Source organism: Oryctolagus cuniculus, chromosome 1, assembly GCF_051225735.1.
Source record: "Oryctolagus cuniculus isolate XC-2025 breed Fujian yellow rabbit chromosome 1, ASM5122573v1, whole genome shotgun sequence".
NCBI lineage: Eukaryota > Metazoa > Chordata > Mammalia > Lagomorpha > Leporidae > Oryctolagus > Oryctolagus cuniculus.
This window is the reverse complement of record NC_142867.1, coordinates 124,147,879-124,212,373: the sequence shown is the minus strand read 5'-3', so window position 1 is coordinate 124,212,373 and position 64,495 is coordinate 124,147,879. Positions and strand designations below refer to the sequence as shown.

The following is a 64,495-nucleotide window of genomic DNA, read 5'->3' as shown; positions in this document are numbered from 1 at the left end:
AGAGCTGTGAAGCCTTCCAGATACGGGCCGCTGGGAGGAAATCCAAGCCCCGGCAGAGTCCTGGGGCCCTGTGCGCCCAGGAGAGGGCTGGGTTCCCCGGGGCAGCGGCCCTCGTTATCCTGCGTGGGGTCACGCATGCAGGGCTCGGCCGACCCGGTGAGGAGCCTGCGGGTCTCTCTCCGAGCGCCTGCCAACCACTGCAGGGCGCCTCGATCTCTCCCCAGCTGCCGCTTTGGGGCGTTCATACGTCGGGGTGAGGGGTTTGGGGCCGCGGCACCGTCTGCAGCTGATGGTTCCACGCATGGAGCACAGGTGTTGGACATCTGGGCTGTGCCGGGCTCGCCATAAACCGTGCGGGAAGGGCGGGGGCCACACGGAGCTGCCCGGAGCTTCGTCCCCGACCGCGCCTCTGCTCGGCCCCAGACCTCGGCGGTGCGCGTGCGCCCCCTACTGCCCTCATCCGGAATGAACCCCAGGGCCGGGACGGAAAGCAGCCGAAAGCATCTTTCTACCCCCGCCCCTCAAACTTAACAGCAGACGCCCTATAAAACCAGACCAAGGGCGCGTGTTTAAAATAAATATCCAAGCTGTGAGCCGCTCATGTCTTTTGCAAAAGCCTCTTGACTGGGACACAGTGGCATCTGCAGCCCTGGTTCCCGCGGCGTGCCCCCAGGGACCGTCTTCAACAGCATTGCACTGAGCAAGACCCCGTGGGAGGCTCTGCCCGGGGACACTGGAGCACGGAGCCGAGCGCGCTGTCCCGGGCTCCGCTCTGCCCGCTCGGCGGCTGCCTCCCACGGGGGCGCTGGGGAGGGAGGTGAGGGGCGGCGGCCGTCCTCCTGGAACATTCTACCCCGCCCCGCCCCGCAGTGCGCACGGCCCCTGGCAGAGTAGAAGAAAGCAGATGGTTTGGACCCTGAGCGAGGGAAATGCCCCGGAGGCCGCCGGGGTGGCCCGGGAGGCAGGAGTGGGAAAAGGCCTGGAAACGCTGGAGGCGCTGATTTTGGCCTTGGCAACGTGGGCTGCAGCCAGCCAGTTTATTACCCGGCAACAGGGGCCCGGGAGCCCGCCCGCGCCGCTGCAGGTGGACGGGCCTCGGCTCCCAAAGCCGGGGCACAGCCCAGGGCGCAGGCACGGGGTCTGGCCGCGGGGTCACCTCGGGCCTCAGTTTCCCCTCGGGAAAGTGGCCGGGATGGGGTGACAGCTGAGAACCCACTCCTCAGCTCTGCGATGAGGAAGCGGGAGGCTGCGCGCGCGGCAGGTTCCCGGCCCGCAGTTATTTCTGTGCTTGGAGCAGAAGCGCGTGCAGAACCTGCACGCCCAGCAGGGGGCAGTCAGGGAGAAGGCCTACACGCCCGGGGCCGGGGCGCGGTTCCAGGCCCCTGCGAAGGCCTAGCAGGAGGGGGGCCTAGCTGACCATGAAGTTAAAGTCCTTTCCCACGATGGAGCTGCTGGGGGCTGTGCTTCCAGCTGTAACCCACATTCCACGGAGCAAACGAGGGGTCTCGGAAAACCCTTCCACGCGCTCCCGAGGGCCCTGGCATGGCACCTGCCCCCATGAGCACGCTCAGGCTGCTTGGGGAGCCCAGGGGCCGGGACCCGGCTTCCGGAGCCGCTGAGGCCTACGCGGCCCCACATCCCTTCCCTGGTCCCTCACCATGGCTCCTGGACCCCTTATCTCCCCGACCCATATACATAGGCTCGCTACTCGTTTCCAGCCAAGACGCACAGGTCTCAAACGCTGACTTCCAGTTTCCCTGGTGTGTATCTATACCCTTTTTCCTGTCCTATTTGTCTTCAGTATTGGGAGAGTGTTAGATTATGAACGTCAGGGGCAGCTGAGACACCGGTGTCCCAAATCCCAGTGCCTATGTCAGTTCCCAGCTCCTGCTCCTGATTCTACGCCCCTACAGGTGCAGACCCCAGGAGGCAGCAGCCACGGCTCAAGCTGTTGGGTCCCTGTCCACACGGGGGAGACCTGGGTGCTGTTTCCAGCTCCTGGCTTCAGCCCTGCCCAGATGCAGCTGTTGTGGATGTTTAACGGGTGGGCCACCATCCCCCACCCTCCCCAGTGGGCCGGGCGCTCTCCTCCCTCGCCTCACACGACACACCGTGTTCTTGCAGCTCTGCGGAAAAAGAGCAGGGAAGAATTCCCCTCCTGAGCTAAGCAGGACCATATGAGGTTCCAGCCAGGCCTGGCGCGCACACCCAGTTATTATTGACCACAGGGGCGTGGGCAGGGGAAACTGTGATAACCTCCAAGGTGCAGGCAGTGTGCAGGGAAAGGAAAGTCAAGTTCACAGCCCAGGAAAATACACACCACACACGCGCATACACACACCCCTCCTACTGGAAGGTTCTGAGACAATGGAACAAACAGACAACGGGATCGGGTCCACCTACGCCTAGAAACATCTGTGCGCTGGCTTTTTAGGAAAGGCCGGGAGGTGAGCGGGAAGGTGGGGGGTGGGGAGACCTGTGCTCTCCAAGCTGTGGGTACGCCCTGGGGAAGAAAACAGAACAGCCCAGGAAGGAGTCAGGGTCTCACCAGCAAAATCCAGGGTGACCCCTGCACACACAGCAGACCATGGGAGCCATTAGAGTGCTGACGCGGATAGCGAGACCCACTCCCCTCCCCACAAGCTGTCCTGGCACCCCTCTCCTCCCCACAAAGCAGAGGCAGGCCTGTGGCTCCACTGGCACCTGCTGGCTATGGGTTGCCTTGGGGAACAGCAGTTTGGGCTGCCTTCTAAACAACCTCAAGATATAAAAACCAGGCGAGAAATATAAAATATAAATATAATATAAATATAAAATATTCCCATTTCTGCTTTGGGTCTTGGTCTTAGGGTTCTCAGGGGTGTTCAGGGGGTAGAGGGTGGGGTCACCCTGAGGAGCCCCCATCCCAGAGACCTGGTCTGAGATACCCATTAGCCCCACCTCCTCCCAAGCAGCCCTGTTCCCCCTCCCTCCCACCCTCTACCAACCATCTACTGAGGGGGACCCTGGGACCAAGAGGCAGAAGCACCCCATCCAGCCAGGCTGGCTAAGCAGGTGGCAGACAAGTGCCTGGCAAATGGGCCTCCCCAGAGGAATGTCTCAGGATCTAGAAAAGAAAGAGAGACCGTGGGGCCAGCACTGTGGTGTAGTGGGCTAAGCCTCCACTGCGGTGCTGGCATCCCATATGGGCACTGGTTCTGGTCCTGGCTGCTCCTCTTCCGATCCAGCTCTCTGCTATGGCCTGAGAAAGCAGTAGAAGATGGCCCAAGTGCCAAGACCCCTGCACCTCCATGGGAGACCTGGATAAACCTCTTGGGACCTGGCTTCCACCTGGCCCAGTCCCAAAGATCCAGTTTCCCTTACACGTGGGTGGGCACCACACACATACACATACACACACACAGACACAATCAGTCTGTGGGTTCCCTGGGTGCCCTGGGGAGTGAGAGGGCATCCCGGTACCACAGCCAGCCATGTTCTAATCAGATCGCTCCTAGAACAAGAACTGGATCCCCAGCACATGCCCACACAGACGCACCTGCTCCCACCCGAAATGCACTTCTGCAGGTGCATGGACATCGGTCTCAGGCCCGTTGTGTCTCTGGTCACACTTGCTGCTTACAGAGACAACAGCCAGCTCGGCTGCGGGCCCCTATTCCAACCCCGAAGCCATCTTGTGAGTTTGCCTGGGAACCTGTCGTCATCTGAGACCCCTGTCTGAGGACCCCAGGTCCTGGCTGCAGACTGCAGGGACGGGCACTAACGGGGCTGCAGGTCTGACCAGGAGAAGCTCTGGCGCTCAGGCTCTGGGACGCTTATCCTGAGGCAAGCGCCAGATGTCCAGGGGTGCCTGGAAAGCCATAGAAGACACCCCTAAAGAATAGATGCGCCCGACTCCACTGAACGGCCCTCTCCCTTGGAGCGGTGCAATATCGCCACCGCGTGGCCAGAAGCCTGAACAACGGCCGCCCAGCTCCTCTGGATCCAAGCCGTGGGTCTCTCAAACCGAGTAATGTGGATCCAGGACCTGAAACCTATGGGGTTTTTTGTTTTTGTTTTTAATAAAGGCACTAATTAAATTTCTGTGGAATCCACGTGTGGACTGGGCGCCTGTGGCTGCAACACTCAAGACCCTGGCTTAAATATTCATCCCATTCTACATGGTTTTGATTAGTGGCTTAAACAATGGAGATACAAGGCAGTTTGGGTGAACCAGAGGCATAGATCATTGCAAGATCTCAACAACAGCTGGCACCGCGGCGCCGGCACACCGGGTTCTAGTCCTGGCTGGGGCGCCGGATTCTGTCCCGGTCGCTCCTCTTCCTGTCCAGCTCTTTGCTGTGGCCCGGGAGTGCAGTAGAGGATGGCCCAAGTCCTTGGGCCCTGCACCCACATGGGAGACCAGGAGAAGCACCTGGCTCCTGGCTTCGGATCAGCGTGGTGTGCCGGCCGCAGTGGTCATTGGAGGGTGAACCAAGGGCAAAGGAAGACCTTTCTCTCTGTCTCTCTCTCTCTCACTATCTAACTCTGCCTGTCAAAAAAAAAAAAAAAAAAAAAAAAAAGATCTCAACAACAAAAACAGTGAGTCGAGGGGAAGACGCCTGGGGGAAAGAGCTTGTGGGGGCCCAGCTACACCACGGAGAGCCCCCTTCACCCCACAGTGGGGCAGTAACGGGGAAGCTGGCAGTCTGCATTCCTACCTTCCAGAGCCTGCTGGGCCCTTGTTCCCTTCTCCACCCCCACCCAAACCACACCCAGCAACGCTACCTTAGGCCACCCAGGCCATAGCAGGTGCGTAAGGCAGCGGGGCCAGCTGTGAGATTCATGGCACCCAGTGCAAAACACAAATGTGAGGAGGCCCCTCGTTAAAAATTCACACAGAATCGAAAGGCAGCAGAGGCGAAGCATTAATCCAAGTGCGGGGCTCTGTTCATTCCACACTGTTGGAGCTCTTGAATTGCAAATGGAAACCTGTGACTAACAACTTGGGCCATGAGTCCTCCCCAGAGCCCTCCCCATGAAGGGAAGACAGGTCAGCAGCAGGTGCACCCGGGCCTTCGGGCAACCACTCCCGTCTGCCCGCTGAGGGGCTCCCTGTGCACCTGCAAGGAACTTGGCAGGGAAGACCGGATACCGGCCTGTGGCATTCCCATTGCCGGTCCAGGCTGGCTGTCCGGGTGACCCGTCTTCCTCAGAGCACGACTGGCATTAAGCGTAGCCTATTCTGAGCTCCCGACAGTAGCCGGGCCAGATGGGGCTCCACAGCCTTCTCAAAGGTGCTGCCACTCGCTGATTTTGCAGCATCAACTGAGTCTCTGCACACAGGCAGGCTTCCGGGTTTCTGCCAGCAGGACTGTGAGACTGCGGCCGCTGGTGCAAGCCCTGGGGAATGCGGACCGGGCACGGGCACGCTCGGCGGGGCAGGATCTACAGCCACCGCCACGCTCCCGGACCTCGGTGCGCGTGAGCAGCGCCTGCGGGGTTCCTCAGAGCAGAGTGGGATCCCGGAAGTCCGGGTGATGCGGGAGGACTTGCCCCGGGACCAGCTGCTCCTGGCGGAGCCACACTGCCAGAGCCGCTGACACAGAGGGTGGCCCGGTCCCCGCCCCGGCTCGGCCCTCCCATAGGGGTTCTGGCCAGCAGGGTTGGGGGTGGGGGACCTTAAAGGACCTCTGTGCAGTGCATCTAACCCCTCCCCCCGCAGGTGGGAAGCAGGGGCTCCGACCACCACGTTAGCTCAAAACAGGGGAGGCGACCAAGACACTGTCACTGCTGCCTTCCGGCCCCGGGGGACCAGGGAGACCTCAGGCCCCTCGGGCGAGGCCCCACCGCGGAGACAGCCGTGTCCCAGCGTGGCACGGCCTGAGGACCGGCCCCAGTGAAGGCATCCTCAAAGCCAGCTCCCCCACCACCGACTGCTGTGTCTTTCTTCTCCGGTTCCCGGGAGTCCTGGAAGGCGGAGACCACTCACTGCACACACGTGGGTCAGATTCCTGGGAGACGGCCTGAGCCTACGGACACGCGCGCGGAGCGGCACCACACTCTCCGCCCGCCTGGGCTTCGGTGATTTCTCCGCCCGGGGCCACGCCCCTCCCCCAAGCCCAGCTCACAGGTGGCTCGGCCTGCAGACACCCACTTCGCCCACCTCGCCGGCCCCACATCCTTAATGCTATCTCCTCTCTCTGGCCACCCCAAGCAAAGCGACAGCGAATATAAAGGCCAATCCCAAAAGTTCGTGGAAAATCGAATTTAAAGATCAGTTTATGTGGGTGCAAAACAGTTTTTTGAAATGCCTGCAGTTTTCAGAATGGGCACTCCTGTGGGCTTTTTTAAGACACAGATGGATGGATTTCAGAAATGTTTTTGCACCAAAATAAATATATCTTTAATTCCATTTTTACCAGTTTTTTGCAGCACTCTCATATTTTAAATTAAAAAACAAAAAATTGGGCCTGGAGTTGTGGCATAGCGGGTTAAGTTGCCACCTGCAATGCCAGCATCCCATATGGGTGCCGGTTTGAGTCCTGGCTGCTCCACTTCCAATCCAGCTCCCTAATGTGCATGGGAAAGCAGATGTCCCAAGAAGTAGAAGATGTCTGCAAGAAGCTTTGGCCTGGCCCAGCCCCACCAATTCGGGCCATTTGGGCAGTGAACCAACAGATGGAAGATCTCTGTCAACTCTCTTGTGCTCTGTAACTCTGCCTTTCAAATAAATAAAAATAAATCTAAAAAAAAAAAGAAAGTCAAAATCAAGGGTGGTGGCTTGGGAGGTGCAGGTGACCTAGAGTGGGATAGCCATCACTGCCCCAAGGTTTGCAGACCCAGCTACTCCGCCCACACTGACAGACAGGAGTTCAGAACCCCATCTCTGCGTGTGCACGAGCACACACACACACACACACAGCTCACCGAGCCACGACCTCCCCCAAAGCAAAACCCCCTCCCCATCACAGGCTTCCATCCAGACTCCCTTCCCGGCCTGTGTGCCTGTCCGTCAGGGCGCCAGGCCCCTGGGCTTGGACAGTGCAGACGGAAGCAGAAACACAACCACTTGCTGGCCTGCAGGTGCCCACAGGCCGCTGTGGCTCCAGGCAGCTCGCGCCAAGGTTTCTGCTAAGGGGAACTGGTCGAGTTTTCTAGCAAAAGGAACTGGAAGAAGCAGAGCTGGTCCACTCCAGTAAGGAAAAAAAAAAAAAAACTAAAAAGAAATAAAATGTTTTACTCATACACACAAATATACACACTGGAGCGCACCCCGGGAGCTGGCTAAGCAACCCCAACCTGAGACCCATCTGTTTTCCAGGCTCCTTTGGGCCTGCGTGCCCACGAGGACCATCCTGGGGCCCCACAGCCCTGAGCCTGCAGCCCCCACCACTCCACGGAGGGGGTCCCGGGCCGCTGCTTAGAGACAGAGGAAGCCGAGGACCGGAGGGGCGGGGCCCGGCCCGGCTTGGGGCTAAAAGGGGTTGGCTGCGACTCTAACCCCCTGTCCCTGGCTGGGCCAGCAGCACCACCTGTGGCCCACCCTCCGCATCTCCCAGCCCACGCATGAGGCTGAGGGCGTGGAGAGGCTCTCCTTGCGGGTTGAAGCCCGGGGCTGCTGTTCACAGGCTGGGTTCCCGGGCCCGGGAGACAGTCGGCGACCTGGGCCGCAGCCCTCGGGTGTGCATGTTCACATGGCTGCTAGGCGGCTCCTGCTTTTTTTACACCCCAGTCTGGTCCTTGATCCAGGCCCGAAATAGAGACACCCTCGTGTACACGCCCGGCTTGTTCCTCTGAGCGCAGCCTTCTCCCCAGCTCACTACGCCAGCCTGGAAGAATCGCCCATCGCCCTCCACGCTGGACAGGGGGCCTCCGGAGTCGCCCTGGACGGAAACAGGTGCTACGCATGAGTCCCGGCCCCGCCCGCAACGGGCCCGCCCCGCCTCCGCCCCGCCCCGCCCCGCTGCGCAGGAGCTCCCGGCCCCGCCCCGCCCCGCCGGCCCGGCCCCGCCCCCGGCCCCGGGCGCACCTGGCAGGCGTCCACGCCCCCGCTGAGGAAGCCCACGCACATCATGCGCGGCGTGATCTGCTGCGGCAGGAGGTCCTCGCAGGTGGTCTGGTTGATGATGCGGATCTCGCCCTTCTGCAGGATCAGCGCGCCGCTGCCTGGGGGAGGCAGCACGGGGCTGTGACCCAGGAAGGCAGCTCCTTTGGGAGCCGGGCTGCGTGCCGCACACACCCCGCAAAGTCGCTTCGCTAACAGCGAAGTCTGGAAACCATCCCAATGCCTGACAAGTAGCCGTGGTATGTCTGCTGGGCAGGAAGTGACGCAGCCAGGCTGGCCACCTGCAGGGTCAGACGAGGAGCAGGGGGCCCACCAGGAGGACCCCTAGGGCCAGCAGGTGCCACCGAGGCCCCGACAGAGCACTGGGGCTGGAACTCAGGCTCTTACTCTTTGCTCTGTCCCACAAATGCCCAACAACGTGCTATATGACTATTGCAACGGATCTCACAATGTTAATTACAATCTAACCTCTGCCAGCTAACAGCCCGCCACCCTCGGGTGGAGGCGGAAGGAGCAGGCACAGTGGGGATTGCCCGGGGAACAGGGCGGAGACCCAGGCGCAGCTCCCTGGGCCTTTCCAAGATCACGCACTATGTGGGCACCACCTGGGGAGGGGTTTTTATCTTCCTTTTGCCCATGAAGAAGCAGTGAGGGAAGGTGCAAGCCTCTCGCCCAGGGTCACTTGGGCAGTGAAGGGGTAAAGCCACGCCTTCAATCCAGAGCCAGTCTGCCAATCCCTTGGACAGGAGGCGTCCACCACGCACAGAGCCCCAGCCCGGAAGCCGGCCTGGACCCTGTGCAGAGGGGCCTGGGTCCCCAAGAGGCTGCAAGCAGAGACCGGGGAGGAAAGCGCGCAGCCCATCCCGACGCTTACCCCCCTCCTGCGTGTGTCCCCAGCCCGTGACCCAGATGGCCTTGCCGGCGGGGAAGACGTGGGAGGTGTCGGGCAGGCAGATGGGGCGCACGGCGGTGCTGTACTCGGCCGGCTTCTCCAGCTCCAGCAGGGCGATGTCGTAGTCGAAGGTGAAGTCGTTGAAGGAGGGGTGGACGATGATACGCTTGAGCCGGTGCTCCTGCACCTCGGGCGCGCTGCGCTTGCTCTGGTCATGCAGGCCCAGGAAGGCCACCCACTGCGCGGGGTCTGAGTACCTGGGAGGGGCCCACGGAGGGAGAGCCGCTTTGAGCCCGCGCAGGGATACCCGTGGGCCCAGGACCATGTCGGGTTCCTAAGACAGCCTGAGGAGCCCGCCACAGGGCAGGCCACCAGCAGCTGCTGATTCAACAGGAGAAAAGCTCTCCCCGGCACCGGACCCTGAGCTGGAAACTGAACTCTTTTCCGCCCTGTTAATAGATTTGTACCTGATTGCCAAAAAACATGTACTGTATGAGTCTGACCTTTCACAGGGGTAACACAAAAATCATTCCAAATAGTTTTCTAACACAGTGCTATGGATTCTCAAGGCAAAATCAGTTGAAAACCACATTGAGGGGCCGGTGCTGTGGTGTGGCGGTTAAAGCTGCCACCTGCAGTGCGGGCATCCCATATGGGCGCCGGTTCAAGTCCTGGCTGCTCCACTTCCGATCCAGCTCTCTGCTCTGGCCTGGGAAAGCAGCAGAAGATGGAAGAAGAGGTCCTTGGGCCTCTGCATCTGCATGGGAGACCTGGAAGAAGCTCTGGCTCCTGGCTCCTGGCTTCGGATCAGCTTAACTCCAGATGCTGTGGCCAATTGAGGAGTGAACCAGCAGATGGAAGACCTCTCTCTCTCTCTCTCTGTCTCTCCTTCTCTCCCTGTGTAACTCTGACTTTCAAATAAATGAATAAATAAGAAAATGACATTGAATTTTATCTACTAAGCTTGTCGCTGGGCATGGAAATAGTTGTAGCAATTCTGAGATGTTGTCACCTTACTGGAGGACAGAGCCAAAGAGAAAACACATGACGTGGCTGGGAGCTGCCCCTCCCTGCGGGAAAGTGGGGACACAAATACAGAGTGGGATCCGGGTTGTCAGAGGTAAAAGTCTAAAGCAACAAGGCCCTGTGCTTAGGGGAAAAGCATCCCCTTGGCTGCAGCGAACTCAGAACCCGTTCCAAAATAAAGCAAGGGCGGTGCCTGGTAATGACTGCTCGTTGAGAACGGGGATGAGGTGGTCACTGCGTGAAGCTCGTGGCGTTGGGTGCACCTGTACCCTCTATCTGCTCTGAAAGTCTTTCTAACTGGAAAATAGCTCTTTAAAACAGAAAATGTCTACGGAGGAGAAAAGCATGCATTCATTCCCTCTGTCCTCCCAGGACGGCCCATTCCTGGGGCTTGCTCACCCCGCACACCGAGCCCAGCCACCTCCTGGGCCGTGCCTCCAATCCCTGCTGCAGCCCAGCCCAGCCCACCCCGGCGTCCATTCCCACCCGGCCACTACTGCTGCCAACCCACTGTGGCGCCCCCTGTGGGTGCTCCGCCCCACTCCGTGGATGCGCCGCCCCCTCACAGCCGCTCACGCTCAAACTAAGGCGCTAGCCTCCAAACAGCCTGTGGTCGCTTCACACTCATCTGTCACCCTCAGAAAATCGCATCTGAAAAACTGCTTCTGTCACAGCCCTTATGCCTTATCCCACAGTCTGAAATGATTCCCAAGGCTCAGCCGGCCTCACCGCCCTGAGCAGGCGCCCGCCACCCCTATTAAATGAGCCTTCCCTTTCTTTGTTTTTATTTGATTATTGAAGTTTTTTTTTTTTAAGATTTATTTATTTACTTGAAAGACAGAGTTACAGAGAGGCAGAGTGAGAGACAGAGGTCTTCCATCCACTAGTTCACTCCCCAATTGGCCACAACGGCTGGAGCTACACCAATCCGAAGCCAGGAGCCAGGAGCTTCCCCTGGGTCTCCTACATGAGTGCAGGGATCCAAGGACTTGGGCCATCTTCTACTGCTTTCCCAGGCCATAGCAGAGAGCTGGATTGGAAGTGGAGCAGCCAGGTCTCGAACCAGCGCCCATATGGGATGCCAGCACTTCAGGCGGCAGCTTTATCTGCTATGCCACAGTGCCGGCCCCGAGTCCTCCCTTTCTGACTTTTCCTGCCCCAACTCTCACAGCTCCAAGGGGGAGACCTGACAGTATTGCCATCATCAGTGACGAACCCGAGGCCTAGCAAGTTTAAGTAACTTGCCAAGGCCTACTGCAAACTAGGCCTGGACCACGAACCCAAGACATCCCAGGGACTCAAGCAGTTCAGAGACAGCACGGGCCCTGGAATCAACACACTGGGGCCCCCTAAAGAGCTGTGCAGTCCTGAGCAAGAGTCCCTACCTCTCTGAGCCTCTGTTCTGTAAACTACGACCAGGCCCTCCAAGCTTCTCAGGCGGTTAGGGGAGGCACACAGGGAGTGCCTGCCCAAGAGTAAGCGTCTCCTAAAAAGGTACATTCTGGATTCCTGGTTACTGGGGTCACTGAACCCCACGCTGGGACAGCCCCACCCCCCTGCCTGGACACAGCACAGACACAGGCACCCGCCTGGAGGCCGCTGCTGCCGCCCGCCCGGCGACCCACCTGAATCCTTTGTCGTCGATGTAGCAGTGAGCTGCGGAGACCAGCCAGTTGGGGGAGATGAGCGACGCCCCACACACGTGGCCCTGGCCCACGACGTGCAGGCTCACCTGCCAGGGCCACTCGCCCTCGTCTGCGTCCGTGCCTCCCACCACGCGGGCCTGTCTGGAGAATGACCGCAGCCCGCAGTCTGGAGAGGGGGCAGAGGACGCAACACAGCAAGTCAGGGCGGGGACACCCAGGCTGATGCGCACCGGCGGCGGCGAGGCCCTGGGTGGGGCAGGGCTGGAGCAGATGTGGCGTGAGGTCCCTCTAGAGGTCACTCGGGGTATCGCAGGCCCTCTCACCCACTGGGCACCCCCCTCTCACCTGCTCCCCAATTCAAAGCTGTCACACTCGCGCCCCGCCCCCAGGCACAAATGCAGCCGAGGGGCCTCTAGACTTGATTGTGTCTGCAGAGCAGAGGCCAGCCTAGGACCCCCGTCCTACTGCCAAGGTGCTGCTATGAAGCTGCCTCGGCCCCTCTCCAGGACCGGAGCTAGCCAATGGGCAGCGCCTTTGTGCCAACCGGCAAAGCCCCTCTTTGCTGCAGACAGAGGCGCCCTCCCTCTCATCCAGAAAACAGAGCTGGGTGAGGGATGTGCTGCAGGAATTTCCCGCTCGGGGTGCACCTGGGACGGGTGCCTTGCACAGCGGACAGCCTGCACGAGCACCCGGGGCGGCCCTGCTCACCACAGTTCTTCTCGTCTGAGCCGTCGCTGCAGTCTCTCTGGCCGTCACACTCAGGGTTGCCCTTGCTCACGCAGAGCCCGTTCTGACAGCGGTAGGTGTTTTTGGTGCAAGTGACAACATTCACTGTTCAAGGAGGAGGACATGCGGGAGGGAGTCAATCCCTGAACGGCACCCAACCAGAAGCCAGGTCAGCCCCCTGCAAGTCTCGGGCGGTGCCTCGTGACCCCCTCTCCCCCACCTCACACCCCTCCCCGGGCCCACCCCTCCCAGCCACACCCACAGCCCCACACAGGCTCTGGGTACTCTGCAGGTGAGCCTGCCTGTGGCTGCCCGTGCAGGGTGCAGCTCCACTGGGTGCAAGGCTCTCCACCCACCCCCGCGCACACGCGCACACACACACACACACACACACACGCATGCGCACCGCAGAGCAGCCAGGGGCCAGGCCTCACCTTTGTCACACGAGGCCTCATCAGACCCGTCCCCACAGTTGTCCTGCCCGTCACACTGCTGGCTCTGCGGGAGGCATTTCCCGTTGTTGCACTTGAAGGTCTGAGCCGGACAGCCTGGCAAAGCACAAGTCCTTAACCACAGCTACGCAGGCCGCTGGGGAGGGAGGCCCAGCCGCCGCCTGCCCGGGGGCACTCACTGCACTGCAGCTCATCGCTGTTGTCCCCACAGTCGTTCACGGTGTCGCACACCCAGAAGAGTGGCTTGCAGAACTGGTTCTTGCACGTGAACTGGTACGTGGCATTGCATTCTGCGGCAGGGCAAGGGGGCAGGGGTCAGCTTTGCAGGCTCAGCCGCGGTCCCGGCCGTGGACCCCCTCAGCACTCCTTCCCGGGGGGAGCCTGGGCAATCACGGGCTGCGGGGGAGGGGGGCACTTTCCCATGCCCAGAGCAGCCTGGAGCACCTGCGACCTGTCCCACTAGCTGCGGGAGCTGAGCTCAGCGCGTCCAAAACCCTGCACTGGCTGCTCCGCCTGCCAGACTTCCATGGCCCCAGGCCCCCCTGCGGCGGGGTGGGGGCGGCAGGAGGGAGCCACAGGAGCCACACGGCAGTGGCGGGAGGGTTCAGGCCCTGGGGGTCTCCCGACTCACTGCAGTTGAGCTCATCGCTGAAGTCGGCGCAGTCGGCCCAGCCATCACAGCGCAGGTCTTTCCGGATGCACCGCCCAGTGCTGCACATGAACTTCCCGGGGCAGGCTGCAGGACACAGGACAGGCCTGAAGTCCACGGCTCTCCCACTGCCCTCCCTCCCTCAGAGCCAACTTCACAGCTCACAAACACATGGCAGGGAGAGGGCCCATGGAACCATGGCCACGGGAGGCCAGTTGGCAGCAGCCAGTGTAGGAGGGCGCCCCTGACTGCTGATGGCTACGGCTGGGGAAGCCAGCTGGGCTCCTGCCATGTGACCTTGACCTGCAGGTGCCAGGAGCAAGGCTCCCCGCCTGTAACACAGGCTGAGGGCGGCTGGCGGGTGAGCAGAGCAGGATCCGATCCCACTGCGAAATGACATCCTATGCTGTCTTCCCTCTAAGCTACGTGCCCCTTCCCGGTACTGCCGACATGGAGAGGGCTCTGGCCACCGCAGCCGTCTGCAGGCAGAAGCTCTGAGAAGGCCGCCGGCCCCGCCCTTGCACAGGAATGCTTCAGCCACGGGTAGCTTTTCGGCTCATCCAATTGTATTTTTGGCAGGAAGCCATGCAGTTGAATTTTAACTTCACGTGGACTCATTCCTAAGCAGAGCTATAAAATGTCCCCAGGTTACTCTGCGACGCAGTGTTGAAACAGAAAACGACTGCACCTGGGGAAGAGTGGCTGCTGGCCCAGCCAGCTGTTTTTCTAATACACCTCAGGGGTAGGCTATTAACAGTCGAGGCGCTAAAAGGCTACGAGCACAAGCACCCATCATGGGAGTCGCTGGGACGTGGAACCCAAGGGACAGACGGAATGAGGAGGAACTCGGGGGGCAGGGGAACCCCGAGGGCTCCAGGTGCTGCACGCTGGGACTGGATCTGCCGTGGGCCAGAGTTCAGTGCTGGCCTCTCTGCAAAATTACTTATTTATTTCAGAGGCAGAGGGACAGCGAGAAAGAGAGAGAGAGAGGGCGCTCTGATCTGCAGGTTCACTCTCCGAAATGCCCACAATGGCCCCCAGGGCCAGGGCCGAAACCTGGAGCCAGGAACTCAATCCAGGTCTCTGTGCGGTGACAGGAACCCCATTACTGGAGCCATCACCGCTGCCTGCCCAGGTCTGCGTTGGCAAGCAGCTGGAATGTGGGGTAGCTGAGCATGGCACCCCGTGCCCTTGGCTTTCTATAACAGATGCATTTAAGGTGGCATGTTAATTTCCCCCTTAAAAGGCCATGAGAGTGACAGGCATCTTAAGTTCTCCGGCTTCTCAGGACCAGGCAGGCGCTAGGCAGGAAGACCCAGGTCAGACAGAGCGTGTGCGTGCTGGGCCTCCCCCTAACAGCCACTCACGGTCGCGGGAGTCATAGGAGAGGTATTCCGCCAAGAAGCCGGTGTCGGTGTAGGACTGATCCGAGTGGAAGCGGACGGTGAGCTTGTTGCTGTTGCCGGCAACGACAAACTGGGCCCTCTCCCCGCAGTACCTGGGTGGGGGGAGGGTGCAGGGTGAAGCGAAGGCAGCTCAGAGCCAGAGCAATTGGGGGTGGGGGTGGGGGAGGCACAGGACCCTTCCCCTGCCCTGGCCCATGCCCCCTGGGGCTCACTTCTCCCCGTTGACCTCCACGTAGTCTTTGGGGCAGACACCCAGCGGCACGTTGGGCTCCAGCAGATAGAAGACTTTGAAGATGACCTTGACGTTTTGTTTGCTGGGCACCTGCAAAGGGGAGGAGAGAGAGGCCGCTGGGGTTCTGTGGCTTCCTTCCCTCTTCCCTCAACCCGAGGATGTCACCTGGCAGGGCAGGGCAGGGCAGGGAGGAAGAGACAATGCGACAGTCTCCCTGTCCTCAGGGCGAGGTGTCAAGAACCCCAGTGGATGCCCAAGACTACAACAGGACCCAACCCTACTGTATACACCTGGACTGGATTTTTTCCCTATACGTTCTCATACCTATGATAAAGTTTAACTCATAAATCAGGCACAGTGAGAGATAAACAATACTTGATAACCAAACAGAACAATTCTAATAATCGTCATAATTTGGCCAACCCGTCAGGACAGCCACATCGCAAACTGGAGCAGCTGGGTTGCAAGCCCACTTCCAGCTCCTGACTCCAGCCTCCCTCCTCACTCAGGTGACTGAGGTCCTGGCACTCACGGCAGGGTTGCATGGGCTGAGAGCCTGGCTCCCGGCTTCAGACTGGCCCAGCCCCAGTTTTTGCAGGCAACTGGGGAGTGAACCAAAAGTTGGGTGCATGTGTATACTTGCTCTCCCTCTCTCTCTCAATTGGGTACATGTGTATTCTCTCTCTCTCTCTCTCTCTCTCTGCCTCTCTAACAAAGAAAGAAAGAAAAAAAAGAAACATGCACATGTATATAAATGCAAATGAATTCCTCTTTCCTTCTTCCCAGTTTTAGAGAAGATCTGCTCTTACCACTTCAGGGGCCGAGAGCCTTTGTTCTGCTCAGGGCCATTTGCATATTTATGGCATCACCACGGGCCACACAAAATGACCTGCTTAAAAATCAGCCTGCTGGCCAGCGCCCTAGCTCACTAGGCTAATCCTCCGCCCGCAGCGCCAGCACCCTGGGTACTAGTCCCGGTTGCTTCTCTTCCAGTCCAGCTCTCTGCTGTGGCCCAGGAGTGCAGTGGAGGATGGCCCACGTGCTTGAGCCCTGCACCTGCATGGGAGACCAGGAGAAGCACCTGGCTCCTGGCTTCAGATCGGCACAGCACTGGCCCTAGCGGCCAGTAGGGGAGTGAACAAATGGAAAGGAAGACCTTTCTCTGTCTATAACTCTCTCTGTCTCTCTCTCACTGTCTAACTCTGCCTGTCCAAAAAAAAAAAAAAAAAATCAGTCCATTTACTGGATTTTGAATTCCTCCTTGTGGTAGCCATGGCAGGGCCATGCCCCTTATATGACCCGAAGGCCAGACGTCCCCACCCCTGCCATAGTTCTTAACAATCTCAGCACAGAATATTTTTTTCTTTCCTTATGTCAAGAACTTTATTGCACCTTTTCACTTGGAGGAAGCATTTACGGCTTCTCTCTTTCATATCCCAATTGCCGGCATCATTACTCTTGTGCTTTGGGGCCAATATTTAAGCAAAACAAGATTACTTGAACACTGTCTCCATGATGCTGCCACAGTGGATCTGATAACCCGGATGTCTACAGAGAGACTGAGGGGCAGGTAGCACATACAGCATGGATACGCCAGGCCAGAGGATGAGCTACAACCTGGGAGGCCATGTGCATGAAATGGCAAACTTGTGAACAGTGTATTTCTAGAATTTTCCATGCAATATTTTTATGCAGCCGTTGGGCCATGGGTAAATGAAACTGCAGAACGCAGTCTCAGATACAGGGGCCACTGTATCCCATCACTGCAGGCGGCTGCGACTTTCTGCTGGTGTTTTGGAGAAAGGCAAGAGGCACTGGTCTCTGACGGGGCAGTGTGAGGGACAGCCACGGGTACAACTCTCTCATCTGCTGCCACTCTGCGTGACGCATATCCTCTGAGTTCATTGTGACAGCGCCTCTAAGCTGCAGACACCTTGGACCCCCCGGCTCCTCCTGGGAGCAGGATGGGGCAGACAGGGGCAGGCCGACAGGTGCAAGGGCTTTGGTCTGTCAGTGACCCAGGAGCCAGGGCTGAGTCTGGTCTGCCTGATCCAACGGAAGACCTTATCCCTGCAGGGCCTTGAAGAGAGGCACTCCCAGGCTGCCTAGGCGTGGCCACACCTGCCTGCTGGAGTGTCCGCCTCTCGGCCTCCCCTCCCACACACACACCTGCAGCTCCTACCTCAATGGTCCAGGTGCAGTCCATGTTGGGTGGGTAGTGGCCCGGGTAGTAGGGGCTGCTGAAAGTCCCCTGGGCTCCCTGTAAGAAGCCCCCGCAGCCTGAAAGGAGAGACGGGAGACGGAGCTGAGGATCGAGGGCCAGCTCAGCCGAGACAGCAGGTGGCCAGGCCGACCCAGGCTCTGGTCCGCTTCCCCACATGGCACAGAGAAGCATAAGACCGTCGCAAGGACGGCTCCTGGCCTGGGTGCTCAGCCCTGCCCACAGGCTGCCCTGGCCCTTCCTTACTGGTCATCTTGGGCAGCTGAAAGAAGGTGGCCTCAAAGCCGGGGTGGCGCCGCTCCGTGTTGGTGATCAGAGTGACGAGTAAGACGTTCTGGGAGGAGAGGAAGGTCAGGTTGTAGGAGGGAGGGTAGGTGCCACACAGCCTGTGGGGGCAGAGGGACGGCATGTTAGGGACACAGACAGAGCCCGCCTCAGTGCCCCAGGAGGCGGGGCACGAGGATCCCTCCTAGCCAGAGCAAGGGAGCAAGGACACGGCTGAGGGCAGGGAGGTCCTCAGTCAAGTCCCTGCCCCACAGACAATGACTTGGGGGTGAGATCAAGTGATAAAAAAATCTTCTTTTAAGTGGGGAAACACTGAATGCCTGCCAACAGAAGAGTCAGTCAATAAACTGTTAAATAGCAGCACAAGTAGTGGTAGCACCAGCTAACAATTACTAGGAACGTGCAAGCCGGCACAGATCTTAGGGCTTTTCATCTACCAACACTTAACCTTCAGAACAACTCCGAAGTGTGTGCAATTATCTCCAAGGCACAGAGGGTTTCAGTAGCTTGCCCAAGACTCCCCGGTTAATAAGGGGCACAGCTAGAATTCAAAGCCACGCGATCCAGGCCCTCCCCTCCCCCCAGAATGCAGCAGCCACTCAGATGCCCACACCCTGGTTTGAATTCTGGATCCTCGGCTTCCCACCCAGTTTTCTGCTCATGCGCACGCGCACGCTGGGAGGCAGCAGGCAATAGCTAGAGAACTCTAGGCTTGGCCACCCATGTGGGAGGGCTGGATGGAGCGCCAGGCTCTTGGCTTGGCCCCAGCCCAGCCCTGGCTGCTGTGGGCATTTGGGGAGTGAACCAGAGGATGAGAGCTTGCTCTCTCTGTTTCTCTCTCTCTCTCTCTCTCTCTCTAACAAAAAAACAAAGAGGTTTGCTAATTTGGAAAGATCATAATATACTTCATTTTTAATTAGCAGGTAACAAAACCGCATATACAGTATAATTCTGTTTCTAAACACACACACACCCACACACAGCCAAAAAATCGGGAGACTACATCAGAATATAACAGTGGTTATTCCTATGCGATGAAGACACTGGGTGACTTCTGTTTGTTGACTGCTACTTTTCCCTGCTGGTACCATGGATTTCTCTGTTGAACAATTAATCAAGTGGAGAGATGGAGAAGGGTGATTAGACTGAAGTCTCGGCTTCTAAGCTGCAGCACCAGATGGCTCTGTCTTATTTTAGACTGTTATTCATCACAACACGTCTGCCCGGCTCATGCGCGGAGACAGCCAGTAGAGGGCCCAGCCCACTGAGTCGGGGAGAAGCTGGGAAGCATCTCCATTCTGACCTGGGGACGTGTACCCAGGCACCCGGCCCCCTCGGCAGGTGTTTGTTTTTTTTTTTTTTTTTTTTTTTTTTGGATAGGCAGAGTGGACAGTGAGAGAGAGAGACAGAGAGAAAGGTCTTCCTTTGCCGTTGGTTCACCCTCCCAATGGCTGCCGCGGCCGGCGCTCTGCGGCCGGCGCACCGCGCTGATCCAAAGGCAGGAGCCAGGTACTTATCCTGGTCTCCCATGGGGTGCAGGGCCCAAACACTTGGGCCATCCTCCACTGCACTCCCTGGCCACAGCAGAGAGCTGGCCTGGAAGAGGGGCAACCGGGACAGAATCCGGCGCCCCGACCGGGACTAGAACCCGGTGTGCCGGCGCCGCAAGGTGGAGGATTAGCCTATTGAGCCGCGGCACCGGCCCTCGGCAGGTGTTTTAATCACATCACTCTGCTTTCTGTAACTCCAGCCTTTCCCACAGAAGCGAAAGGAGCCACCTGCATCTACCAACCCGGGGCCCAGACCCCCACCACCTCTCTCAGGATCTCACACTCGACACCGATGTCCCCCCGCCCCACCCCGTCCTCATCTCTGCAGGCCGGGTACCAGATGGCTCCCGCGTTCAGGAGCCCACCAAGGTTATCCAAACTAGCAAGTCGCAAGCTGCTCACTTGCCCTGAGTTGCCCTTCCAGGGGAAACCACAGCTCAGCTCTTGCTCACTTTCCCCCGTCACCAACCCGCCACCAGCGCTGGTGCTTCCCTGTGTGTGCCTGCGTGCCCAGCTCTGCCCTCCCCTTGGGGAACCGTGAGCTATACGCCAACTCTCCAAAAGGCGGCCACACCTGATTAATAATAAAAACCTACATTTACAACAGCAGGCCGGCATCGCCTTTGCCCTGGCGGTTGGAGGCAGCCCTTCCTTCCTGTTCATACTGGATTTGCATCTCGGCCCAGTGAGCCAAGGCCCAGGAAACATGTCCCGCCAGTGCTCTGCGGAGGATCGTGCCACACCTGTCCTCTGCCCCCTGGCCTGTGGCCAAGTCATCAAGTGCACCCCAAACCTGCTGCCGCAGCCCGGGCCAGCCCCCACCGCCCCACCGGCTCCCCGGGGTACTCACTGCACCAGGGCATGGGGCTCCATGGCACTCAGGGTGTCGTACACGGCCACCATGTCACTGCCACGCTCGTCGCAGGGCGCGACGTCAAAGCTGCGGAAGGTGAGGCTCAGCACCGAGTCGGCGTCCCCCCGCAGGGCCCACTGGCAGCGGGCACGAGCCGGGTAGGGGCTGTTGGGGAAGCCGGGCGTGGTGAAGCGCGTCTGCTCCCTACCGCGGGCATGCAGGGCAAAGCTGCAGCTGTCTGTGCGGGAGGGGACAGAAAGGAGGGCGTGGAGTGGGGGCGCGGAGGGGCAGAGCTGGGTGAGTAACCCAGAGATCCCATGGGTGCACCCCAAGCCTGCCCCATCCCGCTCCCCTAGATGTCCCAGGCTCTCCTACACCTGGGGGAGACCGCCAACAGGAGCCCACAGAGGGGCCCCAAGGACGCAGGGGGACGCCACGGGAACCCCTGGGGCTCAGGGCCATCTGGCCACATCCCTCTTCTGCGCCTGGGGGTGGTGTGGGAGCATGACACTTACTGTCCCGCGCGGTCTGCATTGTGCTGGGGTCAGTGGCTGCAGAACCAGAGGGAGAGCGTTAGTGATGCGGCCTCTTCCTACGCACCCTAAGGGAGGTGCGCAGCCCGCAAGCCGGCTCCGCCCTGCCACCCCCGACCCCCCCGCGCGTGCTGCTCTGCAGCCTGGGCCCACTCCGCGGCAGGCTGGCCCACCCCCGGACTCACGGAAGGCCACCACCGAGGTCATCACAAAGGAGTTCAGGGATCGCGCCCGAGGCGGCAGCGTGACCACGTGCTCTATGGCCATGGCGCGCTCCGCCTCTTCCACCAGGTGCTGCGGCAGGCTGAACTCTGACCAGTAGTAGGCGATGACGCTGCCCTCGCTGGGAAGGGAGAAGCGGCCTGAACCTGCGCTTGCCCAGCCAGGGCCGACGGGCTCCCGGGAGAGCGCAGCAGCGCAGAGCCTCCCCCCAACCTGGCTTCCCCGCCCCCGCCAGGGTTCTTGGTCACCCTATCACCTGCTGTTTGCACAGCCGCAGCCCCAGCGGTTGTCCGCCGTGGGCACCCCGGCCTTGGCGACCAGCACGTTGGTCAGAGTGAGGACTCGCCCGGGGCTCTCCCAGCCAGGGGCCCCTTGGACCTTACGTCCCATACACTACACCACACTAATCCCGTCCCCCAGCACCCACCTGAAGGCGGTCACGGCAGAATCCTTGTGGTAGGGACCCAGCGACGGAATGCGGCCATAAAGCAGCTTTAGCTGAGGGGAGAGACGAAACTCAGGGAGGACCCCTCCCCAAGCTCAGGCCACGCCCTCCCCTCTGGGGACCTGGGTCCCCCTCCAAGGGGGTCCCCTAGCCCAGGGACCTGGGGGCAGAGCTGATGGGTGCCCTTTCTGCCTTTCAGGACAGACAGTGGGTGGGGGGCAGGCTCCCCACCTGGGGGAGGAGGGTCAGGGCAGACAGTGCGGGGTGTGGGGGTGGACTCTCTACCTGGCGTCTGGACTCACCGCTTCCTTCACCTTGCTGGCCAGGCTCATAAATTCCGTGGAGTTGGAGTTCTCGTAGGCGTCCAGGAAGTTCTCATTTGTGATCCTCAGGTAGCCGTTGAAGACCTTCTGCACCTGCACTTCCCGGTCTGGGAGATAAGGGGGCAGTCAGGGGCAGGGCACAAGTGCACCTGTGCTCCCCTGGGACGGGCAGGTCAGGGAGGGGCCAGTGCACCTGCTGTGACCAGTTCCTTGGCTCCCCCAACCCCCAACCCCCTCCTCACCTGCCCCTCAACCCAACCCCTTTCCCTCCCTCGGGGCCTCCCAGGGTGGCCCCTGGGTCTGCCCACTGAGCGAGGAGGGGCAGCCAGCCCTGAGGGACTCACACTGGAAGTGCCACACCAGGAAGCCCACCAGGAGCGACAGCAGGAGGAATGCAAACAGCAGGGCCACCAGCACCACCCAGCGCCTCGGGCCGCGCTTCTCCACCTTCTTGGCGTTGTTGACTGGCAAGAACTCCACGCCTTCCTCGCAGCCATTCATGTTCTGAACAGAGAGAAGTACCCGGGTGCCAAGTCAGCACCACAGCTGCCCAGCAGCCAAAAAGTCCTAATAAGGAAAGCTAGGACTGGCTCAAGGACTGGTCATTTAAATGAAAAGGAAACCAAGGGCTGTCTAGGTAGTGGGCTATGGCCCCAGCCCCGGGCCACCATGGGTACGCAGTGCCTCCACGCACTTGGCAGGGTAGCCCCTGCCTGCAGTGGACACAGCCCCACCAGATTCAGCCCCACCAGGGTCACCTGGGCCAGGAGCACGGAAACAACACACCCTAGCCGGGTGCCTTGCCCTGCCAGTGATTAGCCTGCCCAAAGGGAAAAGGCAGAAAACCCGATCACCTCTAAAGTGACTCTACACTGTGGTGTAGCAGGTAAAGCCGCCGCCTGTAACAATGGCATCCCATATGGGCACCGGTTCGAGCCCTGGCTGCTCCACTTACCATGCAGCTCCCTGCTAATGGCCTGAGAAAGCAGGAGATGACCCAAGTGCTTGGGTCTCTGCCACCCATGTGGGAGACCACAATGGAGTTTCTGGCTCCTGGCTCTGGCTTTGGCCTAGTGCTGGCCATCGCAGCCATCTGGGGAATGGACCAGAGGATGAAAGATCTCTCTCTCTCTCTCTCTCTCTCTCTCTCTCTCTCCCCCGCATCCCTCTCTGTCACTCTGTGCCTGGGTAGAACAAATCACTCTGCTTTCAGCCTTGGACATTCCTGTCCAGGGTCTCGGGTGAGGACAGAAGTACAGGTGTGTGCTGGAATCCACACCCACACTCAGACCCAAGAGAGCCAAAGCAGCACACGATGGCCACCTCCTGGAGTTCCTCCCCAGGAGGCGGTGTGTCAATGATGAGGCGTGAGTTGGAGAGTGCAGGTGGGGGTCCTCGGCACCCCAAGGTGGACAGCAGCCTTCTCTTCCCCCTAGTCCACTCTGTGGCCCTCCCCAATCCTGGAGAGACCCTGGCTCCTTTCCTGTTGATGCTTTAGGTTTCAATACCTCAAACCCACTCCAACAAGGTGTGTGCAGGAAGAGCTGAAGCCCCCACCTCCAACTCCCACCTCCAGCATCTCCTGAAGTGGTCTTTCTGGCGCCCACCTCTTAGCTCTGCAGTATATGCCAGCACCCACGTTTCTTGGTTTGTCACATGTATCTATGAACTCACTGCTATGAAAGATTTCTCTTTCTACATCGGGTGCTTAAGAGTTCCAGTTTTAGTTTCCTAATTGGATATACTTGTGACTTTAACATGACACAGGAACACACACGCAGAGACAACCACTTAACATGCTTTCTTTTTTAAAATTAATTAATTTATTTGAAAGTCAGAGTTACACAGAGAACGAAGGAGAAGCAGAGAGAGAGAGGGAGAGAGAGAGGTCTTCCATCCACTGGTTCATTCCCCAGTTGGCCACAATGGCCGGAACTGCGCCAACCCGAAGCCAGGAGCCAGGAGTTTCCTCTGGGTCTCCCACGTGGGTGCAGGGGCCCAAGGACCTGGGCTATCTTATACTGCTTTCCCAGTCCATAGCAGAGAGCTGTATCGGAAGTGGAGCAGCCAGGACTCGAATCGGCATCCATATGGGATGCCGGTACTGCAGATGGTGGCTTTGCCCGCTACGCCACAGCGCCTGCCCCTTAACATGCTTTCAAGCTACTTCTGGGATTTGCCTGCACATTTCCAGATAATATACCAATATCACCATCTCTCACGTCTTCTATTTAAAATATCATCAACTTACTTCTTGGCAAGGTTTTAACGTCATTGCTTTCTCTCCATCCTCCCAATAGCTATAGGACCAAAGTTTTAACAAATTACATCCATACTCTATGTTTTCAGTTTTTTCATTATTATTAGACTGTGAATGTATTGCTTGCTATTATGTTTTCTTTCCTGTACAATTTATTTGTTTTTCCTGCTGCGGATTTTCACACTTGCTTGGGTTTCTTTTTTTTTTTTTCCAGCCCTAAGTCGAAAGTCAGCCTAGCATAATGTTACTTGTTAGACTTTGGTTTCAGTTTGTTTTCTTTTGTCTTATTTCTTATTTTTAAAATTTATTTGAAGGCTGTGTTACAGACAGAGGAGGAAAAAGAGAGAGAAAGAAATCTTCCATCCACTGGTTCATTCCCCAAATGGCCACAATAGCCAGGGCTGAGTCAGGCCAAAGTCAGGAGCCCTGAGCTTCCCCCGAGTCTCCCATCTGGGTGCAGGAGCATAGACACGGGCCGCCTTCCACTGCTTTCCCAGGCGCATCAGCAGGGAGCTGGATGGGAAGTGGAGCAGCTGGGTCTTGAACAGGCACCCAGATGCGATGCCGGCATTGCAGGTGGACGCTTAACTTTGGTTTCTTTTGAACACATACCCCGATCTGTACAAGAGGGCTTCAAAAACTTGATGGGAAAATGGAAATAAGAGACAATGTACATTTTCCATGAACACTTTGAAGTTCCCGCGGGTAATTTACAAGCTCTCATATTCTTCTCAGTCTCAGGCATATCAAGTCAGTCAAAGAACGTAACACTTCACCTGCTTCCCTCCCAGACCTCTCTGTCCTCTCCCCTGGCAGTTGTCCCATCACCACCTGGGGATTTCCTTAGTCTCCTTCTTGTGTTAACCCCTCCCCCCATTTCCTGGGTTGCCCATCTTCACCCGTCTTGATTTATGTCATTTTGGTAGAGCACATACTTGAGTAGCTTCCTGAGAAAGTCACTTTTTCTCACTTTACATGTTTCTGAAAATATTTTCATTCTACATTCACATTTGTTGGCAGCTTGGCTGGGTATAAAACTATAGGTTTGGCACTGTCATTGTGGTATAGCTGGTTAAGCCACCACCTCAGACGCCAGCATCCTATATGGGCACTGGTTTGATTCCTGGCTGCTCCACTTCCAATCCAGCTCCCTGCTAATGGCCTGGGAAGAGCAGTGGAAGATGGCCAAGTTCTGAGGCCCCTGTACCCACACGGGAGGCCTGCCTGGCTCCTGGCTTCAGTCTGGCTCAGCCTTGGCCATTGTGGCCATCGGCAGAGTAAACCAGTGGATCGGAGGAGCGCTCTCTCTCTCTCTCTCTCTCTAACTCTGACTTTCAAATAAATAAATGAATCTTTAAAAAATAAAATTAAAAAACTATAGGTTTAAAATAATGTTCACTTAGAATTTTGAAGGCCCATTGTTTTTAGCTCTAATTTTGCTTTTGAGAAATATGATAGTATCATGAACTCATTCTGTTTTACGTATGTCTTTGCTCTTTCTCTGAAAGTGTTCACGACATGCTTTGAATTGGGCCTTTACATTTCACTCTCCTGAGCTCTCCACAGGCCCTTGCATTTAGACCTGTATCCTCCACTCTGGGAAGCTGTCTTGTTTCTTGGGCTGTGTCCTTCCCTTCACTCCCTCTGGCCTACCTGAACTCAATTCTCACTCTGTTGATCCACTAACATCTTCCTCTGTAGTATCCATCACATTGTTTTTAACCTTTCTATAAGTTTTTCCTATTTTTTTCCATCAAAAATTTTCGTTTCTGAGGGTTTTCTTGTTCTATGAATTCTCCTTTGTATTGGTTTCACGGAAGCATCCTGTGTTTGTTTCACAGATGCAAAATCGTCACATGTTTCTATTTCCGCTGGGTACCTCCTCTCTGTTTCTGACTTCCTCTTCCATGCTGCAGGTTTTTGTCAGATGCCTGGGTCTCTGTGGCTCATTTGTATTCAGGGAGGAGGCCACCGCGGCTGATCGAAAGTCCTGTGGGCACAGCTTGCCACAGGGAGCTTGCCAGATCGTTTTACCGGGCACTCCTAAAGGCTGAGCTATGCAGACCTTCCTCTGGGATGGTTTACTGCTCCGGAGAATAACTTTTTTTTTTTTTTTTTTTTTTTTGACAGGCAGAGTGGACAGTGAGAGAGAAAGACAGAGAGAAAGGTCTTCCTTTGCCGTTGGTTCACCCTCCAATGGCCGCCGCGGCTGGCGCACCACGCTGATCCGAAGCCAGGAGTCAGGTGCTTCTCCTGGTCTCCCATGGGGTGCAGGGCCCAAGCACCTGGGCCATCCTCCACTGCACTCCCGGGCCACAGCAGAGAGCTGGCCTGGAAGAGGAGCAACCAGGACAGAATCCAGCGCCCCGACCGGGACTAGAACCTGGTGTGCCGGCGCCGCTAGGTGGAGGATTAGCCTATTGAGCCACGGCGCCAGTCCGGAGAATAACTTTCTAACCTGACTGGCAGGAGCCCTCGGGAACATGTAGGACAACACACTCATCCCCCTTCACTTCCCACCCTTTCACTGCAGCCTCCCTCCTCCGTCCTGGTGCCCTCAAACCCAGAAGATCCCAGACTCCATTTCCCCAGACGCATTCCTCCCATTCCCCATGGGTGTCAAGAGGTAGGGATTTGGAGACTTGCAACATCTCCTTCCTTAGCTCACTTCCATCTTCTGTAGAACCTGAGCCCCACCCGAGCCTGGCAGAGAAGAGGACAGCAACAAAGACACCGATATCTCCAGGAGCCAAAGTGGGGCATCCACCTTCAAGTTCAAACGGCTCAGTGAATGACGAGAAAGATAAGCAAAAATGCAAACATAGTCAAAAATATCGTGGGGGTGCGTATTTGGCATTGCAGTTAGGATGGCGCTAGGGGCACTGTGGAGTGTCCTGATTTCAAGTTCCAGCACGCACACCAATTCCAGCCTCCTGCTAATGCAGATCTTGGCAGAGAGCAGGTGATGGCTCAAGTGCTTGGGCCCCTGCTCCTACGTGGGAGACCCAGAAGAAGCTCTTGGCCTTGGCCTGGCCCAGTCCCAGCCATTGTGGCCATTTGGGGAGTGAAGCAGAGGATGGAAGATAATCTCTCTCTCTCTCTCTCTCTGGCTCTCCATCTCTGTAACTTTGACTTTCAAATAAATAAATAAATAAATAAATCTTTCTTTTTTTTTTTTTCTTTAAAGAACTCTGTGTGAATGGGATTCTACAGTAGGGACTCTTTTTCGCTCGACACCATTAGTTTGAGCTTGATCCAGGTTGTTCCATATTTCAGTACTGCATTCCCTTCTGTTACTGAGCAGAGTCCCACTGGGTGGAAATACAATAATGTGCTTACCTATTCTCCTAATGATGGGCATTTGGGTTGTTTCTGGCTTGAGGCTATTACAAAGGAAACAGCAATAAATACTCCTGAATGAGTGTTTGCCTTGGCATTTGCTTTCATTTCTATTAGATAAATACAGAGCAGTGGCATAACGAGTTCCCATGGCAGGTATATGCTTGACTTTTTAAGACACTGCCAAACTGTTTTTCAAAGTGGTTGGACCATTTTACCTCCCCAGCGGCAGTGTGTGAGAATCCCAGCTGCTCCACATCCCACCTAACACTTGGTAAGGTCAGTCTTTTAAGTATGAGCCACTCTGCATGATGGCATTTTATGACCAATGATGCTGTGCATCAGTTTTTTTGTGCTTAATTGCCATCCATTTATTTTCTTTGGTAAAGTGTCTTTTCAAATATTTTGCCTATTTTTTACTAGTGTGTTTGTTTTCGTATTGAATTTTGAGAGTTCTTCACATATACTGGATACAAGTCTTTTATCAAATATATAAGTACACTTTGCGAACATTTTCTCTACAACAGCCAAAGCTGGGCTGATCCAAAGCCAGGAGCCAGGAGCTTCTTCCAGGTCTCCCACGTGGGTGCAGGGGCCCAAGCACTTGGGCCATCCTTTGCTGCTTTCCCCGGTGCATTGGCAGGGAGCTGGGACTGGATCAGAAGTGGAGCTGGGCTGGCGCCGCGGCTTACTAGGCTAATCCTTCGCCTTGCGACGCCGGCACACCGGGTTCTAGTCCCGGTCGCCCCTCTTCCAGGCCAGCTCTCTGCTGTGGCCCAGGAGTGCAGTGGAGGATGGCCCAAGTCCTTGGGCCCTGCACCCCATGGGAGACCAGGAGAAGTACCTGGATTCTGCCATCGGATCAGCACAGTGCACCGGCCGTGGCGGCCATTGGAGGGTGAACCAACGGCAAAGGAAGACCTTTCTCTCTGTCTCTCTCTCTCACTGTCCACTCTGCCTGTCAAAAAAAAAAAAAAAAAAAAAAAAAAGTGGAGCTGGATCGGAAGTGGAGCACCTGGGACTAGAACTGGCGCCTGTATAGGATGCAGGCATGGTGGGCCTGGGCTTTAAGCCGCCACACCACAGCACCGGCCCCACTCAAAATTGTTAAGGTATTTATTCTCCTCAAACATCTATAAAGTTAATGCAATCTTGATCCAAATCTCTTCAGGTGTTTTGTAGAAACTAATCAGCTGACTCTGAAATTCATGTGGAAATGCAAAGGATTTAAAAAAGAAAGAACAGGGCGCCTGTACTCTGGCGTGGCATGCTAAGCCGCTGCCTGCAGCGCTGGCATCCCATTTCAGAACCAGTTCTAATCCCAACTGCTGCACTTCCGATCCAGCTCCCTGCTAACGCTCCTGGGAAGGCAGTGGAAAATGGCCCAGGTGCTGGGCCCCTGCACCCACTTGGGAGACCCGGATGGAGCTCCTGGCTCCTGGCTTTGGTCCGGTTCCACCCTGGCTCTTGTGAATGCTCTTTCTTAGGAAACCAGCTAGATTTCTCTTCAGTTACCCTTGGACTTCAGTTTGCCTTCCTGTTTCAGGTTGTAGGCTTCTTTAGATATCTGACAGTCCCTGGCTCTCTGAACCTATTTAAGAATGAAAAAACACTAAGACTTCAGCCAGGGTCTCTGAACAGACTGCAGGAATAGGTAGATGGATATACGAAACATCACAAAAATCGTAATTTACTTACGATGCATTTTCAATTTGCAGAGTGGCTTCTCCACTACTTTCTTAGCTGACCCTCACAACAATTCAGTTATCGCCCTTGTTTTCTAAACAAGGCAGAGAGACGCGATGCTTTGCAAGGTCACACAGCACCCAGGGTGGCCACCACTCCCTCGGTCAGGTCGGCTTCCACAACTCCGGGAGCAAGTGTGAGTCCCGGGGCTCCACTCAGCCCAGAAACGCTGTGTAATCAGTAACCAGCCCGCTTCCTTGTATCACCCTAGCTCTCAGCTCCACTTTCAGACACAAGACAGATCATCTTACAAAAGCCTGTCATTGTGTGGATAAGGCCGTGAGGCTGAGAGAGGCAGAGTAGCCTGCCCCGGTCACAAAGGTAGGGGAGTCGGCAGAGCACACGAGCCAGGCTCTTCCAACTCCTAGACCAGGTTTCAGGCCCACTTGGGTTTGATCCCAGAAACCGATGCAGGGAGTTGAGTAATAGGGGAGGAGGAAGAAGAAACAGTTCTGCAGGGACTCCCATCCACCCCGGCTTTATTGCACGCATAATCTCTCTGTCGGCCACAGAGCTAAGGGAAGAGGAAGTATGCCTGTGCCTGCCTTGGCCTCTCTGTCTCTCCCTCTCAAAAGTAAACACACTTGCAGGTGTACACACGAAACACCGTGCTGTGAAGCCAGGTGCTTGCCGACCACAAACACAGAGAGAGACACGTAACTATCAAGACCTCCTCCTATCTGCCAGCTCCAGTCACGTAGAAGTCCCCACCATCAGAGCGTGGCTGGAAGCCACTCAGCCAGAGAACAGGGACGGACTTCCGGGAGGAGAGATGGGGACAAAGGGTGTAGGGCACGCAGGCAAAGACTGCAGGGATTGGGGTGGAGAGCACCCAGGAGGCAGGTGGCAGGGGCAGGGTCAGGTTACTGCTATTGCCAGCAAACTTCCTGGAGGGCAGGGGGAAAACTGAGAGGCAGGTCCAGAAACCCGAGGAGGATGCTGGAGCCCTGGCCATATCATTTTCTATTGTCTTAAATACACTCGTGCAAGTCATACGCATCCTCCCCAGGGATTGATAGAAAGCAAAAAAAAAAAAAAAAAAAAGGAACATTTTATTGATGATGTAGGAAGGACCCTTGTGGTCACCCTGCTCCCATTAAGTAAGAAATTCACCAAGGCTGCAAGCTAACCGCAGAGCAAACAAAACTCTCTCCAAGCCAACCCAAGAATTCTCCCCTCGGAGAGGAGCCCTCTGCTGTCCCCTAAGCACACACTGTTAGACCATCACCCGGTGCACACGCTCCGCGGCCTGTGACCTCAGAACTCGCCCATTGGTGGCCCAGAACAGGGTCTGCACTGGAGAAAAGCAGCCAGGAAGAGCTTCGACATGCAGTAACTGCAAAATGCTACCAACCACCCACACGGCCACGCAGGAGTCTCATCAAAGCAGACGAGCCCTTCATGCCAGACCCTTTTTTTTTCCTGATTGTTCCTCATCTGGCTAAGGCTGGGTGTGATGTGCTGGGAAAGGCAGGGGACAGAACCTGGGAGGGCTGAGAAGGGCGGTCACGTGGCAGCTGGTCACCTGCCTGCCATGCTGGACATCAAGGTCAAGGAGCAGAGGGGAAGTCAGGGGCTGGACACACGGCGAGTGTGGCTCAGACCTGAGACTCATGTGTCACTGCCGACTCTCGCTGGTATGTGGCAGGTGCTCTTGACTTATGCATCCAGTGACTCAGTAACCCACCCACCCAATGGCACGGATGTCAGTTTCATGATGTCATCGGCACAGCCAGGACCATGAGAGCTGTAAAATATCCCTGCGATTGTTCAGGCAGGAAGGGAAAGTACAGGTTGGGCACCTGCGGTGGTTTCCCACAGTGAGCGCCTTCTGCGGTGCAATGAAGATGCCTCCCTTCTCAAGGGCCGGGCCGGGCCGGCACATCCCTCCTCGGCTGCTCCATCCCTCCTCGGCTGCTCCATCCCTCCTCGGCTGCTCCATCCCTCCTCGGCTGCTCCATCCCTCCTCGGCTGCTCCATCCCGCCGGCTCTAGTTAACTCCTGCTCAGGGTCTCAGAAACACCATGGCAATGACCTCCAAAATCAACACTAGATGATGGTGGAGTTGCAAAATGTAAAAAGTGCCCTTCTCCCTCCAGGGCTCTCTGCAGCTAAGCCAGCAGCCACCGTGAACGCTGGCAACTATGTGCCTGCAGGTTTCTGTGGGCAGGGGCCCACCTGACCTGCCGTGGTGGCAGAGCACAGCCCCAGGACCTAACGCAGAGAGGATCCTGCACTGTTCATCAAGGGATCACCAAGGGGCAAATTAAAAAGGGGGGAGCCCACACTGGACTTCTCCCCGCCACTCATGAACTCCAGGCAAGTAACCTCTCAAGAAGCTGGATTCTCAGACCCCAGAAGAGGCTATGGTTCTTGATGAGTGTGCCACCAGCATTTCCCACTCTTCTTTCTGGTAGTAAAAAACCAGCAATAAAATATAAATTATGGGGCTGGTGCTGTGGCATAGCAGGTAAGCCGCTGCCTGCATTGCCTGCATCCCATATGGGCGCCGGTTCAAGTCCCGGCTGCTCCACTTCCAATCCAGCTCTCTGCTATGGCCTGGGAAAGCAGTAGAAGATGGCCCAAGTCCTTGGGCCCCTGCACCCGCGTGGGAGATCTGGAAGAAGCTCCTGGCTTTGGATCGATGTAGCTCCAGCTGTTACAGCCAACTGGGGAGTGAACCAGCGGATGGAAGACCTCTCTGCCTCTCCTCTCTCTGTGTAACTCTGTCAAGTAAACAATAAAACTAAATCTTTATATTGAGGGGCCAAGTGCTGTAGTATAGCAGGTTCAGCCTATGACACTGGCATCCCATATAGGTGCTGGCTCCCGTCCTGGCTACTCCACTTCCAATCCAGCTCCCCGCTAATGGCCTGGGAAAAGCAGTGAAAGATGGCCCCAGTGCCTCAGCCTCTGCACCCACATTGCAGACCTGGAAGAAGCTCCTGGCTCCTGGCTTCAGCCTGGCCCAGCCCTGACCATTGTGGCCATCTGGGGAGTGAACCAGCAGATAGAAGATTGATTTCTCTCTCTCTCTCTCTCTCTCTCTCTCTCTCCCTTTCTCTCTCTCTCTCTCTCTCTCTCTGTGTGTGTGATTCTGCCTTTCAAATAAATAAAATAAACCTTTTAAAAACATAAAGTGAACTGAAACAAACACAGCGCTTGGTCAGCACCCAGACTCCCACGCCCCCTCAGCCTTAGCAGCCTGGGTTCTGGAAGCTTGTCAGAGGCGCCCCGGCGCATTCTCGGGAACGGGAAAGTTTGAGAATCTCCACCTACCATTTCCAGGAGGCTGCGGGCGGGCTCATTCACTTCCCATCACCAGCCAGAGACTCAGCAAGCTCCTGGGATGCAAGGCACCTGCTGTCCTGGGCTGGGCTCCGCCTCTGCACCCTGGGATCCTCCCAACCCGGGATGCAACGTCATCCCCAAGTCCTCAGAAACACACACTCTGGCTCCTCCCAGGGGTTGGCCGGGCCAGCTGGTTGTGCACTGCCTGGGGCTGTGGGGCCCCAGGAGGAGCCAGGCCGCTGAGAGGAGAGAGCACAGCCAACAGCTCCCACTGAAGGAAGTGAACCAAGTGCCCACAGCCACCCGAGCATGGGCGAAAGCACCCCCACCCCACCGCCTGACTCAGCTGGCCACGGGCACTGTGTCAACACACAGGAACCACAGGCTCCCGCGGGTTTCGAGCCTCGGCCAGTCCTCACCTCCCAGCACGGCCCAGGGCCCTGCCCATTCGGCTGTGGCTAGGCTCCAGGGAGGGGACAGTGCACCCTGCCGCGGGGCCCCAACACAAAGCTCTCCTCTCCTTTTCTGGGGGGTGAGGCCCTTCTGTGGCCTAGAAGGGAGGTCAGGACTGAGACCCCTGGGCCACTGGGAATGCACTGCCCACGGTGCCTCGGTTTCCCCTCTCTAAGTGGGTTAATAACCCTTTATGGCCTTCCAGGTAGAGCTGCGGTAGAACATAATTAGCTTATTCCTGCTAATGACAGGGGCCTACCTACCACCTCCTTTCAATCCGATTGACCCACCCATGGCCCCCCCCACCCATTTGCCCAAAGCCCGGCAGCCTCACTCTTCCCTCTGGGCTGGTGCAGCGCCTGGAGCTGAACTTCAAAACATCCAAACAAAGCAAAAAACCTTAACAGCACAAGTGCCCTGTGTGGGCCTCAAAGACCATGCAGGAGCAGATGTGGGTACGGGAAGGGGTCTTTTCAGATGCCCAAGGGAGTCGAGGCAAGGCCGACCCATGTGCACCTGCTGACTGGAGCACCAGAAGGGCCTCCACTCCCATTCCAGGGTGGCTCATCCAGCGAAGTCACCCTATCCCTTAGGCCTCAGCTTACACATCAAGTTTCCAGCCATGCCTAAAAATGCTTCTTAAAACAAAACAAAACAAAACAAAACAAAACAAAAAACCTTATTACAAAGGCAAGTTATGTAGCCATGGTGCTGTGGCACAGAGGGTTAAGCCACAGTTTGGGACACCTGTGTCCTGGATTAGAGTGCCTGGTCCCAGTGCTGACTGCTCCATACTTCCAATCCAGCTTTCTGCCAATGCACCTGAGATGTAGCAGATGATGGGCCCTAGTACTTGGGTTCCTGTCTCTCACATGGGAGACCAGGATGGGGGTCCTGGTTCCTGGTTTCAGCCTGGCCTAGCCCTGACTGTTGCTGGTACCTGGGGAGTGAACCAGCAGATGGAAGATCTCTCTCTGTCTCTCCCTCACTCTGCCTTTCAAATAAATAAATCTTTTTTTTTTTTCTAACGGCAATGTATGGGGTTGGTGTTGTAGCACAGTGGTTACACCACCACTTGTGACACTGGCATCCCATATGAGCGCCAGTTCGAGTCCCAGCTGCTCCACCTCCAATATAGCTCCCTGCTAATGCACCTGGGAAGGCAGCCACAGACAGCATGGGCCCCTGCCGCCCACAAGGGAGACCCGGGTAGCGCTCCTGGCTCCTGGTCATTGCGGCCATTTGGGGTGTGAACCGGTAGATGGAAGTTCTTTCTGTCTCTCCCTATCACTCTGCCATTCAAATAAATAAAGTTTTTTTTTTTTTTCACAAAAGGCAATTTATGAGAACCCGAAAACAATAACAAGGCAAACATGGAGTTGGACCACTCACAGCTGAGCAGGCCTCAGAGCCCCTGGCCCAGCAGCCTCTGGACAGCACTGGGAAAGGGGTCTGCCCACGGGCCAGGGCCCAAGCAAGCTCTGGGTCACCGCTGCCGGCTCACAGCGGGATTTCACACCCGTCCTGTCTCAGACTCAGCCTCACCAAATGCACTCATCACCCGGAGGCACCGCTGTGCCATGCTAGGCATTTTCAGCCGAGGGTGGCTCACCCCTAGTTCTTGCACCCTTCAGTTGGGCAAAGAGCTTAGCAGAGGGTTCTTATCACGCACCCAGCCAGCTACCAAGTGGCAAAGCTGGATTTCAGACCTGGATCTTCCTGACTGCAGAGCCGGCAGCCCTGTTGCTCTCTGGGGGCACTCTGTTACCGACACCATCACCAGCACCACTCCAGCACCGTTACAGACAAGCAAACAGCCGCAGAGACAGCAACTGCCTTGAAGAACGTCCTGCACATCTGGCAACCCCACATCTGATGTTCACCCAAAGGGAGTTGAAATCTGGGTCTGCACGGCTGTGTTCCCGGCAGCATTATTCACAGTGAACAAAGAAAATATTATATCCATGTGTGCACGCACACACACACACATGTAATGGATTATTAGTCAACCTTCATTTCAAAACCAAAGGAAATCCTGCCATTTGTAAACAACATGGGTGAACCTGGGGACAACATCACTCTAGGTAAAATAAGCCAGACACAGGAAAAAAAATATGATTTCTCTTTCATGCAGGATCTGAAATAGTCAATCCCACAGAAGCATGGGAGTGGGGGAGGGGAAGAGGTAGATGTTTCAGTTGCACCTTGCACGGGGCTGAGTCCTAGGGCCTACTTGCTGCATCGTGCCCTTGGTCGCAATGCTGTGCTGTAAACTCAAGCTTTTGCTAAGAGGGCAGGTCTTAGGCTAAGCGTCCTTTTCACAGTAATAATAATGAGATGAAATGGACAGAGGATAGGGCCGGCGCCGCGGCTCACTAGGCTAATCCTCCGCCTAGCGGCGCCGGCACACCGGGTTCTAGTCCCGGTCGGGGCGCCGGATTCTGTCCCGGTTGCCCCTCTTCCAGGCCAGCCCTCTGCTGTGGCCAGGGAGTGCAGTGGAGGAAGGCCCAGGTGCTTGGGCCCTGCACCCCATGGGAGACCAGGAAAAGCACCTGACTCCTGGCTCCTGCCATCGGATCAGCGCGGTGCGCCGGCCGCAGCGCGCCGGCCGCGGCGGCCATTGGAGGGTGAACCAACGGCAAAAGGAAGACCTTTCTCTCTGTCTCTCTCTCTCACTGTCCACTCTGCCTGTCAAAAAAATAAAAAAATAAATAAATAAATAAATAAATAAATAAATAAAAAAGAAATGGACAGAGGAAACGTATGGAGGACGTGGGTGTGTTTGTGGCACAGATGGTGGTGACGGTGGGGCAGGTGCACGCACAGGTCCAGACTCATCAAGTCGTGAGCATTACATCTGTAAAGCCTCCTGTTTGTCACCCGAGCCTCAATAAACTGGTTTAAAATACATACATATAGAAGAAGAAACACGCTGAAAAAGTCTACCTGCTAAAAAACTCAATTCGTGAAAGAGAAAAAGATTATTCATTACACTGAAAGGCACAGTGACACACAGAGGGAAAGACAGAGAATGAAAAAAGTCTTCCATCTGCTGGTTCGCTTACCAAATGCCTGCAACAGCCAGGGCTGGACCAGGCCGAAACCAGGAGCTGGGAACTCCATCCTGGTCTCCCACGGGGGTGGCAGGGACCCAAGCACTTGGGCCATCCTCTGCCGCCTTCCCGGTAGCATTAGTGGGAAGCAAGGCAGCCGGGAGCCGAAGAGGCACTCCACTGTGGGGTGCAGGCGACCCAAGCAGCAGCTGACTCACGTTCTACCACCCACCCCCAAAGCTCACTTCTTGGGCATAAGGTCTCACCGTGCTCCCCACTAGATACAGGTTTCCCTGCATCAGCCTGGGGAACTGACTCACCTCACCTCTGGCCTAGCCTCCCGGCCAGGAGGACCAGGACGCTGGCCCCTCCCGCCCACTCAGCAGGACTGGGCTCCCCTCACCACCTCCCAAACCCTGCCTGAGGTTGACCTCTTCTGGGGCCACCCCAATCCTCAGTCTGCCCCCTGGGTCCTCACCGCCTTACTGAGCAGCACCACCCACTTGGCACCAACAGTGCCCACTGCCACGTTGGGTACCAGGCAGTCCTGGGGGACACGGTGCCTCAGTTCCCCCCGCTACTGCCTCCCTCCCTTTCCTCCAGCCTTGGCCTTCCCCAGAGTTAGCACCTGACTGACTGAAGGACTCCTCTCCCCACCACCAGGTTTAGTAGCCACCCTGCACAGGCTGGAATACCCAGGGACGTTTCCAGGCCTGTATCCCACGGTGCCCTCCTCACCCTGGGCAGGGAGAGAATGCTCAATCCACCTGCCAGGGCTCTGCTGGCAGCCCCTTGCTCTCTGGTGCCAGACCTGGCCTGGCCACTGCTGTCCCCGGCCCCTCTCTGGTTTGGACTTGGCCCAATCTCTTCTCCTCCTGGACCTCTGTGGGCCACAGCCTTTTCTGCTAATTCCAACATGAGAATTCCACCTCCGGCTCTCAGCTCTCACGAAGCGAACACGGCCTCTCCTCCCCACAGATGCCCTCCCCAGCACAGCCACCCCCTTCCTTCTGCCGCAGCAGCAAAACCAGGCAGACCCCCAAGATACCCAGAGAAACACGAGGTACACCAGCACCACGTGACCCCTTCTCGTTCACATTCTCAACTTGTCATGGGACCTGGGCTAGTATGCTTTTTAGTACTGAAATCTCTATTGAGATCATTCTAGATTCCCATGCAGGCATAAGAAGGGATATCAGTGGGACAGACATTCTGGTGCAGCTGGTCAAGCCACTGCTTCCCACGCCCGTATCCCTTAACGGAGCGCCAGTTCCAGTCCCGACTGCTCTGCTTCCAATCCCGCTCCCTGCTCACGAGCCTGGGGAGGCAGAGAGGATGGCTGAAGTGTTAGGGCCCCACCCACCCATGTGGGAGATGAAGATGGAGTTCTGGGCTCCTGGCTTCAGCCTGGTGTTGTATTTGGGGAGTGAACCAGCAGATAGAAGGTATCTAATCCCTCCTCCCCCACCCTGATCCTCTGCCTTTAGATAAATATATCATTTGGTTTTAGACTTTATTTATTTATTTGAAAGGCAGAATTACAGAGGAGAGAGAGAGAGATGGATTTTCCATCTATTGGTTCACTCCCCAAATGGCCATGACAACTGGGGCCGGGCAGATCTGAACCCAGAAACCAGGAGCTTCTTCCAAGTCTCCCAAATGGGTGCAAGAGCCTAAGCACTTGAGCCATCTTCTGCTGCTTTTCCAGGCCATTAGCAGGGAGCTGGATTGGAAATGGAGCAGCTGGGACTCGAATCCATGCCCCATGTGATGTCAGCATTGCAAGTGCGTGGCTTTATTTATTTATTTATTTTAATTTTTTTTTTTTTTGATAGGCAGAGTGGACAGTGAGAGAGACAGAGAGAAAGGTCTTCCTTTGCTGTTGGTTCACCCGCCAATGGCCGCCGCGGCTGGCACGCTGCAGCTGGCGCACCGCGCTGATCTGAAGCCAGGAGCCACGTACTTATCCTGGTCTCCCATGGGGTGCAGGGCCCAAGCACTTGGGCCATCCTCCACTGCACTCCCTGGCCACAGCAGAGAGCTGGCCTGGAAGAGGGGCAACCGGGACAGAATCCGGCGCCCCGACCGAGACTAGAACCCGCTGTGCCGGCGCCGCAAGGCGGAGGATTAGCCTAGTGAGCCGCGGCGCCGGCCGCAAGTGGGTGGCTTTAACCACTACGCCATAACACTGGCCCTTAATAACCCCCTACACACTGTGCCCAGTTTCCCCCATGGTAACATCACATAAAACTACACTTTCATATCCACAGTCCCCTGATCTTCCTCAGATTTCTGTCTGACTTGCCCTCGTGCATGTATTAAGTTGCACAGGAGTACAAGTATTGCCAGTGTAGCCTCCCATATCCACCATCACAGTTAAGATTCTGAACAAGGATAGGCACTGGGTGCAGCCGTTAAGATAAGACATTTATCGGGACATCAGCGTCCCACACAACAGCCTGGGTTCAAGTCTTTTTTTTTAAGATTTATTTTTATTTATTTGAAAGAATTACAGAGAGGCAGAGGCAGAGAGAGAGAGGTCTTCCATCTGCTGGTTCACTCCCCAAATGGCTGCAATGGCGGAGCTGCGCCAATCGGAAGCCAGGAGACAGGAGGTTCCTCCAGGTCTCCCACATGGGGGCAGGGGCCCAAGCACTAGGGTCATCTTTCACTGCTTTCCCAGGCCATAGCAGAGAGCTGGATTGGAAGTGGAGCAGCCAGATCTCAAACTGGCGCCCATATGGGATCCTGGCACTGCAGGCAGCAGCCTTACTTGCTATGCCACAGTGCCGGCCCTGAGTTCAAGTCTTGGTTCCATTCCCAATTCCAGCTTCCTGCTAATGCATGCCCTGGGAGGTTGCAGGCGATGGCTTGCGTACCTGAGTCCCTGCCATCCACGTGGGAGACCAGCATGAGTTCTGGCTCCTGGATATGGCTCGGCCCAACCCTGACTGTTGTGGGGGCATTTGGAGAATGAACCACAGGATGAAAGAGCTCTCTCTCTCTCTCTCTCAAACAAAATGAAAATAAATTTTTAGACAAATCTGAATAGAGTATTCTCTTAAGTCTTCTAAACTGAGCCACACAGTGTGTAGGATTTGGGGACTGTTGCCTCTTTCTTCTGTGCAAAACTCCCTGGAGATCAGCCAAGCCATTGTGTCGATCACCAGTTCGCTCCTTTGCTGGGCAGGACCCATGCCTCACAGGCACCAGTTCGTTTCTGCCTCAATGGACCTGGGCATCTGCACGAGTCGGCGGCATAGCCTCCAGAACCGGCTAGGGCTCCCGGGCAGGCTAACTGAGCTAGACATCTAGGAAGCTGTTGGGGTGACAGGGCTGATACACAGACAGCACAGCCTCCCCTCCCGGGGCGGGGGCAGGGCGCACCCGGAGCGCAGTGCCCAAACCAGAATCTCCCATGGGAGCAGCGACAGGCCAGAGGCCGGCTAGAACTGCTGGGCCTACCCCTGGGATCGGACTCTAGAGCGGGACACTCTCTGGAGGGCCTCTCGCCCCCCACCCTGCTTCGGCCCGCCTTTCTGGGAGAAACAGCATTTGCATTTAGTGCCAACATTAGCGAGCGCCTCTCTCCGGGAACCGTGCGCAGCACCACAAGCCCGCGCTGATTAACGCACTGGAGTACCACCAGTCTCACGCCCCTGCTCGGGGCAGCTCACACACTGTCTTCGTCCACTCAGCTCCTCCAATCAGCCAAACAAAAAGATTTTCGATACCTCTGGCCATCCGGCTCAGGCTCACCATTCAGCCCACACGGGTGAAGACGTGGTCCCCAGAATTCATAACCCCCAGGAGGCCTGGATAGTGTGGCTTCTGGGCGGGGGGAGGTGTCTTCTGGTCAGTTACTGCCCACGTTCTGATGGTTCTTTTTCCTGCATTGCCCGGGAATGCATTCAAGTAACACGCACAAACAATAAAAGGAAAAATAAGAATGATACCCCGGATGGAAGCTTATGCAGCAATCAAAAGTGGTTTTGCAGAGTAGATAATAACATGGAAAAGCTATCTAAGACTGCTAAATAAAAGGAAAAACAATGGGGCCGGCGCTGTGGCGCAGCAGGTAAAGCTGCCACCTGCAGTGCCTGCATCCCGTATGGATGCTGGTTCGAGTCCCGGCTGCTCCACCTCCAATCCAGCTCTCTGCTATGGTCTGGGAAATCAGTAGAAGAGTCCTTGGGGCCGGCACTGCGGCTCAATAGGCTAATCCTCCGCCTAGCGGCGCCGGTACACTGGGTTCTAGTCCCGGTCAGGGCGCCGGATTCTGTCCCGGTTGCCCCTCTTCCAGGCCAGCTCTCTGCTGTGGCCCGGGAAGGCAGTGGAGGATGGCCCAAGTGCTTGAGCCCTGCACCCCATGGGAGACCAGGAGAAGCACCTGGCTCCTGGCTTCGGATCAGCCAGCTCCACCTGTTGTGGCCAACTGGGGAGTGAACCAGCGGATGGAAGACTTCTGTTTCTCTGCCTCTTCTTCTCTCTCTGTGTAACTCACTTTCAAATAAATAAATAAAATCTTTTTTAAAAATTGGAAAAAACAAGTCACAAAGTATATGGTACCACTCACCCTTGCCAACTCAAGGGTGAGAGTCTGCTCTGAGGAACACTCCAGACTCTTCAGCGTGCTGGGGGCAGGGGCTGGGTCTTTGCTCCACACCCCTGGCATTGGTCTACATACTTAACAAATGTTCAACAATTAATTGCAGTCAAGTCTTTATCATCAGACTAGAATAACAGGTCAGCATGGTGGCACAGTGGTTAAAGCCACCACCTGCAATGCTAGCATCCCATATGGGTGCTGGTTCAAGTCCCAGCTGCTCCACTTCTGATCCAGCTCCCTGCTAATGTGCCTGGGAAAGCAGTGGAGGATGATCCAAGTGCCTGGGCCCCTGCACCCACATGGGAGACAGGGAAGAACCTGCTGGCTCCTGGATCCTCTCTCCCTCTGTAACTCTGACTTTCAAATAAATAAATAAGGGGCCGGCGCTGTGGCACAGCAGGTTAATGCCCTGGCCTGAAGCACCAGCATCCCATATGGGCGCCGGTTCAAGCCTCAGCTGCTCCACTTCCGATCCAGCTCTCTGCTGTGGCCTGGGAAAGCAGTGAAAGATGCCCCTAGTGCTTGGGCCCCTGCACCCACATGGGAGACCCAGAAGAAGCTCCTGGCTCCTGGCTTCAGATCGGCACAGCTCCAGCCGTTGCAGCCATCTGTGGAATGAACCAACAGATGGAAGACCTCTCTCTCTGTCTCTACCTCTCTCTGTAACTCTTTCAAATAAATAAAATAAATCTTAAAAAAAAAAAAAAGAATTATAATATGAGCCAAACTCTGCACAGGGTTGAAATCCAGGGGAGAAAATTTCCCTCCTGTATGTTTCGATACTGCTTAATTGAAAGGTGTCTGGCCTAGTGGTTAAGATGCAATGCCCGCCTACCACGTCATAGAATCTGGCTTGACACCCAGCTGCAGCTCCAGCTCCTGACTCCCGCTTCCTGCTCGTGCAGACCCTGGGAGGCAACAAGAAGGGCTCAAGGAAGTGGGTCCTCGCTGCCCGCGTGGGAGACCCGGATGAAGTTCCTGGCTCTCGGCTTTGGCCCGGCCCAGCCGGGGCTATTACCGGCAGCTAAGGAATGAACCAGCTAATGGAAGATCCTTCTCTCTCGCTCTCACTCACACTCGCACTCTCTTTCTGTCTCTCACTAGCTCTTGCTCTCTCCCTGCCACCCTGCCTTTCAAATAAATTTTTAAAATAGAGAAAAACTTTATAAACAAGTAAATCTTTTTAGAAAGTTCCTAACTTTTATAATCAGAAAAAAAACTTTTTTTTTTTTTTAAAGAAAGCATGCATAGGCGATAGAGTAAGTGGTTACAATGCCTCTGCATGGGTACTTTCTCCTGTTTTAAAATTCTTACAGCTTCTGTGAATTTGCCAAATTTTTTTGCAATGTAGCCCACATCATAATATACTAGCCTTTAAATAATAATTTTTAGGGTTATCAGAAATATAAACCTGGAAAACACCTTACTTTCTTTCTTTTTTTTTTTTTTTTTTTGATTGATTTTTATTTATTTGAAAGAGTTATAGAGAGAGAGGTCTTCCACCCTCTGGTTCACTCCCACATGGCTACAACAGCCAGAGCTGAGCTGATCCCGAGTCAGGAGCCAGGAGCTTCCTCCAGGCCTCCCATGTGGGTGCAGGGGCTCAAGGACATGGACCATCTTCTTCTGCATTGCCCAGGCCACAGCAGAGAGCTGGGTTAGAAATAGAGCAGCCAGGACTCGAACCAGCACCCACACGGGATGCCAGCGCTTCAGGCCAGGCTTTTAACCTGCTGAGCCACAGCACCAGCCCCGCTTTCTTACTTTCAGATGGGCAGCCACATGACACGCCTGGCCTTTCCCGGATGGCTGTCCAGTCCGAATCCGGGTCCTACCACAGCGGCTGGCCCACACACCTGCCCACAGGAAGGAGGCGGTGCCTGTTCCACTGGGGAGCACCACACTCACTCCTAACCCAGCCTGGCCAGCTCTCCATGGCTCAGAATTCCGTCATCCACTGTGTCGCCCTTTCCCACACGCCCGGGTGTCAGCCTCTGACAGGTGGAGCTCCCAACCTTTCCCTGAGCTGTCACTAAGTATGGAAGGGCACAGAACCCCCAGGGAGTGAGGGGCAGCCCTGAGGCCACTGCCCGGCGTGGATGCAGGCCTGGGGTCTCCCAGGTACAGCTGCTCTATCGCACACAACCCACCCCTACCTCCCAGGAGGCCCCAGTCGGCCACGGAGCCCGGCAGACTGGAGGTGGGCGCACGCCTTCCCCAGAACACAGCGGTCAAGTGCACAACCACCACTGGGTGAAAGAATGCAGGCAGGAAGGAGTGGGAGGGCTGAGCGTGTGCACGGCTTGGTTCTCGGGCTTGGGTGGGTTCTGGGTGTTTTGCATTTTAGATTTCCACCAGGATCCCTGGTCCTGTGTGTAACAAACAGAGCAGCACTGAGTTTCAAGCCTTGGAATCACAACTCCAGCTGTGCGCCTGGTCTCAGGGCGGAGGAACCTCATCAAAAGGGGGAAGCCAGACGAGCTCAGAGGGAGGGGATGTTCGTGCCTTGGGCTGGCGCCTGGTGATCACCAGTTGGTTTTTTATAAGCTCACAACTCTCTCTTTAATGATGCGTTTTAGGATTTTGCCCGGGACACACATCAATCATCATTGTCTTTGGAACACGATTTTATGACGGCACTGTGGTTAACATCATAGGCTTTGAAAGTCACACAGATCCAAGTGTGAATTCTTGCTCTGCTTCTCACCGCCCCTGGGTTCTCTTACAAACCCTTTGAGCCTCAGTGTTCTCGTCTGGAAAGTGGACAATTTTTTCTCCAGACACCTGCTGTGAGGATACAGGGGGATAAACTCAAGCACACGTATGCAGTGAAGGGCAGAAACGGCTGTCGCCATTTCCGCATCACCATCCTGCCCCAGGATCACCGCCCTGGGCCGCAGAGAGACGGTGGCCATGGCTCTGGCCCAAGTCAGCTCCTGCAGGGATGCCACGGAAAACCCCCGGAGAGACGCTAAACCCAGACAGAGGCGGCGAGTCCTGAAGACGTCGAATGCCCGAGACTAGAATTTCCAGCTGCTTCTAGGAAAGCTCTTGGCCAAGAGAAAAAGGGAAATTGTTGTCGACAAGCTTTGCACGAAGGCAGAGCGCCTTCCTCCCCACACCAGACAGGACGCACACTGCCAGAGAAGCCCGCAGTTCCCAGGCCCAGTCCTGTCTCCACACCACCCAAGGCTCCTATAACGAGCCCCGGGCAGCTCCGAAATATCCCTGGGTAATCCGTCCCCGGCTCAGGCCCTGGGGCTGACAGCCCTGCTCTGTGTGTGGCAGTCCTGAGAGACTGCAGCAAAGCCAGTCTACCTGGGCACCGATTAGATCCCGCTCCCACTCTGCTCTGTGACTCCGGGCAAGCTGCTCACCCTCTCTGTGCTGTCTTCCTCACCTAAACACGGGTAGTAATATTATTAGTACAGTTGGCTCTTCGTAAGTACTGGTTCCACATCTGCTGACTCAACCAAATGCAGCTTGAAATTTTTTTTTAAACTGCATCTGGCGTGGGCACCACGGCTAAGATGCCACCTGGGACGTGCGTGTCCCATATCACAATGTCTGGATTGGGACCCAGTTCTGTACCCGATTCCACCTGTGTCTGATAGGGCAGGAAGAGCCTGCTGCTGGCCAAGGGAAATATCACCCCATGCAGTGTTACTGAGCTACGGCTTTCTCGATGCCACGTAGGGAAATGCTTGAAAACAAGATTTTCATAGGACCAAAGGAATCACTTTAACCTAAGATGAACACTTGGGCATTTTGTATAAAAATCATTCACCGTGTTTTCCTTCTGGCATTAAATACTAGAAAAGGGTTGCACAGATTCTTGTGAGGTTGGGGGTTTGACACAACAGTTAAGACCCTGCTCGGGACACCCACTTTGCATATCAGAGTGCCTGGGTTCAAGTCCCAATGCCAGCTTCCTGCTAGTGTGCTTCCTAACAGTTAACAGGGATGGCTCAGGTACTTGGGCTCCTGACACCCATGTGGGAGGCCCCTGATTGAGTTCCTGGTTCCAGACTTTGGCCTGGCCCAGCCCAGGTTGTTGGGAGCACTTGGGGCATAAACCAACAGATTGGAGCTATCATTCTGACTCTCAAATAAATTAAATGAATAATTTTTTAAAAAATGGGCCTATATTGGGCATGTACAGACTTTTTTTCTTTGTCATTATCCCTAAACCATACAGTATAAGAACTATGCACATCAGTAACTATAAGCAGTCAAAGATGATTAAAGTATGCAGGAGAGGGGACGGCGCCGTGGCATAGTGGGCTAAGCCTCTGCCTGCGGCGCCGGCATCCCATATGGGCCCTAGTTCGAGTCCTGGCTGCTCCTCTTCCAATCCAGCTCTCTGAGGAAGCAGTGGAAAATGGCTCAATTCCTTGGACCCCTGCACCCACGTGGGAGACCTAGAGGAAGATCCTGGCTCCTGGCTTTGGATTGGCCCAGCTCTGGCCATTGTAGCCGTTTGGAGAGTGAACCAGCAGATGGAAGACCTTTCTGTCTGTCTCTTCCCCTCTCTGTGTGTAATTCTACCTCTCAAATAAATAAAATATTTTTTTTTTGACAGGCAGAGTTAGGCAGTGAGAGAGAGAGAGACAGAGAGAAAGGTCTTCCTTCCGTTGGTTCACCTCCCAAATGGCCAATACGGCCAACACACTGCACCAACCTGAAACCAGGAGCCAGGTGCTTCCTCCTGGTCTCCCATGCAGGTGCAGGGCCCAAACACTTGGGCCATCCTCCACTGCCTTCCTGGGCCACAGCAGAGAGCTGGACTGGAAGAGGAGCAACCAGGACAGAATCCAGCGCCCCAACCGGGACTAGAACCCGGGGTGCCGGTGCCACAGGCAGAGGATTAGCCTAGTGAGCTGCAGCGCCAGCCAATAAAATCTTTGCACAAATCCTATGCCACTTTACATAAGGGACTCAAGCGTCGGGGATGGGTCCCAGGAGCAGTCCCAGTGAATACCCAGGACCAGCTGTGCTCCTCTGTAAGGGAAGTGATACTACACAGCGCCTGCTCAGGCCACGCTGCCAGCGATCGCCAGTGTCCTCGATGCTCCAGGAGCCACGGGCACAATGCTAGAAGCAACACCATGTTTGGCACCCGCATCCCCCAGGGCTCTGGCACACCCAAAATCCTCAGGGAAGAGCCGACCTTCTCTCTCAGGAGAGACATAAGCCAGCAAGCAGCCTGGGCAGAACCGCAAATCAGGGAAGGCACAGACAGCAGGGGAACTCCAAGGCCACAGCGTTCCAAGGGCTGGAGCCGCTGGCCACAGGCAGTGAGCACCCAGGCGAGGGAGAGGGAGCCGGGCCTCGTTCTGCTTCCGCAGCCACGGATGACGCCAAGGGCTTCGGGCCACCCAGCCAGCCGGCCCTGAGCAGCGACTCGGGCCTCTTACCACTGAAGCAGCAGCCAGGCTCGGGTCATCATCTCTCAGACCTCAGCGTTCCTGCTTCCCGTGTGAAGGCTGAGACTTTCCAGGCATTGGGGGGGGGGGGGTCCTCTAAAGCCCCCTGGAGAAGCACACCGCATTTCCTGCTGCTTGCCGCCCACCGCGCTCTCCCCCACACCCCTTGCTCATCCCTGCACCTGCTGGACAGATCAGAGAAGTGTTCCGGAGCTGTATTTGGGGGTGGGGGTAGGGGAGCGTGGGTCTGCCGCCAGCACACACTTTCTTTTCATAGAAGATTCTTTCTCCTAGGAGCTGGGTACAGTGGAAACCGAAGACCCCAGGAAGAGAGTCTCAATTGCTCTCAGTGGGTCAGCAAGCCAGGCAGGCCCCTCTGCAGGGTCAGGGCTCCGTGGACAACCCCAGCCTCCGCACCTGCACCCCACTAAGACTCCACCTGCAGCACCTTCCTGTTGCTCTCTGCAGGCTGTCTGCAGCCCCAGACTCCGCCATCACACCACAGCTGACTAACGCTTTCATGGTCAAGGATCCCTTTGAGTCTTTGCAACAAATATGGCACACAATACGTCATCCCCATTTCACAGCCACAGAAACGGAGGCTCAGAGAGATGAGGGGACCTCTGAGATCATGGGGCTGGAAGAGGGCAGCATCAGGGTTTGGCTCCAGCTGGACGCCTCTGTCGCCACATCACAGATGCCTCCAGCCCCAGGTGCCTTGCCAACCCTGCCAGCCGCATTAGACGGACGCCCTCCTAGGAGCCCGCCTTGGACGTATGCAGACACACAACTGAGATCCTGTACCCCACGCCATACAGGGTGGCCCTGCAGGCAGGGACTGTGTGGTGGGGTCTTTCTCGCTGCTACCTCCCTCTACCCTGTTGAGTTGGCAGCTCCCTAGGACACACCTGCTATGTGAATGAGTGAGTGCATGAGTGAATTCTGGCCAGTTAACATGTGACTCTGAGCAGCCAGAGTGGGACAGCCCAGCTCCAGATATCTGCTTTTGACCCCAACAACAAACAGCTGATTTTCCCACCCTGGTCTCCATAGGCTGAAGAGACGCTGAGTCACACCCAGGGTTAACAGCGACCTGAGATGGGACCTCTGCAGGTCAAAACACCTTCAACAGCCACCGTCAAATATTCAACAGGGCCCCAGCCACTGGGTGAGGTCGGCTTCCCTGTTCTCCCTTCTGACCATCACAGTTGCCCTCTGCAAACCGGCTCACACACAGACAGAAGAACCCACGCAGTCCCCAGCCCACCCTGTGCAGCAGAGCCCAGCTGATCTCTCCTGCTGTCTCCTGCCATCGCTCTCAAGACTTGAAGTTGCTTATCAGACTGGTCTTGGAAAGCCCTGCCTCCAGCAGTGTCTGGCCCAGGGCAAGTTGGGTGAACGGAGCTTGCTGGAGAAAAGACAGCAGCCTTGGAAAGGGGATTGGCAGACTGGTATAAGGGGCAGCCCAGTGGCGTGGAGAATGGCAGAGCCTCACAGAAGACCAGCAAGCGCTCAGGGACCAAGGGGGAACGGAGTCGAGGGCTTGGGGGAGACAGGGAGCGAGTGCGAGGGGAGCCCCCTGCTGGAGGAGGGAGCGTGGGCAGACAGCAGGTGGCCCAGACCGGGGGAAGGGAAGTGGGAAGAGCCCACGTGGAGGGAGGGAAGCTAAACAGGACTGAAATAACAAACACCCCACAGCAGGCTCCTCCGGACTGGGCCCAGGTAGGCAATTAGGAAGGATTCACAAACATCTGGCAATTCAGAAAGGAAGAGACGGCGGCTCAGGAGCTGAGAGGGCTCGGATATCTGACCCCACACGGGAGCAAACGGGGGGAGGGGCTCCTGCGAGGTTAGGGGTCCCAGGAGACAGCCCATCCTCTGCCGAGGAGCAAAGCCCCTCACCAAACACTCCTGCCTGGTAGCACACCCCAGTGCCCCGCGTGTGAAAGCGGGGGCCGGGCTGAACAAAGAGAGTGGCCGCCCGGCTGCAAACCCCAGGAGTGTCCTCCAGTACAGTGACTGACACCCAGCCCCAACTCCCTGCGTCAGCTTCCAAGGCTCCTGACACCAGCCAAGAGGGCCCTCATTGTTCTGGCCACCGAAGGAGAGCTTCCTGCTTCCAAAAGCCACGTGTTCCACACCCCTTCCCCGAGAGTCCCCTGCCCTCCTGGAGATCGCAGCCCAGCAAGGCCAAACCCTGCAGTTCTCAGCTCCAGCCTCGAAGGCAGCCAAAGCCCTCGGCAAAGGGCCCCAGGCGCCTATTCCTATCGACCAGGACGGGACAAACGCCACAGCTGCGGGGGCCCAAGGACGGCTGAGCCGCCACACCCTCCAAGAACCTCCTTCCGCCGGCCCCACCACCCACTCCGAGCCCCTGCCCAAAAAGCAACGTGGCGGGACCGAAACGGGGCCCCTGTGCCAATCAGGGAACCGGCCGCGGGCGCAGGCAGGCGGGAGAGGAACCGGGCGCCTCGCGGCCGGGGCCCTCCGCCTCCACGGTGGCCGGCGCGCCGCAGGTCTGGTACCAAAGGTCCGGCCGGCTCGCCCCGCCCGCGGCGGCCAGGCACCAGCCGAACAGGAAATTCCACCTGCGCGCCCCGCGTCCCGGCCACCAACGGGCACCGCAGCCCGGCCGGCCCGCGACCCGGCGCCGCGCTCCAGGGCTCGGGGGGCGCGCGGGGCCCGCGTCTGAGCGCCCGGACCCCGGCGACCCCGGCGACCCCGGCGACCCCGGCCCTCGCCCACCTCCTGCCGCGAGCTGTACTTGAGTCCCGCGCCGAAGTCCTTCGGGCCCCCGCTGCCCTTGCGGGCCCGGTCGCTCCTCATGGTCCCTCTGGCCGATGGGGGGTCTCAGAGGCGTGGTCCCTGCGGGCAGCCAGCTCCCATGGCCCGCGGGGCGCGGGGCGCAGGCGACCGAGGCGCTAGGCTCTCTCAAGCTCTCCTCTTCCTGGCCCGCGCAGGTAGTTTCTGGGTGTGGCCTCTCCCGGCTGGCCCCGCCGGCCGCCCGCGCACCTTTCGCGGGTCACAGCCCCCCTCCGGCCACGCCCACACCGGGAAGCTCCGCCCCGAAAAGGCACCTCCTGGGCCGGGAAGTGAGCGAGCCTGAAGATGCGGTGGTCAGGGAGACTCGAACAACAAGGGAGTTCACTGCTCTCCTGGAGGACAGCCCTCGCGGCCGCCGTCCACCCTCTCTACCTCGGCCCATAGGAAGCACCTGCTGTGGCCAGCGCCCATCCGGGTGGCTGGGTCAGCAGAGACGGAGGTGCTGAACCCAACGCCCTCGGGTCAGCTCCCGTCTTTCAGCCATTCGCAGCATCGGAAGCTGACCCATCCCTTTTTTGCCCAGTCTGGCTCCTGTGTGTCACGGTTCCCAGCGTTACTCAGCCTCCTCCCGCCCTCCTACACTTTCTCTCTTGGCCACTCAGCTCATCTTACAGCTCATCGTACAGACCAAACACCTTGCAGCTTCCCGGCATTACCAGGGGAGCACCTGTCTCTCTCCCTCCCCCCCCCCCCCCCCCCCCGCCAGTGGCAGGTGCAGGGAACGTCTCCATCGGTGCTGTATTCACAGTACACAGCCAGTAGATGTTTAGGATGTGCTAAGCACCGGCCTAGGCACGGGAAAACAAGAGGGAGTAAAATAAAAACCACTGCCTTGGGGGCCGGCCCTGTGGCGTAGCAGGTAAAGCCCCAGCCTGCAGCTCCGGCATCCCATATAGGCACCCGTTCGAGTCCCAGCTGCTCCACTTCCAATCCAGCTCTCTGCTATGGCCTGGGAAAGCAGTAGAAGATGGCCCAAGTCCTTGGGCCCCTGCACCGACGCAGGAGACCCAGAATGAAGCTCCTGGCTTCTGCCTTCGGATCGGCACAGCTCCGGCCATTGTGGCCAATTGGGGAATGAACCAGAGAGAGACCTCTCTCTCTCTCTCTCTCTCTCTCTCTCTCTCTGCCTCTCCTTCTCTGTGTAAATCTGACTTCCAAATAAATAAATAAATCTTAAAAAAAAAACTACAAATGTGTATACCCCTTTCTTTCACCTCCATTTAGAAACCCCCTAATCCAGCCCTCATCATCCTTTGCCTGGTTTTGTGTCAGATGCAAAAAGGTCTCCTGCCTCCCATCTGCCACGCTCTGATCTCAGCTACACATGGCTGCCAGGTTCACCTTCTAAAACCACAGTCTCTTTGAAACCCAATCCAACCCCCGTGGCATGGCATCTGCACTCTGATCTGCCCTCCCTGGCAGCCACGCCACCTGCATTTCCTATCCGGACTTCTCATCAGCCACTTTTCCAACTTGGCGCCATTCCTGATGCTCCCTGTCCTCCAAGAACCTCTTCTCCTTCATGCTCACCTCTGCATTTTGGACCTAGATCACCACTGGAGCGATGGGTTTGCTCCCGAAGGCTAGGACCATGTGCCCTTCCCCTGGAGAGTTAAGTGTGGATGGCCATGGGGCTAGCTGTGACCGAGGAAACTCGAACGAGAGAGGGTTCACACGCACAATCCCCGTGCTTTCTTCTGGAATGAAGCCTCTGTCCGTCTGTGGTCCTAGGAGGCAGGTGTGCACTGTAGCATGCGTGACGATGAAGCGTATGGATGTGCGTCGCTGAGAGCTGGCGGCCGCTCACTGTCGCTGCTGCCCTAGCCCATCCTGACTATGGGTGGGAGATTCCCCTTGCTTCAAAGCCAGAACAAGGTCTGTTTGTACCTCTATCATGCAACCGGGAGTTTTTCATGGCATATTTCTGTCTGTGTCTTGCTCAGCTTTGATTTCTCTGAGCAATAAATCATCAATTTAATAAATACTCTAGAAAAATAAATCAAGCACCTTGCACTTTATAAAGCATTCCAAAGCTAAACAGATGATATCAAAAAAGAATTGTCCAGGCTAGTGTTGTGGTAGGGCAGGTTAAGCTGCCACGTAGGATGCCAGCATCCCCTTCAGAGCGCTGCTTCAAATCCTGGCTGCTCCGCTTCTGAGCCAGCAGCTCTCTGCTGATGCTCTTGGGAAGGCAACGTAAGATGGCTCAAATACTTGGGCATAGGAGGTCAGGCTGGAGTTCCCGGCTCTTGGTCTTAGCCTGGCCCAGACCTGGCTTTTGCAGCCATCTGGGAAGTGAACCAGTGGATGGAAGATCAATTTCTCTCTCTCTCTCTCTCTCTCTCTGTGTGTGTGACTCCTTTTTATTTTTTTTTTAATTTGACAGATAGAGTTAGTGAGAGAGACAGAGAGAAAGGTCCTCCTTCCGTTGGTTCACCCCCCAAATGGCTGCTATGGCCAGCGCTGCACCAATCCGAAGCCAAGAGCCAGGTGCTTCCTCCTGGTCTCCCATGCAGATGCAGGGGCCCAAGCACTTGGGCCATCCTCCATTGCCTTCCCGGGCCACAGCAGAGAGCTGGACTGGAAGAGGAGCAACCGGGACAGAATCCGGCGCCCATATGGGATGCCAGTGCCGCAGGCAGAGGATTAACCAAGTGAGCCATGGCGCCGGCCCCTGATGCCTCCTTTTTAATTAGTTAATTAATTAACAACTTTTAAGGAATTAATTTGCTACTTTGGATTGCCAATGGCACCACACCCTTCAATTACTGGGAATAACTGAAAGCAAACCGGATCCAAAGTGACATGATGAATCAGAGGGTGCACCTGGTCCCCCAGCCCACAACCCTGTAGAAGATGTGACTCGGGCTGGTGTTGTGCATAGCGGGTTAAGCTGCTGCCTGTGACGCCAGATCCTCTATGAGCACCAGTCCAACTCCCAACTATTCCACTTCGGATCCAGCTCCCTGCTAATGGCCTGCCCAAAGCAGCAGAAGATGACACAAGTGCTTGGGCACCTGCCATCCATGTGAGAGACCCAGATGGGGTTCCTGCCTCCGGGCTTCTGCCTGACCTAGCCCTGACATGGCCATTTTGGGAAGTGAAGTAGCAGATGGAAAATACCTCTGTCTCTCTTTCTCTCTTGCCTTCTTTCTCTGAAACTCTGCCTTTCAAATAAACACATAATTTTAAAATAATGGGGGACTAGCACTGTGGAATGGCAAGTAAAGCCACTGTCTGCAGTGCCGGCATCCCATATGGGTGCCGGTTCGAGTCCTGGCTGCTCCACTTCCAATCTAGCTCCCTGCTAATGGCCTGGGAAAGCAGCGAAAAATGGCCCAAGTGCTTGGGCCCCTGAACCCATGTGGGAGACCTGGAAGAAGCTCCTGGCTCCTGGCTTCATTCTGCCTGGCCCAGCCACGTGGGAAGTGAACCAGCAGATGGAAGATTCTCTCTCTCTCTCTGTCTCGGCCTCTCCCTCTGTAACTCTGCCTTTCAGATCAATCAGAAAGGAAGGAAAGAAGGGAGGGATGGCAGGCGGGCTCAGGTCCCGAGAGGTCCATCTCACCTTGGAGAGCTCAGTAATGTATAGCCACAGAAGGTTCTCACGCCACCATCAGAATGCAAAACCCAGGCAATGTGTTGACCAGATGCCCAGGCGAAGAGAGATACTGGCCCTGCCCACTGTGTTCCGCCAGCTTTCCGAGTGCACACTGTGCGTGACAGAGGAAGACACACGGCCTCGTGTCACCACACTAAACCCATTAGGCTTAATCCCGCCTGAATTTATGATATGAAGATAAGTGTTTCTGTTCCTAAACTAGAAGAGAGCAGAGAGCCGACAGGACATGGCCAGCTTCTCTCGCTCTCTCGCAGGAGGAAATCCAGCTGAAACCCAGATTTCAGCCCCAGGCCCACGTCATATCTCTGCTAGAGGGGTGACTCACGACCAACTTCTTCACCTGCACCGCCACACCCCTCCCTGCCTCCAAGCCGCGTCCCACCACTGTCAACAGTGCTGCGAGTCCTCCCCGTCCTGACCTGGGACTCTGCCTGCTGCATTTGTGTCTTTGGCACCCACTGAAGAGTCTCTCCAACCGTCCCCCATGTCCTCAGGGCCTGGGCCACTTGGAGGGTGTGCCAGTGTGGCCATGAGCACCAGCTAAAGAACATTGGCGTTAGCTGGAGACAATATGGGAGGCAGCTGAGGCCACGTTAGCAGACCTAGGCCAAGTTCAAAATCACCAGGGCTCTGCTACCCCCCAAAGAGGGTGAGAGCAGGGGGCAAAGCCAGCCGGAGCAGCCTGTGCCAGGCCTGCAGGCAAACTGGCCCTCTTTCAAGAGCAGGAAGAGCCTGCAAACAGCAGGAGGTATGGGGGAGGCTCCGACTGAACAGAATAAAGCAGAATGAACCAGTTAGGGAGCCGGTGTCATCCAGGAGTGTGTTTAATTCTCCTGGGACAGCAAGGGTCATGTATCCGATCTGACCCCCGTGGAAGGGGCTTTGTGGACAGGGTGGCTCCGCCTCGTCCCTGCACAGCCCCACCCCCGTGACCCGCCACTCTATTTGCCCACAGCCCTTCCTCGCTTCACCCCAACCACTGGCTCCGTCTCTGGTTCCCTGGGTGAGATCCAAAGTCAGCTTCGATATCACCTCTGTGAAAGCAGCCCCAGGCAGGCTCCATCTCCACTGCCGGGATTCGGCTACACGGCTCAATGGCAGCTTAGACAACAGTGTGTTTTGATTTCCTGCTGCACTCTCAAAATGTTCTTGCAAGAAAGAACGAGCGAGGGCAGTCCATGAAACCGTTGGGTTGCCTCCCCTGCAACTTAGGAACAAAAGCACTTTCTCACGTGTCATAATTTTATGAGGATTAAACCGAATGGGTTTAGCAGAGTCACAAATGGCCACCAACTTTCTCTGCCACTCACACAGTAAGCCTTCAGGAATTCATGACACCACGATCCGACGGGAAGGGCCTTTCCTTTTCTTTTTTATTTTTTTAATTCTTATTTATTTGACAGGAAAATTTACAGAGAGAGAAAGGGATAGACAGAGAGAGAGAGAGAGGTCTTCATTCACCAAATGGCCACAATGGCTAGGACTGGGCCAGGTGGGAGCCAGGAGCCAGGAGCTTCTTCCAGGTCTCCCATGTGGGTGCAGGGGCCATCTTCAGCTACCTTGTTAGTTGCATGAGCAGGGAGCTGGATTGGAAGCAGAGCAGCCAGGACACGAACTGGCACCCATACAGAATGCTGGCACTGCTGGAAGTAGCCTAACCCACTGCACCCAATGCTGGCCCCAGTAAATAAATCTTTTAAAAAATGTTTTTGAAAAGGCCCCTCCCAGAAAGAGAGGGAGAGAGGGAGAGAGAGAGAGAGAGAGATCCTCTGTCTGCTGATTCACTCCCCAAATACCTGCAACAGCTGGGGCTGGGCCAGGCTGAAGCCAGGAGCCAGGAGCTCCATCCAGGTCTCCCATGTGAATATTAGGGACCCAAGGACTTGGGCCATCATCTGCTGCCTCCCTGATGCGTTAGCTAGTTTGGAACCTGAGGGGCTGGGACTCAAACCAGTGCTCTAATAGGGATACAGGCTTAACCCACTGAGCCACGACACCAACAAAGGACAGGGCCTTACCTGTATCTCCTTCTCTTCATCCGGGTCACAGGAAATGCCTTGCGTGTGTGTTGCATTCCAGTGATAGAATCAGAGCCTTCTGTGGGCCACTCATCTGATTCTGAGATAAAGGGTGACATTTTAGGGGCTGGCATTGTGGCATAGCAAGTAAAGCCGTCCCCTGTGACACCGGCATCCCACATGGGCACCGGTTTGTGTTCTAGCTACTCCACTTCCAACCCAGCTCCCTGCTGGTGGCTGGGAAATCAGCGGAAGCTGACCCAAATGCCGGAGTCCCGGCACCCACATGGAAGACCTGGAAGGAGCTCCTATCTCCTGGTTTCAGTCTGGCCCAGTCTTGGCCATGGTGGTCTTTTGGGTAGTGAACCAGCAGAAGGAAGATTCTCTCTCTGTTTCTCTCTTGCTCTGTATCTCTCTCTGTTTGTAACTCTGCATTTTAAATAAATAAAATTAAAAAATAAAAAAAGATGACGTTCTAGGGAGGGCGTTTGGCCTAGAAGTTAACGCGGGAGTTAAGATGCTCAAGTGTCGTATCAGAGTGCTGGGTTCAAGGCCTGGCTCCAGCATGTGACTCCAGCTTCCTGTTAATATGGAGCTGAGAGGCAGCAGGTGACAGTTTGAGTACTCAGTGTCTGCTACCCATGTGGGAGACCTGGATAGAGTTCAAGGCTCTGGTCTCAGCCTGGCCCAGCCCTGATTGTTGCTGGCATTTTGGGAGTGAAAAAAAACAGATAGGAGTCTCTTTCTCTGTCTCCCCTCCTTTCTATGCCTCTTATATAAAATAATAAATCCCTTTTAAAAGGGGGGAGGGAGAGGGAGAGGGAAAGAGAGAGGTCTTCCATCCACTGGTTAACTCCCCAGATGGCCACAACAGCCGGAGCTCCGTCAATCTGAAGCCAGGAGCCAGGAGCTTCTTCCGGGTCTCCCATGTGGATGCAGGGGCCCAAGCATTGGGCCATCCTCCACTGCTTTCCCAGGCCATAGCAGAGAGCTGGACTGGAAGTGTAGTTGCCAGGACTTGAACCGGCACCCACATGGGATGCCGGCACTGTAGGTGGCAGCTTTACCTGCTAGGCCACAGCACTGGCCCCTCTCAGCTCTCTTTTAATGAATAGATCCCACTTCACTTTTTTTTTTTTTTTTGCCCCCTTTACAATTAATTTGCTGAAAAGAACAAGCCACTAGTTCTGGAGACTCTCCCACAGTCAGGACGTTCCTGATTGCACCCATGATGTGGTCTGTTTAGGGGCTCCCTCACCTTTTGTACTTCCCGTGAGCTGTTACATCTGAAGATTATACCCTGGGACACATGCGTGTTCTGGTTTTGGAGGGAAGATTAGTTTAGAGGTGGTGTGATCTTCAAGACGAGGCAAATGTCTGGTGCTCTCTTGTTCATGTTTTAGGCTTCATGCTTGCATTCTAAGGTCATTAGGGACTGGGCACTATATTGTGTGTAGTATTCAAGAGCATCGTAGAGCCGGCGCCGTGGCTCAATAGGCTAATCCTCCACCTTGCGGCGCCGGCACACCGGGTTCTAGTCCCGGTCGGGGCGCCGGATTCTGTCCCGGTTGCCCCTCTTCCAGGCCAGCTCTCTGCTATGGCCAGGGAGTGCAGTGGAGGATGGCCCAGGTGCTTGGGCCCTGCACCCCATGGGAGACCAGGAAAAGCACCTGGATTCTGGCTCCTGCCATCGGATCAGCGCGGTGCGCCGGCTGCAGCGGCGGCCATTGGAGGGTGAACCAACGGCAAAAAGGAAGACCTTTCTCCCTGTCTCACTATCCATTCTGCCTGTCAAAAAAAAAAAAAAAAAAAAAAAAAAGAGCATCGTAGAAAATGCATGTTACATGCGGATGTCAAAAATTTGTTTTCACCACAATAAACTCCCACTTCCTTGTTACGGCATGGGCTAACAGAACCTAATGAGAGATGATAGTGACACAACGTCAAGTTTGGAAAGTGCCCCAGCCATGACTGAAGCAAAGACAACACCAAATTGGCTGTGCAGCTTGGTTGGAAGGATGGTGAAATCATTGATGCATCACACAAATTTCAAGGAAATTAGTAGTTTGCAAATGAGAAGATGAAGCCTGTAGAGGAAGATTGCCCACAACAATTGGTGAGGGAAAAAAAACAAAAACAAAGCCATGGCTCTGGTTTGCCCTAATTGAAGAGGACTGATGGTTAACAGCAGAAACCACGGCCGTCTCACCTGGCTCAGCTTACACCATCTGACTGCAAAATTACACTGAGAAATTTCTGCGCGTTGGGCACCAACACTGCTGCACCCAGCTCAGCTGCAGACAAGAACAGAGCTTCCAGCGGAAAATTTAAACCGGGAGGCTCCAGGTCCCAAAGCATGTCTTCAAAGACTGGTCCCAGGAGCTGAAACACGGCTTTATCAGCGCGATCGCGAAGACGAAGCAATGGCTACCAAGGGGGCACGTGGTGCAACCAAAAGCAGACTGGCCACAAGCAAAGGGCGCGGCAAGAGTTTTGGAGGTCACAGTCAAGGTCGTTTGTCTGTGGACTTTCTGGGAAGCCAGAGAACAGCCACAGCAGTGTGTTAGGAAAGCGCTCTGAAAAAGTTTGCCAAAGCTTCTGCAGAAAAACACTGGGCCAGCTTTTCCAGAGAGTGGCTCTGCACCCTGAGCACGCGCCTGTTCACCTCCCTGATCAAACAAGGGCCTTCTTGCAAGTCTCCGGGGGGGGGGAAGCATGAGGCCCCCACCTTTCAGTCCTAAATGTGGCTCCTTCTGACTTCCTTCTATTTCCTAATCTTAAACAATTTTCAACAAAAATAAAAAAATAAGATATATATATATATAGAGAGAGAGAGAGAGAGAGGAGATGGTGCTGTGGCATAGAGGGTAAAGCCTCTGCCTGCAGTGCTGGCATCCCATATGGGAAAAGACAGAAAGAGAGAGAGAGGGAGAGAGAGAGACAGAGATATATATATATATTTTTGACAGGCAGAGTGGACAGTGAGAGAGAGAGAGAGACAGAGAGAAAGGTCTTCCTTTTGCCGTTGGTTCACCCTCCAATGGCCGCCGTGGCCAGCGCACCGCGCTGATCCGATGGCAGGAGCCAGGTGCTTCTCCTGGTCTCCCATGGGGTGCAGGGCCCAAGTACTTGGACCATCCTCCACTGCACTCCCAGGCCACAGCAGAGGGCTGGCCTGGAAGAGGGGCAACCGGGACAGAATCCGGCGCCCTGACCGGGACTAGAACCCGCTGTGCTGGCGCCGCAAGGTGGAGGATTAGCCTATTGAGCTGCAGTACCGGCCGAGAACATATCTTTAGGGGAGAGCCTAAGCTGCCGCATGGGAAGTTCACATCCCGTATCGAGAGCCTGGTTCAGGTCCTGGCGCCACTTCCTCTCCAGCTTCCTGCTAACGCGCACCCTGGGAAGGCGGCAGGTGAGGGCTCAAGTGCATGAGGCCCAACCACCACCTTCCACGTGAGACTTGTATTGAGCTCCTGGCTTCAGCCTCGCCAAGCTCTGGCTATTGTGAGGCGTGAACCAGTCAACAGAAGATCTCTCTCTCTCTCTCTCTCTCTGTATGTATTTTAAATAAAATGAAAATAAATAATAATTTTTTTAATTTATTTTAAAAATCTTTACAGGGCACCCATTCCTCTTCAGTTCGTAGTGTACAGAGGCTGCACTGACAAGGCTGTGGGCCCAGGGTTCTTTAAGCAGGCATACCTGGCGGTCCCATGGCTCACACAGGCGTCGTCAACTGGACAAGATTTATGATGAAAAATAAACTCCATTTTTAAAAGTATGTTCATCTTGGGGCTAGTGCTGTGGCGCAGCAGGTTAAAGCCCCGGCCTGCAACACCAGCATCCCATATGGGCACCGGTTCAAGTCCCAGCTGCTCCACTTCTGACCCAGCTCTCTGCTATGGCCTGGGAAAGCAGTGGAAGATGGTCCAAGTGCTTGGGCCCCTGTACCTGCGTGGGAGACCTGGAGGAAGCTCCTGGCTCCTGGCTTCAGATCGGCACAGCTCCAGCCGTTGTAGTCATTTGGGGAGTGAACCAGTGGATGCACGACCTCTCTCTCTCTCTAGCTCTATCTCTGTCTATAACTCTGTCTTTCAAATAAATAAAATAAATCTTTAAAAATAAAAAAAAGTTTCTCTTTTCATTCCATTGCTGTGAACTTTTTGAAGTTCTCTTGTATTTTGTCATCCTTGTTTATTTATTAGAGTATGTCTATAAAGTGAAATTTCCTTGAGATTTTTTTATTTGAAAGGCAGAGAGAGCGAGCGAGCCAGTGAGAACTTCCATCCAGTGGTTTGCTTCACAAATGGCCACAACAGCCAGGTCCAGACGAGGCCAAAGCCAGGAGCCGGGAACTCCATCTTGGTCTTCCATGTGGGTGGCAGGGACCCAAGCACTTCGGCCCTCTCCCACTGCCTCCCACGCACACCAGCAGGAAGCTGCATCAGAGGCAGAGCAGCAGGGCCGCAAACTGGCACTCAGCGTGGGAGGCCAGCACCACAGGGGGCAGCTTAACTCGCTGTGATGGCTCTAAAGTGAAATTGCTCAACATTCCCTTTATTTAGCCCACTCAAAGTAATGTTCTCTGTCTGCTCTTGTTTGTGATGAATTCTTGGATTTCAACACATCGGGAAGGTTTTGGTGCATCGACATTTTTATCCACATCGTAGTCTCTTAGTGAAAAATGGTATTGGAAGCCACACCTGGGCTCAGGGGCTCATTACTATCTACTTGCTATTGTTTCTGGGACCTTCTGGGGGACAAAGCTAAGAATTCCTGAACAGGGCCGGCGCCGCGGCTCAATAGGCTAATCCTCCACCTAGCGGCGCCGGCACACCGAGTTCTAGTTCCGGTCAGGGCACCGGATTCTGTCCCGGTTGCCCCTCTTCCAGGCCAGCTCTCTGCTGTGGCCAGGGAGTGCAGTGGAGGATGGCCCAAGTGCTTGGGCCCTGCACCTCATGGGAGACCAGGATAAGCACCTGGCTCCTGGCTTCGGATCAGCGTGGTGTGCCGGCCGCAGCGCGGTGGCCATTGGAGGGTGAACCAACGGCAAAAAGGAAGACCTTTCTCTCTGTCTCTCTCTCTCACTATCCACTCTGCCTGTCAAAAAAAAAAAATAATAATTCCTGAATGGGATCAAGTACCTATCATATTCATACGGACACTTCCAATTCTAATTTAGGACCACAGCGTATTAGCTTATTTTGTCTTATGCCATCTGCAGTTTCATTTTCCACACTGGGAAGCTTTGTTCTTAACTCATTAAATGAAGATGTCAGGCACAATTTTCCCATCAGGGCTCAGTGGATTTGCCCTTGACGGAGCTGTTGTCAGCTTGCCAGCTTACAAACACCAGCATACTCTGCCAATCTGAGCAAAAACGTCAGAAGGGCCGTTGGGCAGCTCGGAGAGAGTCTGGGAGGGCGAGAGAGATAAGAGGGGAGGCAGGAGCGAGGCCTGGGCTCAGCCCGGGCTGCAGAGGAAGCCCGGCTGCTGCTACCCAGGGAGACACCAGCGCAGCTCCTCCCAGGGCCCCTGCACCCCAGGCCCTCGGGGCCTGCCGGCCTGCAAGCCCGAGGCCTCTGCTCATTCACTGCAGCCTGGGCCCTCCTGCTTTGTTTCCTCCTGAATGAGTCCCTTGTGAGTGCATCTCATTAGACCCTGGGTTATGCACCTGGGCCTTACCTGCAAGCTGAGAAGGCCAGTTCTGGTTGCCGCTGCCTTAGGTAGACAGGCTCATAAACCAGAAGCTCCCAGTGTGGGGAGGGCGGCCCGAGACACTGGGTGTCCATGAACTGGGTCAGTGCAGAGGCACGGAGAGCCGTTCTGGAAAAGCACTCCACCCCAGGGACTTGCTGGGTTCTCATTCCCTCTCTCCCCCTCCCTCTCTCCCTCTCTCCCCCTCCCTCTCTCCCTCTCTCCCTCTCCCTCTCTCCCTCTCTCCCTCTCCCTCTCTCTCTCCCTCTCTCCCTCTCTCTCTCTCTCTCCCTCTCTCCCCCTCTCTCTCTGACTTCCCCCAGCCTGGCTACATCACCAGCACAAGCACAGCCGAGATCACCCCTCCTCCCACGTGAGGCAGCAATGGCTCAGCTACTCCCTGACCTGTGGTGCTTCCTGGGGTCTCCATGGGTTTTATGACAGTCAAAGTCCACTGACTCATTTGCTTCCATGCTATAAACAACGATCACTTGATAAGAAGTTGGCAAAAAAAATTTTTTTAATTATGGGGGCTGGCACTGTGGCGTAGCAGGTAAAGCTGCCACCTGCGGAGCCAGCATCCCATATGGGTACCCGTTCAAGTCCCAGCTGCTCTACTTCTGATTCAGCTCCCTGCTAATGTGCCTGGGAAGGCAATGGAGGATGGCCCAGGTGCTTGGGCCCCTGCACCCACATGGGAGACCCAGATAAAGCTCATGGCTCCTGGCTTGGGATAGGCACAGTTCCAGCCGTTGTGGCCATTTGGGGAGTGAATCAGTGGACAAAGAGTCTCAGTCTCTCTATCGCTCTCTCTCTGTAACTCTGCCTTTCACATAAATAAATCAATCTTTTTTTTAAAGATAAATCCTTAAAAAGAGACTGAAAACAAGTTCGGATTATCAAGACCACGGATCTACACGTCCAATTAATACTGCTGTTCTTCACTCTAAGTGTACACAGGTATCTCAAGAAGCTTGAGGAGACGGAATTAAGAGGCGTAGCAAGTAAAGCCATCGCCTGCGATCCTGGCATCCCACATGGGCTCTGGTTCAAGTCCCGGCTGCTCCGCTTCTGATCCAGCTCCCTGCTAATGCACCTGGGAAAAGCAGCAGAGAATGCCCCAAGTGCTTGGGCCCTTGCACCCACCTGGGAGACCCAGAAGAAGCTCCTGGCTTTGGCCTGGCCCAGTCCTGGCCGTTACAGCCATTTGGGGAATGAACTAGTCTCTTCTTCCTCTCTCTGTCTCACCTTCTCTCTGTAACTCTACCTTTTAAATAAACACATAAATCTTTTTTAAAAAAGATAAGTTTATTTTGGTGGCAGAAAATGTTGAAATGCAGGCATAATGGGGGTGGTCTTCTAAAAGGTCCTAAACATGTCTTACGAACAAGCTGGGCATGGATTTCAAATTTTTTTGCACCAAATTAAACTCAGTTTTTAATTCCACTTTTCCATGAATCTTGAGGTATTACCTAGTTTGACGAGGCCAATGTGATGAATGAGAATTGAAAATTAAGCGTCTAGCACCTGAAGACAAGCCAACACTCCTCCTTCCGCGCGTTGTCATGCAAACACTCCATTTGGCCATTTGCAAGATTCCATTAAGGATGCTGAATGTGCAGCTTCAGGTTCTGAATTAAAAGCCAAGGACAAAAAGTCATAAAGCATTACAGATTCACTTTTTCCTGCCACAGGGGGAAAATGGCTGAAATAACATGCAGAGGACCACACTCAACATTGTGACCCATTCGTCTAACAGACTGCTGGAAGACACGCAGATGAGAACTAAGCAAAGGGGCTGGCGTTGTGGCGCAGCAGGTTAAAGCCCCAGTCTGCAATGCCGGCATCCCATATGGGCGCCGGTTCGAGTCCCGGCTGCTGCACTTCCGATCCAGCTCTCTGCTATGGCCTGGGAAAGCAGTAGCAGATGGCTTGAGTCCTTGGGCCCCTGAACACAGGTGGGAGACCTGGAAGAAGCTCCTGGCTCCTGGCTTAGGATCAGTTCAGCTCCAGCTGTTGCGATCAGTTGGAGAGTGAACCAGCAGATGGAAGACCTCTCCCTCTCTCTGGTTCTACCTCTCTGTAACTCTTTCAAATAAATAAAATAAAATCTTAAAAAAGAGAGAGAAATAAGCAAAAACACCAACCTCAGAATGTGGAAGGTTTGGATGAGAACAGATGTTTCCATTATAGCTCATTTATGGTAGATTTGGACCATGAAATACATGAAAGCTAATTTTTTCTCAGGGAGTCCTGTGGCATGGAGAAGATACGCTTTCAACAGCTCAAAATACTACCTTGCATTCCCTGGGCACTTACTCTGTGCTGGACATCACGTCAGGTTAGGAGCTTACCCCTAACCCAGTGAAGTAAGTACTGACATTACCCCCACTTTTCAGATGGAGAGACTAAGGCACAGAGCAGTTAGGACACTCACTCTAGGTCCACCAACCAGGGAGGGGCCAGATTAGAAAGAGAAGAAGCAGTTGGTCTCCCAACTCCAGCTTTTATTATTACCGCTGCCTCTCACATTTCATTTGTACTTTATGGAAAATGCTCTAAAAGAACTTCAAAAAAGTTCATAGAAAAGTCCTCACATAAATGAAAATGTCAACTTATCTTTCAACTCCATTTTCGCAGAAATCGTTCCGTGCCCTCCTGGTTCCAGGTAAGGGCCTGGTGCTAGCTCCCACAGGAACCCTGAGTACTTAATGAGCTACAAAATGCCTCAGTCCTCACTCTGACAAGAAGCTACACCTTTAAAAATACAGTAGAATCTTTGCTGTCTATGGTAGTAAGACGGGGAGGGACCAAGCGGACATTTCCTTGTAGATTCATTTTCTGGCAAGGCATGGAGTTGTTGAACTTCCAGCCGTCCCACGTTTTGTTTTGGTTTTTAAATGAAAGACACCTGCTCCAATGTGCGTTTTGTACGGAGATTCACGCCCCGGAGAAATCTGCGAACAGGTGGCCGCGAGGTCCGTCACCAGGCCACTTTGCTCTGTAATCCGGATTGCTGCCTCACCTGAGACAGCTGTGCTCTGAGAAATGGCCCTGGCAGAGGACTGGGAATGCAAAGCCCTGCTCTCCACCGCGTGGCCACTGAACCCTGTGCGCCTCCCCTAAACCAGGTGTCTCTGGGATTTCAGGGGGAAAAATCAATAGTGTGTAAAGTTACTTTGGTGTAAGTGGAGGGGTTGTTTGGCTAAGAGCTAGGGCACCTCTGTTCACACTGCAGTGCCAGCTCCCCTCCTGGATCCAGCTTCCTGCTAATGCAGACCCTGGAGGCAACCATGACGGCCCAAGTGACTGGGCACCTGCCACCAACGTGGGAGATCTGACTGCGTTCCCTCCTCTTGGCTTCTGGCCCAGTCCAGCCCCTGTTACGGGCATCTGGGGAGTGAACCAATGGATAAGTTCTGGCTGCCTCTCAAGTAAATCCATTTTGACAATAATGAACATACACTTTCAAATGGAAGGTACACGTCTCAAATAATATTAGAAATTAAAATCACTGCCATACACGCAGCCCATTTTGTTCCTAAGCAGCTGCGCAGGTTAATTTCTGCAAAATGCTTCAGTACCAGCACTTGTCCCCAACCTGTTCTCTTCCACTCCGACCTCCGTCTCTGCTGTCACTACTTTTGTCTTTCCCCCAGTCTGCTCCCATCTCTAGTATTGATGGCCTAGAAGGCAGAAACAGGTGAGAGCAAGGGAATTGTTTTTAATAGCTTTATTGAGATGTAACCGATCTTCAATAAACTACACATATTTAAAGTGTCCAGTTTCCTGGTTCTGTGGTGCAGTGGGTTAAGCCACTGTCTGCAGTGTAGGTATCCCGTATGGGTGCCGGGTTGCAGTTCCTGGCTGCTCCACTTTTTTTTTTTTTTTTAAAGATTTATTTATTTATTTGAAAGGCAGAGTTACACAGAGAGAGAAGGAGAAGGGGAGACAGAGTCTTCCATTCGCTGGTTCACTCCCCAGTTGGCCACAATGGCCGGAGCTGTGCTGATGCGAAGCCAGGAGACAGAAGCTTCTTCCAGGTTTCCCACATGGGTGCAGGGGCCCAAGCACTTGAGCCATCTTCTACTGCTTCCCCAGGCCATAGCAGAGAGCTGGATCGGAAGTGGAGCAGCCAGGACATGAACCGGCATCTATATGGGTGCTGGCACTGCAGGTGGCAGCTTTATCTGCTACGCCACAGCGCCGGCCCCTGCTCCACTTCTGATCCAGCTCCCAGCTGATACACCTGGGAGGGTAGCAGAAGATGGCCCAGGTACTTGGGATTCTGCACCATGTGGAAGACCCAGAGGAAGCTCCTGACTCCTGGCTTCAGTCCGGCACAGCCCTGGCAGTTGCAGCTATTTGGGGAGTGAAGCAACAGATGGAAGATTCTCTCTCCCTCTGTCTTTTCAAATACATAACTCTTTAAAAAGAAGAAAGTGTCCAATATAGCAACCTGTGAAATCCTAACAGCCAAGAGCTCTTTCAGTTTTGATGGTGTCAACAACCTGAACTTAGAACCGTGTTCTAATTGCTCTATTTCAGTGTTAGTTAAAAAAAAAAAAAGAAAGAAAGAAAGAAATGGGAGAGCACAACTCCCTGCTCCTGGAGTGTGGGGGGAGGGAACAGATGAACTTTAGAGTG

The 64,495-nt window shown here is 55.4% G+C and overlaps 1 protein-coding gene across 2 annotated transcripts; it reads right to left on the bottom strand.

The window, feature by feature from the left end:
* Nucleotides 1-7,199: 7,199 nt before the first annotated feature.
* On the bottom strand, nucleotides 7,200-48,718 carry ST14 (ST14 transmembrane serine protease matriptase). Of its 2 annotated transcripts, none has more exons than XM_051847790.3 (19): nucleotides 48,431-48,718; nucleotides 21,853-22,012; nucleotides 21,488-21,615; nucleotides 21,168-21,238; nucleotides 20,704-20,861; nucleotides 20,501-20,536; nucleotides 19,983-20,223; nucleotides 17,544-17,683; nucleotides 17,259-17,356; nucleotides 15,057-15,166; nucleotides 14,806-14,936; nucleotides 13,421-13,525; nucleotides 12,969-13,079; nucleotides 12,772-12,885; nucleotides 12,320-12,442; nucleotides 11,591-11,777; nucleotides 8,922-9,196; nucleotides 8,012-8,148; nucleotides 7,200-7,865 (listed from the first exon to the last, which is right to left on the bottom strand). In XM_051847790.3, the coding sequence occupies exons 1-19, from the start codon at nucleotides 48,509-48,511 to the stop codon at nucleotides 7,704-7,706; spliced, it is 2,568 nt and encodes an 855-aa protein (XP_051703750.2). In that variant the 5' UTR covers nucleotides 48,512-48,718; the 3' UTR covers nucleotides 7,200-7,703. The 2 variants fall into 2 exon arrangements, with proteins under 2 accessions (XP_051703750.2, XP_069921732.1); XM_070065631.2 differs by lacking the exon at nucleotides 48,431-48,718 and adding an exon at nucleotides 32,133-32,244.
* Between the last annotated feature and the right edge of the window lie 15,777 nt (nucleotides 48,719-64,495).

Excerpts from the sequence above, each read along its gene's own strand:
- ST14 (XM_051847790.3), bottom strand. The coding sequence starts at position 48,511 with ATGAGGAGCGACCGGGCCCGCAAGGGCAGCGGGGGCCCGAAGGACTTC. Across the intron at positions 20,537-20,703 it reads GACCTCGGTGGTGGCCTTCC|CCACTGACCCCAGCACAATG; the intron begins GTGAGTCCGGGG and ends CTGGTTCTGCAG. Across the intron at positions 13,080-13,420 it reads CAGCGATGAGCTCAACTGCA|AATGCAATGCCACGTACCAG; the intron begins GTGAGTCGGGAG and ends GCCCTGCCGCAG.